At 39.0% G+C, this 71,405-nt stretch overlaps 5 protein-coding genes across 5 annotated transcripts in view; 2 read left to right on the top strand and 3 right to left on the bottom strand.

The window, feature by feature from the left end:
- Positions 1 to 13,165, bottom strand: part of P4HB (prolyl 4-hydroxylase subunit beta) — a 16,390-nt gene extending 3,225 nt beyond the window's left edge. Inside the window, exons 1-10 of the mRNA XM_070937648.1 lie at positions 12,929 to 13,165; positions 11,417 to 11,623; positions 7,895 to 8,028; positions 7,379 to 7,516; positions 5,329 to 5,433; positions 5,004 to 5,129; positions 3,653 to 3,853; positions 2,119 to 2,239; positions 1,771 to 1,952; positions 1,363 to 1,449 (exon numbers count right to left, since the gene is read on the bottom strand). Coding sequence (XP_070793749.1) covers positions 1,363 to 1,449; positions 1,771 to 1,952; positions 2,119 to 2,239; positions 3,653 to 3,853; positions 5,004 to 5,129; positions 5,329 to 5,433; positions 7,379 to 7,516; positions 7,895 to 8,028; positions 11,417 to 11,623; positions 12,929 to 13,088 — 1,461 coding nt within the window. The 5' untranslated portion in view covers positions 13,089 to 13,165. The remainder of the gene's footprint in view (positions 1 to 1,362; positions 1,450 to 1,770; positions 1,953 to 2,118; positions 2,240 to 3,652; positions 3,854 to 5,003; positions 5,130 to 5,328; positions 5,434 to 7,378; positions 7,517 to 7,894; positions 8,029 to 11,416; positions 11,624 to 12,928) is intronic.
- A 23,213-nt stretch (positions 13,166 to 36,378) lies between these two features.
- ARHGDIA (Rho GDP dissociation inhibitor alpha) lies at positions 36,379 to 52,922 on the bottom strand. Its single transcript, XM_070937647.1, has 6 exons — positions 52,812 to 52,922; positions 41,235 to 41,445; positions 40,195 to 40,278; positions 39,144 to 39,220; positions 38,948 to 39,011; positions 36,379 to 37,955 (listed from the first exon to the last, which is right to left on the bottom strand). The coding sequence occupies exons 2-6, from the start codon at positions 41,422 to 41,424 to the stop codon at positions 37,756 to 37,758; spliced, it is 615 nt and encodes a 204-aa protein (XP_070793748.1). The 5' UTR covers positions 41,425 to 41,445; positions 52,812 to 52,922; the 3' UTR covers positions 36,379 to 37,755.
- A 2,864-nt stretch (positions 52,923 to 55,786) lies between these two features.
- Positions 55,787 to 60,435, bottom strand: ALYREF (Aly/REF export factor). The gene is made up of 6 exons (XM_070937645.1): positions 60,108 to 60,435; positions 59,703 to 59,834; positions 58,367 to 58,514; positions 57,959 to 58,022; positions 56,871 to 57,042; positions 55,787 to 56,091 (listed from the first exon to the last, which is right to left on the bottom strand). Exons 1-6 carry the CDS (start codon positions 60,342 to 60,344, stop codon positions 56,077 to 56,079), a joined length of 768 nt encoding a protein of 255 aa, XP_070793746.1. The 5' UTR covers positions 60,345 to 60,435; the 3' UTR covers positions 55,787 to 56,076.
- Positions 60,436 to 60,444: 9 nt separating this feature from the next.
- Positions 60,445 to 63,989, top strand: ANAPC11 (anaphase promoting complex subunit 11). The gene is made up of 3 exons (XM_070937646.1): positions 60,445 to 60,535; positions 63,170 to 63,310; positions 63,392 to 63,989. Exons 2-3 carry the CDS (start codon positions 63,202 to 63,204, stop codon positions 63,535 to 63,537), a joined length of 255 nt encoding a protein of 84 aa, XP_070793747.1. The 5' UTR covers positions 60,445 to 60,535; positions 63,170 to 63,201; the 3' UTR covers positions 63,538 to 63,989.
- Positions 63,990 to 68,273: 4,284 nt separating this feature from the next.
- Positions 68,274 to 70,099, top strand: NPB (neuropeptide B). The gene is made up of 2 exons (XM_070934680.1): positions 68,274 to 68,607; positions 69,802 to 70,099. The coding sequence occupies exons 1-2, from the start codon at positions 68,353 to 68,355 to the stop codon at positions 69,928 to 69,930; spliced, it is 384 nt and encodes a 127-aa protein (XP_070790781.1). The 5' UTR covers positions 68,274 to 68,352; the 3' UTR covers positions 69,931 to 70,099.
- Positions 70,100 to 71,405: the final 1,306 nt, after the last annotated feature.

Genomic DNA, 71,405 nt, shown 5'->3' with positions numbered 1-71,405 from the left:
CTATCCATTATTATTATTACTACTGTTTTTTTTTAATAAAGCACTTATAACCAAGAAAAAAAAAGAGCAACCTAAACTGAAATGAAACACGGAGGCAGTATTTTGCTTCACCTTAGCTATGTACTATGCCAGGAATGGTGCTCCCAAATCATACAGCAATCAAAAAAAAGTTGAACTGAACTAATTTCCCCTAATGGTGTAAAGCAGCGGTCCCCAACCCCCCCGTCTGTGGTCTAGTACTGGGCTGCAGCATGCCAGAAATTGGGCCATGCAAAACAAGTGAAGCTCTATTCGTAGGATGCAGGCAGCATGTGAAACCACACCCCCTTCAGTCCACGGAAAAGCTTCTCTCCACAGAACCGGTCCCTGGTTCCCAAAAGGCTGGGAGCCACTGGCGTAAAAAGCTCAAAACAGTGGATAACAAACCAAATCAGTAGTTTCCATATATACATAATGGTAAAGAATGTGCTCTAATGCCTGCCATCAAAAATAACTACAGATACCTACATCCCCAGCCCTAGTAAGCAACTTGAAATCACCGCTATAGAATCTACTATGTACAGGAATTCTACAGGACTGTCAGATATAATATGCCATGGGCGAGTTGCTAGATTCTCACATGCCAATATAAATGGATAATCCACAGCATTTCTAATTTTGTCCTTTCATATTTACCTTTTAAATAAGGCTAAAAAATATAGCAGCATAGTAGCAGAGCTAGTAGCATCTCTGTCAATGAAGCAGAGACTAGTTATGCATGCTAAAAGCAACAACTCTGTGACTGAAAGAAGATGTCCACACCTGCTGATGGACTTTTGTCTGCCCACTGAAGATTCAATCTCACGACAACTATGGGTTGTTAGGCCAAGGCTGAGGGGAATGCAAACAATGTTTTTTTCAGCATTCTTCTGAACATGGAAATGTTTTTATAGGCTCCTGCATTTTACATGGCTCAGTCTACATGGAATTGCAGGTATTCTGAACACCCTTACTGCCGTCCCAGCTCATTCTGGATATTACCAGCTGTGTTTTGTTTACAGGTTGCTATGGAATAACATTCTGTTGGCAAAAGCCATAACTAGATTTACAGGATAGAACTGCCACTTCCTCAGGGATCTGACTTGTGTCCAGGAGCTGAATCTCTCTCTCTCTCTCTCTCTCTCTCTCTCTCTCTCTCCCTCTCTCCCTCCCTCCCTCTCTCTCTCTCTCTCTCTCTCTCTCTCTCTCTCTCTCTCTCTCTCTCTCTCTCTCTCTCTCTCTCTCTCTCTCTATATATATATATATATATATATATATATATATATACTATATATATATATATATATATATCAGAGCAGAATATCATAATCCTAAAATACTCACATTCTCATCTACACCACCATCTTTTCCACCGCTTTCCAGGAACTTCTTAAAACCTTCCAATGTCCTCTCTCCACTGTAATCTAGAACCTAGAAAACGAAGTAATAAGAATTATTACCAAGAGACAAATCTAGGGTCTCGGTGGATGAAGGATTCACTTCTGAACAGCGAAAAAAATAAAACATAAAATAAGGAGAGAGGATGTTAGAAAATTCACCTTCACCCATATGAGTCGAAGAGGAGCCAGCCACTAGATTCCCATGAATGCTGCAAGGAAAAAAATAGAGGACCATCCTCTATTAAACTATTTTTCCTATACATCAAGGCACACATGCACCCAAGCATACCCCAAAGCAGGCTGGGGGAATCATTTTCCCCTCTGTCAAGTTTCAATGTACAAATGCACTCACCGTTCTATCAGGGCCAGCAGGGAAATACTTGAGAGTAGGGAAACTGTGGACCTTCACAGCCTCAACTTCGTTCGCTGTAGAGTCCATCTTAGCAATAATGATGTTTTCATGGTCCTTGTAAGTTTCTCCAAGTTTATCCCAAATGGGAGCTAACTGTTTGCAGTGGCCACACCAAGGAGCATCTGCGAACCAAAAGATAAATTATTTTAACAGCTATTCAGCATCCACAACTCTCTCCCCCTCTTTTAATTTGGCTGCTGAGAAACTTTCCTCTCATTAATCATATATAATTTCAAACAAGATAAACATGTCTGTGTACACATAGATTGCTATCGGTAAAATACTTACAGAATTCCACAAAGACATTCTTATTTTCATCAAAAGCCACCTCCTCAAAGTTCTTCCCAACCAGAACTTTGACAGGCTGCTTGTCCCAGTCATCAGAAATCTCTTGGCTCATCAGATGGGGCTGAAATACACATGCAAAAGCAACAACATGAGAGCAACTGCATGGAATGTGTCAATAGGAAATCCCCACACCCACTGCTCCAAAGTGCAAAGCAACTGGCAAGCCAGACTATAAAAAGGCAGGTTAATATAGATTTGCTCCTTCAAGGTCACACCCCCATCCCACAACCCGAACATATCTTGCATGAGTTCTTGCATGAAGGATGCGTAAGAGTAGTTCTGTGTATATTAAACTGTTACTGTCCAATCAATACTCTTGAAGTTATAAAACATAAGAAATACATAGCACAGATATAAGAATGAAGTCATTATGATGATCTAGTTGGTTTCAAGGTAAGATTTTTTATAGTATACTTCAAAGAGACTTCCTCATTGTTTTGAATGTGTTTCCATTTTTCTTGATCACTGTCCACACTATCTAGAGCTGATGGAAGGTATAGACCAAATGCAACTATGTTGGAAAGGCTCTTAAAATGACCATGTCAAAATTTTCAAGCCATATATTTAACATAGTCTTAAGCATGTTTTTTAAAGTTACTATTCCATGTGCTGCTTGATCTTAAACTTCAATTATAACTGCCTAATTCTAGATATATCTTTAGTTTATCTCCAGTATGTATACATATTTAATATAGATAGAAAATATCGTTATTTTGCCTTTTATTCCAAAACTACATTTTTAACCAAATAATTATCCCTGTATCTCATCTTATCTATTTTGAAGCTGACCGCCAGAAGTCTCAATAGCACACCTAAAGCAAAAGACGTTTTATTTAGATGTCTTTTCCCTATCATAAATTGGGCTTTATTGATTAAAAACATTCTTATACTTTTAGCTCCATTAGCAATTCCTAACTTTTTTTTTCAGGCAAACAGATCTTCTACATTCTTATGAACCCTGCTTGATTGGTAAGAGAAGGGGGGGGGGGGGAATGGAAGTAAAAAAGCATAACAGTGAGAAAGAGCAAAGGAGGTGATTCAAGGGAAGCCCTGAATAACATGCAGTGTAAGAAATATCGAACAGTAACTGGAGCTTGGTAAGAGGCTTCCCTTTCCTTTCCAGTTTAAAATAGACATCTTCAAAAGATTCCTGCAAGGTGAGGCCAAGGCCACGTTCCTTCTATCATGCTGAGAAAGGTAATTCTTGGATCTGCACAAGTCACTCTAAAGCAGTTCCCAAATTCGTGCAGCTCACTTTACTAGCACAGTGGGACCATGTAAATCCTGGGACCATACTCCACTGACTCTGCCCTTTGGATTTCCTAGCCAAAGCTTTGCATAGTGTAATGTCAAACTACTCTGCAATGTGAATTTAAGAGTTCATGCCATATGATAGGTCTCAATTTCCATGTGCTACTATGATCAACTCACATGGCTATCTGCTCCAAAAACCCCATTAAAAAAAACCAATTACCTTAACTTTGCCGTCCAAGAACTTGTGGCAGAAGTCCCTAATATTCTCTGGACTCAGATCATCGGATTCTGGTTTGTACTTGGTCATTTCTTCCTCCAGAGTAATAAGGCGTATGGCAGGGCATTCCTCCTTTTTGAGGCCAAAGAACTCCAAGATCCTCTGGTTGTCACTATGGTCGCTGTCGATGTAAATGAACAAGATCTTGGGGAAGAGGAGGGAAAACAGGACAATGTATGTATTAGACAAAAGCATTTGGGACAGAAGAACACCCTGAATTAAGATTTCCCCAAGATCTATCCCATCTCTCTAACTTCTCTTACACTTCATATACAATTCTAAACATTATTAGTAATCTTAAACCTGGAATAAGCAACCCTGTAACTTCTAGATGTTTTTGAGCAGAGATCCTGAAAATAGCTTGCCAATGGCCAGGCTGGATATAAAAGCAGCAAAGTAGTGATACACAACATGTGGAAGCCAGAATGCCCAGATGATCATTAATGTTACAACACTGTATAACAAAAAAGAATGGAATTTCTATAGAGGCAAAATTCCTGTGGAATTATTTCCTTACAAAATGTCAGGCCTAGTAAGTCTTTATTTAAAATAACAATAGCACTTAGACTTATATACTGCTTCACAGTACTTTACAGCCCTCTCTGAGCAGTTTACAGAGTCAGCATATTGCCCCCAACAATCTGGGTTCTCATTTTACCAACTTTGGTAAAATGGAAGGCTGAGTCAACCTTGAACCTGGTGAGTTTCGAACTGCTAAACTGCAGGCAGTCGGCAGCCAACAGAAGCAGCCCACAGTACTGAATTCTAACCACTGTGCCACCACGACTCTTTTAAAACACACTTTTTGTTGGCTTTCTCCAGCTACAATTCCTGATTCTTTATAATGAACTGCATTTATTTTATTACAATGGGTTTATACTACTATCATAAATTTTCTGGGATTTATATAGAGAAGAATCAACCTTTAAAGAATAGAAATAAAAATAAGAATCCATAGTTTACATGCCAATTGTGTAACTATGATTTTTTGAGGGTCAGGGGACTCTGGCAAACCCCAATAACCAAATCTAGACTTTAGGAAAACCCCTTTTTTTTTCTTGGTTCAACACCTATATGAGCAAAATAGCAATAGCACTTAGACTTATATACCGCTTTATACTGCTTTACAGCCCTCTCTAAACAGTTTACAGAGTCAGCATATTACCCCCAACAATCTGGTCTTATGATTTTAATTCTTGATGATGTGTAACCATATGAGAAATGGAGTGTATAATAAACTGTACGAAAGTTTGCTTAGGAGTAAGTAATTATGTAGTTACTTTCTTTTATTTACCTTTCCTTTGAAGCCTTCAGCTGCTGTTTTGAAGTTATCCAGTTTACCCTCGTATTCCTCAACACTCTTAGGTAAGAACAACAGGATGTGTGTCTTAATCTCTCCGCCAAAGATTTTAGGTGCAGTCTGGAAGAGGAACAGTTGCATTATTGAAGGCAATTACATTATGTGGAATCCCAAGATTGATTTTCCTGACCATTCCTCCTCCTCCCTTTAGCCTGTGGGATTCACTACCATTTGTCCTGCCTTAGATCTAAGCTGCAGACCAAATGAACAACATTACGTATCACTCAGAACATGTAAAACTTGTGATATGTTTCTTTACCTGTTCGGTAAATTCAATCACCAAGGGTAACTGGTTCGATTTGATGAAATTCAGGAGGTTGTCTTTTGTTATTTCCCCATCAAAATTGTTACGACCTTCATCAAACTGGAAAAATATACAAGAATTCAGTTTACATCCAGTAAATGGACAAAATACATAGTCATGCAAGAACTTAGTAAAATAATAAAGCAAGAGTGGGTCTACCTATATGCCATAGTGATACAGAAGTATTCTGTATTCTTAATGCAGTATTCAGTTTCCAAAGAGCCTCAGCATTCATTGAGGTTTCTAGGCTAAGTGACACTGCAAACACATGTGCAGTGGAAGGTGGTAGAATACAACTGCCAAAAGCTTGAGAAAAGGACAAGGGCAATATATAATAGCGTGTGATTCCTTGATCTTTGCTCAGCCAAATTATGCAGTAAATGTGAAGTGCCCAATAATTCACTTTTTTTTTTTTTTTAATTTGATTTTATATGCCGCCCTTCTCCGGAGACTCAGGGCGGCTTACAATGCATTAAGCAATAGCCTTCATTCTTTTGTATATTTTATACAAAGTCAGCTTATTGCCCCCACAAACTGGGTCCTCATTTCACCTACCTTAGAAAGGATGGAAGGCTGAGTCAACCTTGAGCCTTGGAGAGATTCGAACCAGCAGAAATTGCAGGCAGCTGTGTTAATAACAGGGTGCACTAAACCCCTGTACTATCAAGGCTCTTCTGTACTTTTCACTGGCATTTTAAAATTGTAAGGAGCATGTAGATATTGAAACACATTTCACATTGCAAACATGACACAAAATGCTAAATGCCCAGGGTAGAAACTCAACCAAAGTTCTCATCTTACCACCCAAGTGGATTCAAGCAGCAAGCAAAGGGAAACTTGAGCACATTAAGAATCTCAATGTAATATTTCTGAAAAAGATCTGCCCACCACATTATTCCTAAAAATTTTTAAAAGGTAATTAACTGAATGCTTTAGGTCTCAGCACTTTAGATGTTAGATACTCCTGTTTTAGACAGGGTGAAATTATAGGGCTTGCTTGAATTGGACAAATGTATCCAATCAACAGAACCATTAAGAGGCAGAATTGCATACTATTAAGCCCCTAAACAGAAAGCAGCTTATTCAGAGACAATGAACCCCTGTGGAGCTATTGTTAGCTACAAAGGAACAGATGTACAGCTCTAGCACCAGGAAGTCTCTTATTGCAGAGTAACATCCACTGTTGACCTTTTTTCTCATAACCTTTCCAAGCACTTGAGAGGGGAAGGGAAGCAAACAGAGGAATACAGCCTTATTGGGGGATGGATGTTCTCCCTTCAAAGGCTGGACGCTTCTGCTTTTATTCCCCCTACAGTCCAGGTTTGCATACCCCCATTTGATTATATGAACTCTCTTAAAAACCAGGGATGAGGAATCAAGAGTTTTGAGAGAGGGAAAAAGCCCACTGGGCATGAATAAGCAAGCAAGGAGGCTTTCCTCAACTTGATGTTGTCCGGATGTATTACACTTAGATTTCCAGGATTTAAAACCATTGGCCACCCCTGTGAGCTTCAGTCCAACACACTGGAAGAGGACCAGGCTGAAGAAGAATGAAGCATTTTACAGATAGTTGAACAATCAGTTATGTTGATTTTAAAAATGTGAATTGGGAAACATTTTGGTTCATGGTCTCTACTGTCCTACTGATTCTCTGAGAGGGAAATATTATTGTGCAATTGATGCAGGACAGAAAAAAAAATGCTATGTAATTGAAGAACCTGTAATTATTACACCAGGACATGGCAAAAAGATTTTTAGAGCCATTATAATCAAGCTTCTTCACAAACCTTTTGCTGAAGCCTTATTAATTTCAAACCATTGGTTCAAAATGGAAGAATTTGGTGGCATATAGTGAATAAAAAAATATCAAAACAGATTATGCAAATATTTGTCCAATATGTGTTGTGACTGGCAGGACTTTTTGCTTGTTTCTAAAGCAGTGGAAAACAGGCAGACTAATGTATACAGAGCAATCAGGATTTCTTTTCCTCATAGACATACTCACCTTCTTAAAAAGAGCAACTCCATCTTTTTTGAGCTGATATTTGGCAAAAATCTCACTGTTGGAAGTGATCCCGAAAGGAATGTCATCAATGGCCTCTGCTGCCAACAGAAACTCTTTGGCCACATCAGATTCTGCATCCTACATTTAAAACAAACAAAATAAAAAAACCTGCATCATTATTTCAATTAGTATAGCCAGCCGGTATATCATGATTTAGTGCATACCGCAGATGCTATCATCTCAAAATTACAAGTAACCAAAAAAGTAGTAGTTAGGCACCATATTTTCCCCTATTAAGGCAAACAGGTTTACAAGAAAACTCAAGCAGAAGTAACCATATATCTGCATATACAGATTTGACAACAAGGCCAAATTCTAAACTGTTTATTACCTAATAGCTCTGCAATTGATTAGTTTGTGTTTCTGTTATACTGCCATTTTCCTCCTCCATCCCAGGAATTCTGCCATTGTCTTTTTAAAAAATCCTTCACCCTAATTTATAAATGAAAAAAATACCTTAAAGAATCCAATCACAGCAACTTCATTGGATTCCACTAGCTCTTCCGCAGCAGCTACATCTGCCAGGGTAGTGGCTGCAGGTCCTGTGCGTTTCTTTAACCAATTTAGAATGTCATCTGCTTCTCTGCCAGCTAGATTAGAGGAAAAACTTACTTATCAGGCATCGTACTTTCTTCTGTCTTTGAAGACTAAATAGAGAATAAAGCTTCACTCCCCCAAGGCTAATAAGGCTGAGTTCTACTTGTGTGCTCCTATATCCTCACTGTAATCTTCACTTATCTTAAACCAAACCCTAAATGCTCTAAAGCAGAAACAATTAATGTTTCTATACTAGGGTACTGTAATGTAACTGATTATTGTAGTTGTGACAGAATCCTTATTATTGAAACAGTCTAGGCATTTACAGTGGTACAATGTCACTTTTTTAAAAGAAAGGCAAGAATTAGGAGGCACTATTAAGAAAACACTTCATCTACAGCAGCACAGTGGTATCTTTATCATTAAAAAAGCCGGAAGACGGCACACTGCCCAGCTGTTGAGGCATGGAGTTGTCTACTAGGTACTATCATTTGACGCTACCTTGTCTTATTTGCTATGGGCATTCTACTTGAGATTGGGAGTATTCTTCCTCATTAATATGAACAAATCTTTGAAAACTAGCAAGGAACATCCTTTAAAATTTAGGCCAAAATAGGACTTACTTGTACAAATAATAAAGGTGGGATATAAAAAAATAAACATCATTTTTAAAGTGCTGGAGTACAGTGAAAACCATATGCCAAGTCTGGATCGGAATTTCTCCCATTTTCCCAGAAAACAAAGTAAAACAAAACCTCCTCCATCACTGGTCTTTGGGGTCCTTGGTGCTCTAGGAGGTTGAGAGCACCCAGGACCCCACAGTTCAACCCTGAGCTACAAATACCCTTCAAACACCGGTCAACTCAACCTTCACTCCCCTACCTCCACCACGTGGCTTCTGGCCACCAAAGTGCTTCATTCTTGGTCAAGGGCCACATTTTATGTACAGTCTGACATAAAGCCAAAATTGGGTGGAACTATTATGTCCTTATCTTCTACATCATTTTCTGTCTATTCGCCCTTAACCGTCTATTCTTACATGTCTGTGTGAACCCAAGCATCAACTACGTTACTTCTCCCAAAAGCACAGGGTTGGAGATCTCACATAGAGAACAGAGGTTGTATCTGTACTCTACATCAGGAAACAAAAATCTATATGGAGAATGCAACACAAAAGAAAACTAAAACATGTTCTCTATCACTCCAGAGCTCAGGAGATTTAACCACAGGAAGGAAGATTCCAGTACAATGCTAGGAAAAACATACAATCATTAAGGGTAACAGGCAAACAAGCCACCTGGAAAAAGTGTGTTCTCCAGCACTGGATGTGTTTAAGCAGACTGGACAGCCCTCTACTGGGAATACTTTTATTTGTATCCCTGCACTGAAGACATGGTAACTAAAGTGGTCCTCTCCAAATGTCATGATTCTGAGATTTTAGTTATTTCCCCACCAATGTATGGCTATAAAATGCATAAGGCCAACACTCTTATTTCAGTTAGTGCAACCCTGCAGTCCAAATCAGGTGCATGTACACATGAACCCTCAGCTAAATTCATAAATCAGAAGTCAAACAATATTATTGGCTTCGTCTTACTGTCTTGTGGTTTGTAAATGACTGACAGTGATGTGCTGTGTACTACAGTAGCAGGAAATAAAGTTTTCTCAGAGAATTTGCTCATGCTTTACTTTCAAGTCAGACCTTATAGCCAAAAATACGATAGCTTTCATAACTGGAAGCACCTCCAAATAGTAAGAAAGAGGTGCCTTGTTCTTAACTTCACAGAAGGAATAGCAATTAAATCCAGTCTTTCTGCATTTCAGAAGCTCTCAAATCATTCCAGTCCTAAGCTGAAAAAGCAAGCTCAAAGCCCAAGGGCAAAGCAAGCTCATATTATTGTTCATAGTTAAAATTATGATATTTCTTTTGTCTTGTGCTTCTAGTGTTCTTACAACAGCTTGAAAAAATGGTGACCAAACTCCCTGCAGTGCCTTTTCCTCCCTCTACAGTTGCAATATGTGCTGTGTATCACACCCACAGTAATGATTCACAACCATGTTAGACAAGATTTATGAAATGGACACAAGTTGAGATTAATTTATTTACCAGGCTTGAAACACCTGTGAAAATGTCAACATAGAAATATTTTTACAGGTAGTCCTCAACTTACAATAGTTTGCTTAGTGACCAAAGTTACAATCACACTGAAAAAAGGGACTTATCATTTTTCATATTTACAACTGTTATAGCATCCCCATGGTCACATGATCAAAATTCAAATGCTTGGCAACTGATTCATAGTTATGACGGTTGGAGTGAATGTGACTACCTTTTGTGACCTTCTGACAAGCAAAGTCAATGGGGAAGCCAGATTCACTAAACAATCATCTTACTAACTTAACTTTAATGATTCACTTAAGGTGAATAAAAGGTCATAAGGTCATAAAAGGGGGCAAAACTCAGTGAACAAATATCTCTTAGCAACAGAATATTTGGACTCAATTGTGGTTGTAAGTCGCATCCAGGTGACCTGTATTTTAAACATTTCTGTGCTGACATTTTAAATATGGTTTGCTGTTCAAGTCAGGATTGGTTGAATATTAGAACAACATATAAGTCTAGTTAAATGAATACCATATTTGCTGCCAAATATTTTGATAGCTATTTATTAGGGAACCTGTGGCTGAAATTCTGTTTCTAGGGAACACCTATTACAAATTCAATAGCAGATCACACTGCACTATATAGTAAGTGTAATAGATAACATTTTACAGCTATGTCACCATCACATTCAACAGAGTAACTTACTAATTTTCTTAAGTGTAATTATATATAAAGGACTATGCTTTGTTTAATTAAACCAAACATAAAACATTTTAGAAGGAAAAGCTTTGTCAATATCAAGTCAGGTTGTGACACAGCAAAATTATAACAAGAGGCCCAAAACAGCTGCCTAAGTCTCCTCTAGCAATCTACAAGAGATAGTAATTATAGATGTACTAATTATAGTAAAGATGATGACTAATGGACAAAAGCTCAACATGCAAGGACAAAGGGCATAAAAGTTACCAATAGCATGCTTTTGATGGGGCTTTCTGACCAAAGTCTGATATGAAAAAATTAAAAATAAAAGCCAATATTTTAACATAGTTTCGAACTTTAGCACTGTAATCCTTCAAATTCAATAAAAATGATCTTTGGAATAAACAGAATATCTACAAGTCTTTATACTTGATGTTTCTTTTCCCAGGAGAAAGCTCATGATCCTAGAAAAAGATGCATCCTTTTCCTTCAAATCTAAAGCACTGTACAGTTTTTCTGATGCAACAAATGTTTATTAGCTGTTCTCCTGTACAAAACCCAGTTAATCTTTGGTTCTATTGTGCAGTTAGTCCTCTAAGGAAAATTACAATTCTTTAACAGCTTCATGGTGCTCTCACCTGTGTATTCTTTGGGAGAAGACTTATCTCCATTCTTGAAGAATTTGATAGTAGGATAACCCCGAACACCAAATTGTTGGGCGAGTTCGGATTCTTCTGTAGCATCTACCTTAGCCAATCTGATTTCAGAGTTTTCAGTTTTCAATTTTGCTGCTGCTTTCACATATTCAGGTGCCAAAGCTTTACAGTGACCACACCATGGTGCATCTGTGGAAAAGAAAATTGAAATACTAGAAAACACAGCATCAAATGAATTGTGTATTTTCTACATTTTCTGTTGATACCTTCTATTCCTAAGAATACACTTTCATTACAAAACATTTCTCAATTATTCTCGAATAGACAGAATTATATCAGAATTTTATTCAGAAAGCTTCACCTTTAATTTATATACTGCCTATAAACTTGCCTAGGACCATGAATTTCCACAGTAAAAGCGCATTATTCTCCTACAGGAAAATTACCCTTAAAAACAAGTGCCAAAAAGAATGTTTGAGGTACATCATTCAACTTTAGAATGCCACAACAGACCCTTAATACAAAATACTTGGTATCATAGCTCTCACATTGTAAACAATTCCTGCTAAAGTTGTGTGCCAAAATTAAAGTATTCCAGAAATCATTGACTGTGACAAATCTTTGATAAACTAGGGTTTTTTAACACTACTGTGAACTTTAATTAATACTGAGAAGAAAAAAAAGTAGGATGCTTTACTCTCTTCCCCCCTCCCCCTTTCAAAGTTAAGCAGCAGAAAGTGCAACTATTTTATGGAGGAAATTAGCAAGAGTTGTTAGGAATTACGCCATCCCTCAACGCCTTCCACATGTGGAGAGTGTCACGTCTCACAAAATTAAGACGTGTGCTTAGAGCAGCAAGAAAGGGCAGTTTTCTTGCAACTAAGGCAGTATATATTAAGAAAAAAAAACGGCTACCTCTACTTTAAACCAGGATTTGTAAGTTTCTTTATAAAAAGCATCCCCCTGTGTCGTATATTTCGTTTTACTGATAATTTTTTTAAAAAAATTTCTATCCGTCAGCAGTATATAAAGGTTCTGCGGGGAACACACAACTACCACGGACGGGCACGCCTGACGCGTCACTTCCAACGCCTTCCCTTAAGCGGCACACCCCCCTCTCTTCTTTCCACGCACTTTCCTCATATACGGTACTTCGCGCAGGCCTTGCTCCCCTCTCTCCGGTCTGGGAAAGGCCCATTAAGCTTCTCCTCTCGGGCTTGCAAAGCCCGTCAGTCACCCAACAAGCCAAGGTTGCCGCCTTGGGGGCAGTTTAAGAGGCCAGAATATGCCCCGTTTGCAGCCGCCGGTAGCCGAGAGCCATTCGAAGCGCAAACCCCGCGGAAAGCCTCTCCCAGGATAGAGAGAGAGAGAGAGAGGCAGGGTGGCCTAAGGCCGCAGAAGGGGACCTTCGCCTCAAAGCCGCGGAACGGAAGGCTTACCGAGGGGGACCCCATACACACACACACACACGCCCCGCGTCCCTTCTCCACTCACAGAACTCCACCAGGATATTCGGGTATTGCTCCAGCGCTTGCTCGAAGTTGGCGGTCTTCAGCACCAGCACGCCCTCCTCTTCCTCGATGTCGGCGGCGAGGGAGGCCTGACCCAGCCACAGCAAACACAGCACCGGAGCGCAAAAATGGAGGAGCTTCATGGCGGCGGCGGCAGCAGCGAAGGCGACGACAGCGACGGGATCTCCAGGCAAAGAGACCGAGCAACAAGAAAGCACGGCGAAAGAGAACGGTCGAACCCCGCCTCCCACTTATAAACCCGCCCTTGCCCCGCCGAGGCTACCGCCTATTGGCCACTTCCGGCCTCCTCCGAGTGACTTCTCATTGAATGGGCGTCGAGCCCCGGGTCCGCCCTCATTTCTTGATTGGTCGCTGAGAAACCTAACGTCATCTTTCCTTCCACCTCCGAACAACCCGGAGAGTTTTTTGCGTTCCGTCCACTAGGATTGGCTTGTCAGACTTCATGGTTGGCTGCGATTGGATAACAGCGCCGCTCTCGTTCCGCTGTTCGACCGCCTTTGATTGGTTGCTTGGTGAAGCTTTAAACAGAGTCTACCTCTTCCTCCATTGCATTTCACCTCTCGCCTTTGGAACGTGGCATCTAGGAAGACTGCCCGTTTTGTAATGCGCATGCGCGTTGGTGGGGTCTCGTTCGTGTTTGATTCTGACTGGGCCGCGTTTTATAAAACGCCCGGAATAATAACCGACGAGTATTTCCGGGTCAGAAGAAATCGAACACATGTAGGCGTTTTCTGTCGTTGGAGATTTCGTTTAGATTTTAGAAGGTGGGGGAGAAAAGAGGAAAGGAATTGGCTGAGTGGTGGGAAATATGAACTGTGTGCATCAATCTTGTGTAGTACGTCAAATTGCCTATAAAGATAATGTACGAGTGGGAACTGGGTTGGTTGGAAAATTACAGGTGGGGAAGTCGAGGCTACTTGGTAATGCAGTTGCCTGGGATAAAGAATGTAGGCTGAAGTTAGAGTGGTATTTTCTCTGCTTCTTAGGTAAAGTCTTCAAAAGTCTCGCCTTCCAGGAAAAGGAAAATATTAAGAGTATTAACCACTACTGGGTGGCCTAAAAAATTAGCATTCTCCAAACCAGCCCCTCATGCATTTATGTACTTTTAAAATATATGCAGAATAGAACTGTGCAGATCAAAATGATTAACAAAACTAACAAAAAGGAATAGGCAGAAACAGTATTTGGCTATTTTAATGAAAATCGGAGCACTTTTCATATCAGTACAATCCTTTTCTATCTTGCATAAAAATAAAAATGATGAATATGTGAAACGGGGGTGTTGTATCACACTTACAGCATATGTTAAAAAAATATGAATAAAAATAGGTAAAGAAATCCCTGTGGATTTTACTCCTCTAGTCATTGCCAACTCTGGGAGTGGTGGTGCTTATCAAGGCCATTGAGCCAGCAGTGTCTGAAGACATTTCCATGGTCATTACTTTCCCACCAAAATGGTACCTATTTGCATGCTTTCATACTGCTAGGTTGGCAGGAGCTCACCCTGTTGTATGTTGCTCGGCTCTCAAACCTGGGTGCCAGCTTTTCCAGCTAACAAGCCTAGCGTCAACCCTGAGTCACCGGGCCACCCCCAATATAAAAAATAGGCCTACATATAAATGCAAAAAACTACCTTGAATGCTGTTTAATTCCTGCCTTAGTAAAACGAAGTGACCCTTTAACTTGCAAGTAGCAGTGATTTGGCATTGCCGGCTTCTAGGTTTTTTTTAATTGCATATACAAAGGTGCTCCAATGATGCATTCATAAAATCTGATAGCTGATTTTGTCACATTGTGCACATATTGGCTAAGATCGCATATTGTATTCTAAACATAAATTATTTGCTGGTACTGAAATGTAAAATAATATAGTTTTGTGAATAGGCCATAATTGTTTTGTATCTACTGTTAAGCCATCTGAGTTGGTTCATGCATTGTACTAATTCAAAAAAACCAAAACAATGTTATAGTTTATTCCAGTATGAATTCAGGCACTAAGTTACCAAATCCAGGTGTATTTTAGCTTTTAGTCTCGAGAATATTCTCTTTAGGATAACTATAAATTATTTATGAACATTCTGGCTTTTCAAATTCTGTTCCTGTAAAATTATTTATCAGACACAATTATATAAGATAGTTCATGAGATGGTGAAATTAGCGGCTGTGCATGTGGTATTGCAATAACTGTTAATACAACAGGTTTTTTTTAAAGCAAACAGTTAACTACAACGGTCAACTGACAACTCTGAAGATTGCAACAACCACAGATGTGAAACATTTGTGCAATATTTAGAACACAAATGCTTTTAAATTTGGCCGTCTAAGTTAATTTTTATCATTTGTAAAGTGTTACAGATGAAAACAACCTTCTTTAGCATTAAAACCTCTTTTATTAAATTATAAATTATGTTACAGTAATCTGATTTGTACTGTCATTTGTACAGAAATGTGTACAGTAATAACTACAGTAGGAAGCTTGGCTATAATCAGTTACTTGAATCATGATTTTCTCTGGTTTGTTTAAATCTATAATTTGTGGCTGGAATAATTAATTTGACAGTAAAAAAATCCTTTGAAGGTAAAACTATGACACACTTTTGGAACAACCCAAAACAATTTTATGTGTAGAATAACAATGATAAGGTAAAGCTGATGTTAACCATGTTAATCTACATTCAGAGTGACTGACTTCAGTACTGTACAGTTTAATCATAAGCGAATGGACCTATAACTTTTCAATATAAGAAAATAGTCCAGTTACGGTAATTAAATGAGATTTTAGTCAATTAGGATATTCTATAATGAAAAAAGTTTTACTATGTTTTATTAAAATACAAGTATAAATGAATCTCATTGTAACTTATTCATGCTGTTATGTCAACAACCTAAAATTTGTAACAGGAAAAAGCTATTCGTAGCCATAATTTGCATACCACTATCTTTTCCAGCAGTGTGAATAGGTCACATTCTATTATTAAAATGTTTCTAGTTTTAACTAATAATTGAGAAACTGTAGTGCTGTATTTTTAAGTAGGAATTCAAGGCTGAATATCTTAAGTATTGTTTTTTAATTTCTAACATTCAGGTATAAACTCACCTCACAACAAGCTGCTATAAGCAAGCAATATTCCACTAGCCATGGTAGCTCTGTATAATTTATTTCACCATCAGCCCACCAATTAATGAAATTACATTAAAAAAAATGTTTAAGAAATTGCCTTTTCCCATAGAACAATGCCACTACCCTTTTATTAAAGCAAGTGATTAAAACCATTCTAAATCAAAATTGCTTGAGTCCAACATTGAACTAGTAAGTGAAGCATGCAAAGCTACAGAGAGTGAAAGTGGAAAGTGTAATGGCCTTGTGAACTCAGGAAGTATGTTCCGTTCTATTGAAGAATCTATTTTAGTGTGCTAAAAGTTTCGAATTATATTTTTTAAAATTTTGCTTAAAAACCATAAATATGTACTGTGGAACATCACTGCATATATACCCAACTAGTCTGGTTGTACCTATGGGAAGGTAACCATTTAGTTTGATGCCACTCAACTCAGAATTGAAGTCATTATCAGTACCAGCAAGCAACAGCAGATATTTTGGCTAATGCCTCAATAGCATAATATCAACAGTTATGACTGTTATAGAAAAGAAAGGTTGGAACACATTCCTGGGTCAGACAGATGCATTTATTTGCGCAAAGGTTCAGTGCAGTTTTTGGTTGTTGCAAAACTGAACAAGGACAAGTTATGATTTCACGATTTATATATGTTTTCAAGACAAAGAGTTCTATGAGCCCTTCCGGCTTCCATATATGGTTACATTATAAGTACATTATACTTACATTACACTTTACTAATTACCAAACTACTAGTTAATAAAATTATTTTGGCTACACATTTTTACTACTCCATCATTTACTAATTATTAAACCATTACAACTTTACTAACCCATCACTTTATAGTTTACAACTTTCCTTTAAGTGCTGTAATGTTTAAATGCAGAAATTATGGCTATACTTTAAACAATAAGTAACTTTCTGTCTCCCATGTATATCCTTTCAGATGTTCCCATATATCTGTATTTCCAAAGTTTTGATTCTATTAAGAAGATATATAGAATCAGTGTGTTTGACACAGTGTCATAGGTCAAGTAATTATGAGGAAATCCATGAACTAATTGCTTAGCTTCTTTTCTTTATCTGAGTCAGTCATCTACCAGAACACCATTCTTAGCTTTCCTGATGGATGACAGCTGGGCCTCATCAGATATATTTACCAATAATGGGGTTCAGCTGCCTTTAACAAGCACGTTTCTCTCTTATAATAATGTGAATAGAGAGGTTCTCTCAAAGTTCAATAGAGAAGGTTATTCAGAGTTCATAGATTTGATCTGACTTTATGTATCTGACTTGGTATGATTATTTCTTTTATTCATATTATTTCTTATTTGCTATATTTACCTCATGACTGTAATGATAAATTAAAACTCCTGAACTGTGCAATATACAGGTCTTCTATGGAAGGCAGGCCAGTTGCAATTGTTCTTTCTGCAGGCTTTAAGCATCCGTTGGACTCTGTACCTGTTGCTATATCAAACCAGACAATTATAGAAGTATAAATGACAGACTCAATAATTCCTCTGTAAAACTATCAGCAGCTCCTGGGATAGTCTCAACTTTCTGAGTTGATGCAGGAAGAACATTTTTGTTGTGTCTCTTTAATGATGGTTCTAATATTAAGTGTCCATTTTAAACCCTGGGAGATTATAGAACCGGAAGACCTGAAGGACTCTACTTTTGTTACTGTGCTGTTTGTTAGTAAGAGGCAGTAGAATAGAAGGCCGCCTCCTAAAATCCACTCTACAAATTTGAGTTTGTACTTTGAAGCTTGCTGTTTGATTTGGATGAAAGAGTGGGTGCTACTGAGAAAAGGAAGGCTTTTGGAATTGGAAAGACATGATTTGAGATTAGAGTGGCAAGGATACTTTGGCATGATAAAATCAAAGTTAATTTGGATTTTTAAAATCATTACGTTAGATGTGCTATATTGGGAACATGGAATAGATACATATCCAGGTAGTATCTAAAGACATCTTGGTGGCTCTTACCACAAGAAGCATTTTATAGACAAGAAATAATAGCAAACAAAATGACTTCTTGTCAGATACTAGAATTTTGTCAAGAGGAATACAAATTAAAATCAAGAGGACTGATGGCAGGCAAACATAGTTGCCAATTATTTTCTTACTTTTATCAAAAGATTTAAAATAGACAAAAGTGTTTATGGTATTGAACATTGTATGACTGATTTTGATAAACATGATAGCTAAAATGTATGAGCTTTTAACTGTATTGACATTTGAAAACAAGTGAAAGTATTTATAATAAAGTGAGTTAACATTTTTTTTATAATTATATAGATCAAACAATGGAAAATGTGGTTGAAAGGACTGATATTTACACTTTTATTTTTAAATATTTTTATAAAATCATGTACTGTTGGTATATGACACTAGAAAAATTATCTAAAATGTATAAAGGCACTTCAAATTTATGTTGCCTATGTGAACCACAAGAAAGATCAATTTAACATGTTTGGGGGAATGTGTAAAAAGCTGGAAAATTTTTGATTCAAATATATGCACTGATCCAGAGGATTTTAAAGATACAATTGAGACCATATTTTCTCTTCTTGGGATGGATGGATATTTTTAAAAAGATCATGGAACTTTATTTTGTATATGATCATTACAGCAAGATTACTGTATGCCCAAAGATAGAAAGATTTGGCAATAACTACAATGGTAAGTGAAGATGATAGAACTTGCTGAGATGGCCAAATTGACTTCTGATTTGGAGAAAAGATAGTATGTTTATAGAACATAGAACATATGACTTAGGGTTTTATTGTATTTATTTATTTATTTATTTTTCATATTTGTATACCGCCCTACTCCCGAAGGACTCAGGGCGGTGAACAGCCATAATAAATACAAATACATATAGAAGTTAAAAACTATTAAGAAACAGATTAAGTAATTTAGGCTCAAAGATTAAAAAACATCCAAATTTATCTAAAGAGGTTTAAAACCCAATTTAAAAGCCAGTTTAAAAGCCAATTAAAAAGGGAGAGTTAGGCCAGACCAGCTTGTTGGAATAGAAATGTTTTCAGGGCACGGCGGAATATGCGTAAGTCTTGGATCTTTCGTAACTCCGGGGGAAGCCCGTTCCAGATGGTAGGTGCCCCCACAGAAAAGGCTCTCCCCCTGGGGGCCGTCAGTCGACATTGTTTGGCCGACGGCACCCTGAGGAGTCCCTCTCTATGGGAGCGAACTGATCGGTGAGAGGCTATTGGTGGCAGGAGGCGGTCTCGTAAGTACCCTGGTCCTGAGCCATGGAGCGCTCTAAAGATAGTAACCAAAACCTTGAAGCGGACCCGGAAGACCACTGGGAGCCATTTTGATGATTAAACAGGATAAATTACAGAGTTATGATGTAACCTTAGAAAAAGAGGTAAATTTATACTTATAACTACTGTTAAGAATTATCAGAAGCTATTGAGAATCATTTTCTTACTTTTCTATTTTACTTTCTTTCTTGCACTTTTAGCTCTCTTTAATTTCTTTTGATTTCTTTTTTCTTCCTTACTCTACATTAGTTTATATTCGTTTTTACCTTTATTTTTAAAACTTTCTCTACAGGTAGTCTTTGACTTACAACAGTTCATTTAGTGACCATTCAAAGTTACAAGAGCAATGAAAAAGTGACTTATGACCATTTTTCACACTTATGAATCCCATGGTCACATGTTCAAAATTCAGAGGCTTGGCAACTGACTCATATTTATGACTGTTGCATTGTCCCTGGGACATGTGATAATCTTTTGTGACTTTCTGACAAAGTCAATGGGGAAGCCAGATTCACTTAACAACCATGTTACTAACTGCAGTAATTCATTTATCAACTGTGGTAAGAAAGGTTGTAAAACGAGCAAAACTCAACAACTGCCTTGCTTAGCAACAGACATTTTGTGCTAAATTGTGCCGTACGTCAAGGACTACTTGTATTATATATAGAATTGCTGCTTGATGTTCAGTGACAAAATGGTTGGAATGAGTGAAAAGTAATACAAGACATTTGCAATTAACAGATACAATAAGATACAATATTTGGATAGCACAACACTGCATTATAAGATATGAACAAAAAATATTTTAGCAGATACTACATAATATCTTTGCTATTCCCATTAAAACATTATTTTTTAGATTTGGCAATTCATGTACCATACTAAAAGGCTGGAAGGATCCCAAATATTTTCACTATAATTTTTATAACTGGAGTACCAATAACTAAATCACAGGAGTATGACAAGATTTGCTGGAAAACCCTCTACTTACTAAATACTCTGGATCTTCTAATGGGCCTTCATAATAGCAATAGCATTTAGACTTATATCCTGCTTCACAGTGTTTTACAGCCCTCTCTAAGTAGTGTATAGTGTCAGCATATTGCCCGCATAGTAATACCTAGCAATAGAATACCTTTCCTCTGGTATTTGTTGGAATCAATATTGGCTAGTTTTAGGCATTAAGTGAAAACAATGCTTTTTCTCAGAACCTTAAGATGAAGACAGAATGCGTACTTCAATAGAGTGGAGTTAGATTTTTGCATTGACTGATTGCAAAATCCATTAAAAGTTCTAGTAACTTATGATTGCTGTATAATAACTCTGAGCATATTTTATGATAATTTATGAGCTACTGTTCCAAACATACTGATGAAACACAAATCTTTTGCCTTGCCATATGGTTCTGTAAGGTGCAGATAAATTAAATCCTGTTCACATCAGCTAAACTAAATAAAAGTTAAAGGCTCTGGTGAATTGCATAAGCACGTTTTGCTATCGAGTGAATTAGAATTAAATGTGCTTGCTTTAAAATTGTATGATGTTAAATTCCTCCAATGCTCTAATGTTTTTCTAATATGATCCACAGATATAAGTGCAGTTTCTGGAACTGAGCTATTCTGTTCCATTTTATTCTAGTCCATCCCTTACGTATGGGGCAATGGTGGTAAAAATAGAGGGAAAAACCTGTTAGGCTTGGTACTATAGAACACATCATCACAAACAGTAAAGTCACCAGACGCCCTTTCTGTAGATAACAGCCAAAAGGAATTCAGCTCAAAGTCCTTCTCGGTCTAGGCCACAACAGATTAACAGCGCTTTAGCAACTATCCTTCTGATTTTGCTTTATACTGAAGTTAGGGCAATCCCTGCCTTAGAAGTTACTAATTAACAAGAAAAGTGGTGCACTGAGTTAGTGCAACAATATGAATGAGATTAGAGTCTAAGAATATCATCACAGCTAACATTTAGAAGAGAGAGAGGAACAAGCTGTGACCCGCTAAGCAGCTGCTAGTGCTCTAACCCTATTGACCTGGGCTTCAAGATCTCATGTTTGATTAGGAACTTGGTTCATTTGGGGCTTGTTTAGACTGCTGCTCATGATAGGATAAATGTGCAGGTTGTTTTAATGTACTGTACTTTAATAGGTTCCCCCAGTATTAGGAATATTATTTCAGCTTCAAAAAATTAATCAGAATTATTCTTTGGGGCAAATAAATATCTCCTGATCAGCTAGCATTTGCAAAGCAAACATGTTCTCCTTCCAAGAGTGCCATCATTCCCAGCACTTTTTTCCTGGTTGTGAAAATCTAAACCAGTTGTTCCTAAAACTGCTACTTCCTCCTTTCTGGGTAGACGTGCTCAAACTTGTTAGGTTAGAGCTTGGGGTTGGGGAGGTAAAAACACGTCAGAAAAGTTTTGAGTTGGCTCCCTGCAATTGGTTAAAATATCCTTCCCTTTTCTTAGGCCTGGGTTGTGACACAAAAGGAGGAGGAAAATTAGATTTCCTGGCTTAATTGCTCCTGGAATCAAGCAGATCCCATAAAAGGAAGCCCAGCATGGATCAGATTGGCTCATCAGTTTAGCTGAAGAGACATTGCATCCTTAAACAGACAAAATAGTAAACTTTGCTTGGGTAGCTAGCTCCTTCCTCACTGCACTTTACTATTTGCAAACAAATATATATCTTGTACTTATCCCTTTAAGGTTAATTCCCACAAGCCTAGGGTTTTTTTTCACACATTTCCATTGCAGATTGTGTTTTACTGTTTCAGCTTCATTTTAAGACAGGAATCATACACAAAGAGGAAGTGGAAACCAGCTGGTCACCACAAAACTTTTTAAATACTGTCTAATATGCCTGTCTCCTAGCAAACAGATTTTTCTCATTTAATACAGTTGGTTAGGTAAGTAGAGGATCCATGGTTCATGCCCAGACATGAATTAATATATTGTGTAGGCCAGGGGTGAAATCCAGCAGGTTCTGATAGGTTCTGGAGTACCAGTAGCGGAAATTATGAGTAGTTTGGAGAACCGGCAAATACCACCTCTGGCTGGCCCCAGAGTGGGGTGGGAATGGAGATTTTGCAATATCCTTCCCCTGGAATGGGGAGGGCATGGGGATTTTGCAATATCCTTCCCCCTGGAGTGGGGTAGAAATGGAGATTTTGCAGTATCCTTCCCCTTTCATGCCCACCAAGCCACACCACACCCACCAAGCCACGCCCACAGAACCAGTAGCAAAAAAAATTGAATTTCACCACTGGTGTAGGCCTCCGATATCTGGGCTACAAACATGGGATGTTTGCATTTGGGTGACCATGAGTTAACAGAAAAGAGGGAAGTATTTTCTGTATCTCTGCTGACATCTAGCTGTTATCCAGATTTTTCTAGTCAAGAGATAACAATGTAGACACTCTTATATGTGAATCTTAAAATGGAGAACAGAGAGACTATGCCCATATGTTATATTATCTATGGTTAGTTGAATCATTAACAATTTTTAAAATGCCTCAGTTCATAAAACAGAAATGTATTTTTATTTGCATCCCACCTTTATTATTTTTATAAATAATTCAAGGCAGTGAACATATCCAATACAAATTCCTCCTTCTGTTTTCCCCCCAACAATAACCCTATGAGGTGGGCTGGGCTGAGAGAGAATGACTATTGAAAGGTCATGCAGCTGGCTTTCATGACTAAGTGGGGACATGAACTCCAGGTCTCCTGCTGTATAGCCACAACATAACGTATAGTTTTTGCTTAATGATAATTGAGATCAGAATTTCCGTAGCAAAGTAATGCAGTGATAAAGTGCAATGTTACATGACTGCATTGCTTAGCAATGGCAATCCCGGCAAATCCCCATTGTCTTCATTAAGTGAGGATTGTGGTCATTAAGTGAGGACCTCACATGATTGGGGCTTGCAAGTCCCTGCTGACTCACAAGCAAAATCAATGGAGAATCTGACAGGAAATTGCAAGTCCTGGTCACAACAAGCCATTCTCTAGATGGCTCGCCAGCAGGCCAGTGTGTGTGTGAACGCTATGGAGTCTGTTCAGACAGGGAAAAGAGTTACTGGGGCACAGCAGAAATGCAGCAAGGCTCAGGGATATGCAGCGTGAGTGTGGAAAGCATTTGGGGGTAGGCAGTGCATTGTGAGTTGTTTGCCTACCTGGGGCCGGCATTCACTATGCTGCTCAGAGGCTCCTCAGGAGAAAAAGTGGCAGAAGCAGGAGCAACTTATCAGGGCAATCTTCCCTGCTGGCTTCCCCACTGACTTTACTGAAAGCTGGTAGAGAAGGTTACAAATAGTAATCACTTGACTCTGGGACATAGCAGCCATTGTAAGTGCAAGCTGGTTGCTAAGAACACAAATTGCAATCACAGGGACACTACAATGGCTGCAACCAGGAGGGCTGATCATAATTTCCCCCCTCATTCAGTGCCATTGTAATATTGAATGGTTGGGGCCACAGTATGCACAGGTAAGTCACAAATTAGCCAAACACATTAAAATAATGTGTGAAACCAGCCATTTCATGACCTAGAAATTTATCTACATTTCTTAGGTTTGATATGTCAAAACTAACAGGTGACGTTTTTCCCATCGGTTCCAGTTTTCCTCCTGCCAGGAAAAACACATGTATAGAATAGAAAATAAAAGAATATTTGTAGCTCTGGGTTGAACTGTGGAGTCCTTGGTGCAGTCTGAGCTTGTTGGTTTTCTTGCAGACGTTTCATTACCAAACTAGGTAAACAACTTCAATGATAGTAGGGAATGAGTTTGCTCTCATTTTATATCCTACTGGTTTGCCCTATCAGTGTTGGTGGTAGTGCTCTTGGAAGTTCTTTGGTTGGGGTGTTTACTGTTAGTTTATTTCAGTGGTGGGTTGCTACTGGTTCACACCGGATCAGGCGCACCAGTAGCGGTGGCGGCGGGAGGCTCTGCCCACCCGCCCGGATGCTTCTGCGCATGCATAGAAGTGCTGTGCACGCACACATGAGCGAACCGGTAGTGACGGGATTTGGAACCCGCCCCTGGCTTGTTTGTCTAAATTGTTAGTTCCTTATTTGGAGTATTGTTTACTTCTTGGTTATTGATATAGTATTAATCTTGGTATTAATCTCTGCTCATCTGACTGATTGCTGGTGAGGAGGTGTTGTGGTTTTTTTTGTTTCCTTGTTGGCTTTTTGATTGTCTCTTTTGAATGGTACATAGATGTTACTTATCACTATGTGCCTGATGACAGCTGATTTGTCTTGAGTTTCCAAAAATTCTCTAGCATTTTCGGACTTCCCTCAACCATCCCTCAAGGATGGTCAGTTTCACAGTTAAAACTCTGATTAAATCTGTTCATGTATTGTGAAATTAGGGAATTTTTATCATGTCTTCTGATTGTTAGCTAGTGTTCATGGGAGAGCTCGGCTAATCTTTTACTTTCATCCTACAAAGTGGCTGTTAGTCCTTATGTTGTAGATAAGTCCCATTTTTCTTCTTCTGGGGAATTTTGATTTACTTAGAATATTTTGGAGGACTTTAGTTAGTTTGTGTGCTATGGTGATGCCATGTGGTTGTAATAATCTGTTAGCGATTTCTGAGACATTTTTGATGTATAGCAGTGTTACCCTTTTCACAGCTTATGTTGGTTGTGCTATAGTGATCAGATACTTTTTGATAAAGTTGCACGGGTATCCATTTTGTTGAAAGATGTTTTATACATGATCTGTTTCCTTTTTCTGATTTTAACAACATGATTCACTTAACAACTGCAAAGATTTTTTTAATAACCATGGCAAAAAGGTCATAAAATCAGCCATGACTCAACAACTGTCTTACTTAGCAACAGAAATTCTGGTCCCAAATGTGGCCATAAATCAAGGATTACCTATAAAGTGGTTGAATAACAGAATCGGAAGGGATCTTAGAGGTCTTCTAGTCCAACCGCCTGCTCATGCAGGAGAGCCTATACCATTTTTGATAAACAGTTGTCCAGTCTGTTCTTAAAAGCCTCCATTGATGGAGCACCCACAACTTCTGGAGGCAAGCTATTCCATTGGTTGATTGCTCTCACTGTTGGGAAATTTCTCCTTGGTTCCAGGTTGCTTCTCTCCTTTATTAGTTTCCATCCATTGTTTCTTGTGTTGCCTTTAGGTGCTTTGGAAAATAGATTTGACCCCCTCTTCTTTGTAGCAGCCCCTCAAATATTGGAATACTGCTGTCATGTCACCCCTAGTCTTTCTTTTCACTAGACTAGCCATACCCAATTTCTGCAACCGTTCTTCATGTGTTTTAGTCTCCAGGTCCCTAATCATATTTGTTGCTCTTCACTGCACTCTTTCCAACATCTCCACATCTTTTTTATAATCGGGCGACCAAAACTGGAGCAATATTCCAAGTGTGGTCTTACTAAACTTTTGCAGAGTGGTACTTTGTAGAATGGTACTTTGTGTTTCCGTCTGCCAGGCAAATACAAGTTGCACTGTGTTTTTTTTTTGAGCTGCAATGGCTCATTCCTTGTTTGTACATACTCCAAAGTATGTACACATACACACTTCAGTTTAATGGGACTTACTCTCAATTAATTGTGCACAACAGTTTGATGCAGATTGATGCAACTTTGTGCTTTAACCCTCCCAAAATAGAGCACAACCAGCATTACTACTTTGGTAAATCTCCTCTGCCATCTCTTGGTTAGATCAGGATATTGTATCAACTTGATAATTGCAGAGAAGCATAAAAAAATCATAGGTACAGCAGCTGAATCAAATCTGAGGCATTTGCACAGAGCAGTTAGTTTAATATTTTCTATACTACCAACCCTATTTATTTTGAACTCTTGGGACTACACACCATCCATCAGGACATCTTTCAAAAATAAATAATAAAAAATGTAAATGAAATATAATAAAAAGTATATTTCCTCATCTGGTTTTAGAGGATAAAGCCAAAACAACCCAATACAGGCCTTAAGCCAAAACAAGTTCACACTAGGAAGTCCTCTTTGACCTGCAGAACCTGTTCATCATTGTACCAAGAGGAATTGTGGAGTTGGAAGGGACCTTTCTACATGCTAAATACAATACTGTAACAGATAGATAACAGGGATTTGAAGATTAGTGTATTATTTGGGCTAACCTGTTGACTGGTTTTTCCCCCTTTTTTATGTATATACTATGATCAGTTGATGGGTCGATTTGATTATCAGATAGAGATTCCCTCACTTGGAGCATTTGTTTATTTAATATAGTATATTTTTGTTAAATCAGGATGGGAAAGCTTATAATTTGTAGATCAGTTATGTAAAGGGGAGGAAATGTATCAGTTTTCTTGGTGTGGTGGTTTTTTCCTTTCTCAGCATCTAGCTGGGATGGATTCTATATGTTTAATGTTAAATTTATTTGATAGGTAATTTTTTTCATATATACACATACACATACACACACACATACAGAGAGGGGGAGAGAGAGAGAACACTAATCTGACTTCCTTTAGTTCTTTTAACCTGCAATCTGTGAATTCTTGAATTGTCACTTCAACTTCCTCAATTGTTTCTTTCTTGTCAGTAACTCCAGTTTAACTGCTTCCTAGTTTCCTTCTTCATGTTTTGGATGATTTAAGTTTTCTGTAAGGCATGCCAAGGGTTGGATCTCTCCCAATTGCCCCAGGGTTTGAGTTCCAATTGATGTCAGGACAGCTGAAATCCCTCATTATCACAGGGTCATTTTTTCCTGCTCTGTTTCTGATTTGTGAAAATTGCATCTATTTCTATATCCATTGCAAGGTTCGGCAACATGTAGTACAGACCCACAATAGTTTCAATGTTGTTTCTTTTTCACATAATATTCAGCCAGATGTTTTCAGCAGGGTTTTTATCCATGAGGTCATGAATTTCTTTTGAAGTGCAATCATTTCAATGTATGTGATTCCCTCTTCCCTTTTGTTGAGTCTGTTTCTTTTAAACAAATTATATCTTTCAAGTACTATATTCCAATTATGAGTTCCATCCCACCAGGTTTCAGAAATAGCAGTAAGATCAAATTTGCCCTCTTCCCGTACTATGTCAGAGTTTGCAGCAATCTAACCAGCACACAAGTAAATAATTCAGCAGGATTCATTTATAGAAGAAACTTGTTTATCTACAATAATATAAAACATAATGCATGTATACAATACCCATGCAGCTCTTGCAACATGGTAGCAAGCACAAGGACAAGATGCAGAAGTCAAAACGGTGGTGGGTTGCTCCCGGTTCGCCCTGGTTCAGGCAAATCGGTAGCAGCGGTGGCGGGAGGCTCTGCCCTCCCACCCAGACGTCATCCAAAATGCTCAGAAGCACCGCGTGCTCGCAAAGTGAATGAGCGCGCCCACACGCTACCAATAGCAAATCGGTAGCACCAGGATTTGAAACCCATTACTGAGTCAGAACCACAGAAGCACAAAATCTACAGAAGCACAGAAGCTATATTGCAAGGACAAATGAACTCATATATATATATATGTATATATACAGACCAGTTAAGCTAAGCCATGCCCAGCTCTGAGCTGTCTCCCATGGCTCACAACAGATCCTGTTTCTTAGTCACCAAACAGTTCCCATTGGCTGACTTGTTGTTATGGCTATCCCAGCTCATAATTTCTTATACACTGACATACTATGACTTCAACCTCTCCCTGTTCATTCCCTATACTCTGTGCGTGGGAGTACAAACATCACAACCCTTTAATAATAGTGCTCTTCAGTTTCCCTGCTAAATCTCCTAGAGTACTCCTGATCACCCCTTCCCTTTTATGATTCCCTTTCTTGTTGTAAGTAAGGTTTATTTCCTTCACGCTTACGCTTCAATGTGGTTCTGAGAACTGGTCTTCCTCTGCCTCCAAATGAGCAAGATGTCTTCCAAAGACATTTCCCTCAATCTTTGTTAAATGCAGCCTATTCATTGCCAGAAGCCCTGCTTACAGATGGTGCAAACCATCATTCAGGAATCCAAAATTTCTTGATGATACTATCCCTCTATAGCTGGTTACCTCCAGCAACCAATATTCCTTTGGGCTATGAGTCAGTTTGAAATATGGACAAAAGTACCACTTTTACCCCAAATCTTTTGCATTTCTGCCTAGGTCCTCATGATCTCTCAATATTCTCTCTCAGCGTTCTCTGGCAGTATCATCTGTTTTAACAACATGTCAGCCCTGACGTGCCATGGCTGTCATTCCGACAGGGACAAGCGAGATGGACAGTGAAGGGACACGCCGACAGACCCACATGCCCGGCACAGCAGATGAAAGAATCAGTGGGTTTTATTGATTAGGTTAGTCTCTCTGTCACATCCTGGATTTTAGTATCTGGAAAACACCATACTTTTTAAAAAGGTAGACGGTAATTTGTTACTAACATTCTGTAGAAAACCAGTTTGACTAATATTAACTTTCCTAGAAAGTCTATCTGGTCTAATGGTTAAGGCACCAGGTTAGAAACCAGGAGGTTGTGAGTTCTAGTCCCATTTTAGGTACGAAAGCCAGTAGGTTGACTTCGGGCCAATCACATTCTTTCAGCCCACGATGTCAGGCTTGAGGACAAACTGGTTGGTCAGTTCTTGTCACAACCAAAGGACCATTTGATTTTGATCAACATTCGATTGATCCAAAACAAAAAGCAATTGTGGAAAATTACTAGGAAGAAAAACAATTACATAGTGCATAATCTAACATAGATCAGCTCTTGTTAAATTCTTTTACAGTGAGATATCAGGCCCAAAACCAATAATGACCTGTGATTTTTCCAAGATGAGTTTTTGATTGTTTAATTCCTTTAGACAAAATGTTGCCAGACTGAGCACTCTATTATCTGCATCTACAATATCTAAAATATACTCTCTGAACTATTAAGTAGGGGCTGTCTTCCTCCTCTTTTTCTCACACATATCGGGACTAAATTGCATCTTATTCCTCTGGAACACATCCCCTCCCTTCCTGGGCATCTATCTCCTCACTTCATTCTATCACAAGAACAGAAATTGTACTAATACAGGAAAATGTGTTAGAAAGTTCATAAGTTACAGCAGGAATGCAACCTGGGTAGACAGTTGGACTCCTGCAGCAGTGAGAGAAGCAACCTACTACTTGTTCAACAGGTCAAAGACTAAAAAGGTTATTTTGTATATCTTTCTACCAAGTGTTTACTTGGAGACAGTTTGGAAATGGGAGAAACTGTCCACACAGGTGATTCTATGTCCAATAGGAGACATAAAGCTACTTATTATGCTGCAGAACTTTACCTGCACTACTGGTGTTTGCTCTTAATTGGGGTGGAGCATTAAGGTTAGGCAGACAAGTCCTGAGGGTATCTTGTGTACACAATTTCTCTACAGATTAGCAACAAGGAGGAGCAGCTGGCACTTTCTGTGGCTTTTCTTAACCCTTTTAAGACTATGGCTCTGAACCAAGGAATGAAGGAAATTTCAATTAGACGCTGTTTGTGTTTCGCCTACTGTAATACTCCTGATAATTCTCCAAACCTCTTGAGTAAATTTAGAAGATGGGAATCTGAAAAAAACCCTCCCACTTGTACAATCCCAAATTCTTACCCTTTAGCACCAGAATTAAATATTCAGAGAGAAATGGACAAATGTTATCAATGTATCCAAGTTGTAGCATTATGAAATTGGAAAAGATTATGCTTTTGACCTGACTATTGATAAATTGATGAATCTTATATCTTTTAAAGAGTCATTTTCATGTGGTGGTAGAAACTGGAAAACCATGGGTTCTAGTCCTGCCTTAGATATAAAGCCCACTGGGTGACCATTGGCAAGTTGTTCTTTCTTAGCCCTAGGAAGCAGGCAATGGCAAAATCACTTTGAAAATCTTACTAAGAAAACTGCAGGACCTTGTCCAGGCAGTTGCCAGGAGTTAACACTGACTCAAAGGCACACGCACACACGCACACATCTTAATTTTGGGTTTCAGTCAAAAAAGTCATAATTTCTCATAGTCTTTGAGCTCTCACCTGCAAAGGAAGTTGCTCTAACTCAACACACTTTTTTCTACTTTCTGAACATCATCTATCCTCAACCCCAGTCAATCCCATCAAAATTCTGCACGGGCATAGTTCTCAAAAATCTATCTGTGAGAAATGAGGGGATGGCTGGGGGAGTAATAGAAGGAATATTCAACTTAAACAATCAAGAGATGGGAGGTAAGTCCATTGGCTTGTTTCATAAACTGCAAGTCGGTCTAGATGACAAGCAACCTGGGAAGAAAATGATTAAAACCTGATAAGTCTATATCATAATGAGTATTGTTAATAAATAAGGACTGGAAATTCCTTGTTTCCAAGATGCTGTATTTTCCCCTAATGCATTAAAATCACCTTACTGAAATCTATATACAGATAATCCTTGACTTACAAGCATTCATTTAGTGATGGCCTGAAGTTATAACAGCATCTAGAAAAGTGACTCTTATGACTGTTCCTCACACTTACAACCGTTGCACTGTCCCATGATCAAAATTTGGGCACTTGGCAGCCAGCCTGTATTTACGATAGTTGCACTGTCCCAGAATCACATGATCACCATTTGTGACCTTCCCTGATGGCTTCTGACAAAATCAATAGGAGAAGCCAAATTTGCCTTAACAACTGCATGATTCATTTAACAACTGTAGTGATTCATTTAGCATTCATGGCAAAAGAGATCATAATATTGGGTGTGATTCATTTAACAACTGGTTTCTTAGCAGTGGAAATTCTGGTCCCAACTGTCATAAATCGAGGACTACCTGTAATTCTTGCTTCCTTGATCTTGCCCAGGTATGGGGCTTGGCATTTTCTTGGGTACTTTAGGATAATTCAGTTTATGCTTCCAAGGCTGAAGATGGATCTAGAGATAAAACTGTTACCCAAAAACTCTTCTTTCCTCCATTGACAGCTTCCAAAACCGTTTACTTTGGGAAAATTCAACTTTGAAAGAAAAAATAAAAAGCTAAGATACAACAGTAATTGTAGATGTATAAAAGTTACTACAACTCAGTTTTTAAACAGTTTCATCCTTGATCAGACAGACTCATGGAGCTTTGAAGACCATTTGGGAGCTATAACCGATCCAGAATGTAGCAACATGTGCACTTCAGGGCACCCAGCAGTTTGCCCATTTTATACCACCATTGTGTTGGTTGCATTATTCCCGCTCTCATTCTGGTGTAGTTTAAGATGTTGTTTTTCACCTTTAAAGCCCTGAATAGCATAGGCCCAGGTTATCTGCAGGATCACCCCTCCCTGTCCCACCGAACTGGATAGGATATGTGTATTCCAGGTCCCTTCCCTTACATGTTGTCATCTGGTAGGGTTCTTTGTAACTATCCTGACCCTTTGGAACAGCTTCCCACCTGAGATCTTGAAGGCTTCTACTTGGTTTTCTGGAAGGCTGAGTCTTCCTCTAAGCACTAGGCTAGGGTGGAGATGAATCAATGTATATAGAGTTGATGGGATGTTTATGGAGTTATGCTGGGAAGAGTTATGTTCCTTTGTAAGAGTGTATAGTAGCTTTATGGTATTGTTGCGATCCATCTAAGATTAAATAGGTGGCTGTGTAAGATGAGAAAGAGAAAAGGAAAGAGAAAGAGAAATCCCTGATATATTCTCTCTGGGGGTGCAGCTTCCTGAAATTGCCTGTTGTTAAGAGACGGTAACTACATGACAAACTCTGCTTGAGGTGTGGAACTATTGTTTAAATAAACCTCCCCTGTGGAGTTTTACCAAAGAGAACCTCAGAGGAGAAAGTCCCACGCAAGGAGCCCAAGTCACCAGTATTCAGGCAGCCGATATTGAGCTTGCTTTTGCTCCATTGTTGCTTGATTACCCAATAAGTTTAGAGGTGAAAGTCCATTCCAGAGAGGACATACAGAGCGGGAAGATAGGAAAGTAGCAGATTGTACAAAAACCTTGTGGTATATAGGTATATAGGGCATGCTTGAACACTGGGCCTTAACACTCAGGAAACTGAAACAGCAGCCACTCACATTTGCCCCTGACTGAGGAATTAGATGGCTTCACGAGTAAATTGGCAATGCGAGCATTCTCTCTAACCATTCTGTGCCTGTTCTAATCCTGCACAGAGCTATCCTGAACTCAATTTATCATCAATTTTCTGGCTTCACACAATCCCCTGAATTATAAATTGATCACAGTTGCTTGGCTCACACTATAGTAAAGTAAAATGTAATTTTCCAATTCAGAATATTACACAAACACAGTCTGTATGGCTTAGATTTTAATGTGACCTTCAAAACGCTAGCTAGATCTGGGTCTCTTTCCTATCATCTAGCAATTGCTCAACTTTTTGCATCTTTCCTCCGATAGTCCTCATGTCAAGGTAGTAATAGATGATTTGCCCACAGGATGTGTTTCACATGCAAGAGGGTAGGTAGCACCTACATGAGGTCTCAGCATGAATCTGAGAGCTGCTCAAATGCAGATCAAAATGTTCTTCCTCACAACTACTAACCTCAGGCTGTTGATGCTTCAGTAAATGGATTCTTGTGACCTAAACAGACAATGCTGTGTTCAACTCATCCTCGCCCCATAATGAAATCATTTTTTTTCTGTTCTAGTTTTAAAGTGGTATTTCTTTTGCCATCCAGTCTGCCTGAAGCACATCACACTTAAGATAAGACTGGCTCCATGCCTCTTTGCTGCAAGTATGGCTACTGATTTCCAGCCTGTTTCAGCCTTCCCAATGCCATCTCTTTACTCTTGCCAACTCACGGGTGATAGAAGAAGTGGGGAGAGATAGAGAAGATCCAGGTTATACAGGTTCCACTTCCTTCCGTAGAAAACAGGGGGCTCAGACTTCTGTCACTTTTCTCCTTGAGTGGGGTCACAGAGATAGTAGCACAGGATCCTTCCCCAGCTTTTCTCCATCCCTTTTTTCCTGCCACCCCACAATGGCAGAAAAAGAAGGGGAGAAATAGGGAAAGCCGCTTTCTTGGTGCCAGTTCTGCCAGTCCCACCAAATGGCTGAAGAGCTGCTCCTCTCCACTTCCTTCCCCATCGTGTGGGAAGCTGTCTTTCTTGTAGAGATTGGATCACATTTGGAAAATAAATATGCTATTTAGTATACTGTCTTTGGTGTAAGATGCCCAGAGGCATAGAAATATGAATAATAAAAAAAAATAATAAATAAAAAGATGGATTTTTCTTGCACAATATATAAAGTGTTGCTGCAATTTAATGACTTCCATGTCACTGACAGCAGCATGTTTGTAAATGAACAAAGGGAGGAAACTATGTGATATATGAAAAAATATATAGAAGAGAATATTTGTAGCTGAGGGTTGAACTGAGGGGTCCTTAGTGTTCTCTGAGCTTGGTTGTTTTCTTGCAAACATTTCATTACCAAACTAGGTAACATCATCAATGTTAAAAGGGAGTTGGATTGTCTCTCATTTTATATACCAGGGAAAGTCTGTAAGTCTGTCCATGTGTTGTGAAATGAAGGGATTTCATCATGTCTTGACTGCTAGTTGGTGTTCATGGACTAGCAGAGCACATCAGACTTAACCATAGCTTCAACTGGAAATCTATGAGCATCCTAGACCAAGCCAAGTCCAACAATACCCCAATCAAGAAGCTACCAACTCAGACAGACAAAGCTAACAATAACCAACAATCCCATCAAGGAACCACCAAGAACACTCATACCCATACTCACAGGGCAAACTACTGGTATATAAAAATAAGAGCAAACCACACTCTTTTGGTGCTGATGATGTTACCTAGTTTGGTAGTGAAAAGTCTGCAAGCAAAAACCAACCTCAGAGAGCACCAAGGACCCCACATGTGGAAAAACATTTGTTGTCAGCGAAAGAAAAAGAATATATAAACAAATAATAACACGAATGAAGAATAAAACTCTACATCTTAGTCCTCCAGCCTGCCTTTTTAAATATTTGCTAAGAACAAACGTAATTGTTCCTATGCTGACCTATTCTTTGGCAAAAGGCAATGTATTCTGACACCATTTCCAGCATGGCTCTTCAGCAGCCTCTGCTGGTTATCTTGAATACAAGAGACTCGTCCTGTCCCAGAGAAGCCTTTATAGAAGTTAAAAAGATATTTACAAGTCCTCAGGAAATTGCATGTCGTAACCCTGAACGGCACAGGCAAATCAGAACAGTTCAGGCAAGACTGAATCCAAGTCACATGGCTACAGAAGCCTCTTTTTGGTCGCCATTTTGAATTTCTAACGTAAGTACCCTTTCTGAATAAATACGTTCTTGTGAAAATACACTAAATGAACATTCATACCTGGAGGATTACCTGTATTGTTCTACTGTTCACCTTTTCCTACAAATCCTTTCTTCAAAATTTTCTTGCTCGACCTTAACATTGCCTGAGAAGGCTGGGTAATAACCACTACTTTTGACTTCTAATAAAGTTCTAGAACCACTTACTCCTGTCACCTGGATGCATCACTGAGAGCTTCTTAAACCGTTTTTGCCAGTAAAATAATGCATGTGGTTTTTCCTATGCTATGTTAGAATAGGAATAAACTTTGCACTGTGGGCTTGCAGACTGCTTTGCATAACTGCCTCCAGAAAATAAATCATTAACAAGGCTTTCTTACAAAATTTTATGGACCAATTCAGCATCTAGTCAAAGACTCAAAATGGTGACCCATGAAAAGAATTATCCTCTCCCAAGCTATTTTCTTAATATGGAAATACTCATAGATGATACCACCATCAATGGGCATTAATGCTAAAGGTGATAATCGGATGCTATTTTACACATTCAAACAGGCACTGGCCAAATGCCTCTTAAGATAAGAAGGCCAAGAATCAAGATAAGCAAACTGCAAAACAGAACAGTGCAAACTGCAAAATGAGAATTGTGCTATTATTTAGCAGTTGTTTAGGAACTGCAAAGTTTTTTGTGCTCTCTGAGCTTGGTTGTTTGCTTCTCCACGACTACAGGTATTCTTTTCAATTGGAGTCATTTAGGAAATTCAGAGGCCAAGTGGCGTTGGCATGCAATAAGATTGCTGTGCCTCCCCCCCTCTCATCAAGAACTTAACATGTTGCTTCTAAGCAGTAGCTGTAAGGATGATTTCTTCTGAATGATAAGTTCTAATTTTCCTCTCATTGCACCAAACTGATTACATTGGCTTATAAACATTAAAATTGCTTCTGGTTACTAGCTGTACATTGAGATAAAAACTAATCTTAAGTATTTGAGTGTGCCATGTGTGAATGAAATATATAGGGAACCCATTCGTGCTTAATATTTAGTCAAACTTCAACTGTGTGTATACTGTGAATTTGCCATTGGTGCATGTTCCGAGGTTTGGTTTTCCAATCTGATATTGTCAGTGAAGGGAATAGTGGGTTTCATGGAGAAAGAAAGGCTTTTTAGCTACTTGTAGGAGTGGGAAAGATGCCTCCAGATTTTTGGACTCCCAACTCCATAATGAGCAATATGTGATTCGGTGGTTGGAATTGAAAGCTATAGTTTAGTACAGTACCCATGGAAACACTTGTGGGTTGGCCAATTGTGGGGTTTATAATTAGCATAGAGAGACTGATGTAGCAAACTTCCAAAGCATCACCTTTTGTTCCCAGGAATGCTGTTCCTATGATGTAGAATTTTTCCTTTTACTGATTGCTTTTAGTATTATTTCTTTTGTAAATAAAATGTGTATTTTATATAACAACAAATAGTAATATCTATACAAATATTAGTTTATTTTGTAATGATTTGCAATTGTTTCTCAAGATGATGTAAATTAAGTTTTATATATTCAATTAATCAATCAAATAATAAATTTTAAATCAATTGTAAATATAGTTTAACTGCTGATTTTTTATTTCCCATCCACTGTCTTTTCTCATTTTCTTTTCTTGTGTATAATCATTTATTCTTTAAATGTTCTAAAATAAATTTGCAAGGCCATCATTTCATAGCAGGAGTGCAAGGAATCGGAAAAAGACACAGCAAAACAATCAGTTTCATGATTTTATTTTACAGTCAGAAAAGGGGAAGCCAATGATTTCAAATCTGTTAATCCAGATATAAGATATATAGACAAATCAATTTAACAAAAATCTTCTCTAAGGAAGGCTTAGGGGAGAGGAATTGGGGCAGAGAGAGAGCAGTGAAAGAATCACGCACACATTCATTTGGTCCCAGTTCTAGTACAACTTTGGGACTCACAATAGCCAGCTGAGCAAGGTGGTTAAGCTGGCACACACCCACCTACCTGACAAGCAGAGGAGAAGCTCTGCAGATTTTCTACTTCTGATTGCCAGATTAATGGGATTTTGCTGGGGACAGTTGGACTGTTTGGGCACCATGAAGAAAAATAATCTAATCAAGGCAATAATAAATACTGACAGGCCAGGCACATGATTTCAAAGGCAGACCAGACACATAAGGCATTCTCTGCTCTTGAATATTTGTCCATAACAAGCTCTTTGTTCAGATCAGATGAGGCACAGCTCAGCTAGGAAAATGCCCTAAAATCGGATGCTACCCTGGGACTTTAGTGCTCTGCACCCAGTTGGAGCGACAGAACAGAGATATGGCAATGGTACTAGTAAACGTCTGCACCTACCAACATCAGATCCACCTCTCCCTAAATCAGATGCAAGGGCTTCTCTGGGCACAGGGAGCACAGAAGGATATTATTGTGAGCTGCCCTTAAATTCTTGAGAAACGTGAATTCAGGAGGAGGCTTATCTGCCTAGAAGATGCAAACTGGAAGGAGGGGAATACATGAATGGGACCAGGAAACATATAAAAAAGGGTAAGAAGGTTGGGCCCCTCCCTGGAGGATGCATGTTATGTTACAAACATTAAGGCATCATGGTTACAGGAAAAGTATCACAAATGGAAAGGCAACCCACATCCCCCAAAGAGTAAATGTAGGCCATGAACATGACTAAGCCTGGCAAGTGCCTGCCGCCCCAACTGTTTCCAGCCTGCATGGAATGATGACTTCTCGGCACCTCGCCCTTTGCTCAGAGATGGCAAGGGGGGCGGGTTCTCCCAATCCTTTCCCCTACAGACAGAAATGTTGCTTGCTTCCCCTTTACCACCTGCCTGAAATGTATTGAAATGGGACAGCAGCAGACCTCTTACTCAAGGCCAGAGAGGGATAAGAAGCACTTCTGCCTCTACACTTGGGAGGCACAAGGCAGGTTTGGTCATTGTTATTGATTCTCGGGAGGAAATACATTACAGGGCATTGAGCCAAAAAGATCTTCCTGGTGAGCTAAAAATGGGAAGGGAAGGTTGTCCAATGCCAGCACTTTGGTACAGGGAGGGGTTTCTACTGTAGCCACTGTCTGAACAACTCTTGGGACTTGGCATTGAGAGGGCTAATCTTTCCACTCCTTCTTGATAGTCAGGTTCCACTCCCAGGAAAGGTGATCCGTCTTATCATCATCTGTAAATTTAGATCGGATGTTGTAAGTGCCCCGGGCCAGCATGCCCTTAGGGGCTTCCTCCAGGGGGGTTAGGAACTCATATTCCTCAGCCCGTGGCCCGTAGCTTCCAACCATATAGTCAGTCTTGTCAACTGGAAAGAGAAAAACAGCTGTAAGGCACGAATGGCAAGAATTAAAAGAGTCACTGGAAGTTGGGCAGTGCGAGCTGTAGACAGCAGATCAAAATGCCCTGACAGCTGTCATATAAACAAATCTGTGCTATCTAAAACCAGAGCGGCACCAGAATTGAGCTTTATTTTTCTATGTCTGTGATGGCAAACCTGTGGCATGCAGAGCCTTCTCTGTGGGCACGCGCGCTGTCGCCAGATGCTCTCTTCCAGGTTCCGGTGCTCCGGTGCGTGCACTCGTTTCAGCACTTGGTGCCGAAAAGGTTAACCATTACTGTTCTATGTGCTCAAGTGTCCGGATTTCTTTCAAATCTAACTTTATTCTGAAGCCTTAATATCCATTTTGGGATATGGCCCATCCATTGTTCACCCTTCTGAAATCTAATTCTTATCGGTAAGTCTACACCCATTGACATTTTGCTCTGCTATTGTGGATTCTTAATAAACTTCAATCAAGTATTTCTGGTCCCAAACTGTGTCTTTGGGGGTTCCAATATAGAAACATGCCTCAGAAAGCGTAGCCATTTTCACACTGACTACCGGATGGATTTAAGGTGCCCTTATTTTTGTCAATCAGCAGAAAGTGAAAATGAAAGTGTTTTCCTTCTTTTTATAGTAACTATTCCATCATCTTGTTCTAACTGGGTGAAACAGATTTATCTCAGAGAACAGCAGTATCAATGGATCATCATACTGAAGGCGTCAATGCATCTTTAATTGAAGGATCAATTGAAGAAAAACCAAAAGCCACCCAAAGTAGTTGAGGTTTATATGTTCTTTTGCTATTCCACCTGTTTTTGGCTGCCATTCAAAAATGAATCAATTTCCTCTCCATTAGGCAAATACTAAGTTTCAACTCTTTGCAGCTCCTTTCAACCTAGGCTAGACACTATTCCTGGGAAGACACAAAGCTACTTCTCCTCAAGTACAGCATAAAGAATAGAGTGGACACTTACTTTTTACTCCTTTCCTGAATGTGTGTTGAATGTACTTGAGCCCTGAAACAATCTCCCTCTTTACCTATAATGAGCAAGAATATATAAAATCAATACACAACTTTTGGCCAAATGCCTTCCCTCAAAACTATATGCTGAATTATTCACAGACTGACCATTCTGATAGGCACTACAATAATTCAAAAGGAGACCTTACCTGAAAAGAGATTTTTATCCGGTACTCTACACCTTCCTTCAGCACAAATGACTGCTTCTTGAAACTCTCCAAATCACCTGAAAGGAAAAATTAGGAATGACTTCTTCCAAAAGATGCAAATCTGACAAGCAACCTGTGCAGTCACTTCTATGTGCGATATTAGCTTTAAAGCCTGGTTGTAATCACCATGGAAATGAACCTTTAAGTCAGTAACATGCTGTTCATGGGTACCGATATGAACCAGACAGGAAACTAAACAGAAAGCGACATGCAAAAAAGCAAAACATTTGTCTCTATTATAATTATTTGTAGCAACACTTTTTGTCCTCGCAAAGGTGGCATTGGAAAGTCAGACAGCATCCTAATAGTCCCCTCCTGTTCCTGTGGGAACTGCATTGGCTGCTGATTTGCTTCCAGGTCCAATTCAAGGTGCTGGTTCTCACCTTCAAAGCCCTACATGGCTTGGGACCAGGCAACTTTTCCCAATTAAAGTGGGGAGGCAGGGAATGCTATGGGTCCCCCCTGCAAAGGAGGTCTTACTGGCAGGACCAAAAAGAAGAGCCTTAGCTTCGCCTTACAGAATAGATAAAATGTGATTTTTCAGAAGAATAGCCACCCTTATTGGCTTTTTGTGCTGCAAACAGACTAAGCAACTTTAATTTCGAATTTCGAATTTATATTTCGAATTTATATACCGCCCTTCTCCCTGAGGACTCAGGGCGGTGTACAGCCAAGATAAAAAACATAGAATACAAATATTAAAACATTTAAAAATATATATAAAATTTGGCCCAAAAAATTAAAATCGCAGACTAATTAAAAGGATTTAAAAATTTTAAAAATTTCTTCTTAAGCCAACCCGGCTTGCTGAAAAAGATAGGTTTTCAGGGACATCCTCATGGGGCATCCTCATGATTTAACAATTTATTGATTACCAGACTAATGTTTGTTTTATACATCTGATAAAGTTATCCAGAAAATTGTACATCATAAATGTATCTGCCTTTTAAGATCCCCCCAATATTCTTTTTTTTTTATCCAACCCATTTACCTCTCAGATTCAACTCCAAGGGACCAGGAGCACTTGCACAAACCAAAGTCAGTTTTGTTACCACCACATTTGGACTACAAGGGTCTGCAATGGAAGAGAAAATATACCTCAGATAAAACATCAAACCTTCTCTGCCTTCATTGCAACAGAAGTGTATGCCTAGAAACTCTGGTCTTCTTTTAGGAGCTTTCTAGCCCACAGCCCTGCAATTACGAATGCTTATGCAAATCTCCTCCAATCTGATACTCTCCAGATATTTGAAGGCTTATTAGTCATGTTTTCTTCTTAACCTGACAACATTGGTCTTAGGATTCGCAATGCAACTGGTGAATGCCAGCCTTTCAGAACTTTTCCAGTTATCTGGCAAAGCATGTGGAAGAGGCGGAGATAAGAATGATGGAAAAACAAGGGTGCCAACTTGCAGAAAGAGCAGAGCAACAGAAAATGCCTCACTCATTTCATACTGCAGCAGAGTGACAGCCCACAATAGAAAAGCAGATTGCTGATCTTAGCCAAGCACTCTGAAACCTTCCTGGAGTCATGAGTGATCTCTTCCATTTGCTACGCTCTCTGAAATGGACAGGGCTCTCTCAGCCAGCAGAAAGGACACAATCCACAGGGCAAAATCTTTCTTCTAAGTATTGTTACAAGATCATATAAAACAAGGGCTTCATGCAGCCCACAAGTTTGAAACCATTATGTCAAGCCAAAGTTTCCTTGATTGTGGCTTATTATACAACCTTCGTTTGCTGAGTTCACCACAGCATATAAATTATAGTTTGCTAGGTTCACATAATTTGATGCACTACATACCGTATTGCAGTTAAGAGTATATGAACCCAAGGACAGCCAGGAACATAAAAGTATCCAATACTTGGCAGAGGCCAGCTGGATTCCATATCCCCAGCTGGATGATGAGGGCAAGAAAACAGCCTTTATGGAACATTCTGGTTTCTGAGGCTAAGTCAGGTGTCCAAAGCTGTCCCTTCTAGTGCTTACGCACACTCCTCAATGAAAGAACGTGTCTTCCAGGAACTCACCAGCAGTGATGGAAACCTTTCCCAGTAGGGCTTCCTTATACTTGCGTAGACTTTCATCATCTTTGTCCAGCTCCTGGATTTCCTGGATGCTCTTTTGAGCCGGGGGCTTGTAGTTGACAGAGTGCTCGTCTTCCTCATTTTCAGCTGCAATCTGGGCCAGCTGCTCATGGGTAGGCTCTTGCTCAGCCATCTCTGCAACTCTGTCCTATGTCTGAGGAACGTACACAAGGACATTAGTAAGTATCTTGGCGGCTGCAATAGTTTTATTTGCTTCTCCCCTGAACAAATATTGGCTTAAAAAGTTTTAAAAACTGGCCTTGCTGTTTGGCTTAAATAGTCAAGATTCAGATTCCTTAAATATTCAAGATCCAGGTTGGAAAGCAGAAAAAAAGATTCCCACCTGAAGCACTGCCTTCAAGAGAAAGAGCGTAGCATTTGCACTTTGCCCTCCAGGAATAAGATTTTCATGTAGGATACAGATTCTGCCCTTCAAAGGAAGCTCAATTAAGCAATGTCTACTGCTGCCTTCTAGCCTCCAATGTAATACAGGTAGTCCTCATCTTACAACAGTTCATTTAGTGATTGTTCAAAGTTATAAAGACACTGAAAAAAGTGACTTCACACTTACCACTGTGGTATCCCCGTAATCACATACGTGATCAAAATCCAGATGTTTGACAACTGATTTATATTTCTGACAGTTACAGTGTCGAGAGGGTCATGTGATCCCCTTTTGTAACCTTCTGACAAGCAAAGTCAATGGGAAGGTCAGATTTACTTAACAACAATGAACGAATGTGTCTTCCATTACAGCTGGAATTCACAGCAGTAATGGCAATGTTTCCCAGTAGCCCCTGCATTGCTAATTTAACTGCGGTGATTTGCTTAACAATTGGGGCAAGAAAGGTCATAAAATGGGGCAAAACTCACTTAACAAATTTTTCCTTACCAACATAAATTTTGGGCTCAATTGTGGTCATAAGTTGAGGATTACCTGTAAATTAGTTTATTTCTTGCAAGTAGTACCCCATATAAGCTAATCACCCCACAAAACTGCAGTCACAAGGTGCCTCTTGGGGAAGGTGGACATGCCCAATGTAGTCAACTGCAGAATGCCAAGACCAACTTAAATAGCTCTTTCATTTGGGGGAAGGAGCAGTAAATAAATTTCCAAGAACTTTCCAAACAATTAATAAAAAAACAATGAGGCAGGTTGCAAAAGTAACCATAGATAATGCGTATAATCTGAGCAAATTATTTCACACATTCTCAAGTCTCCTGTTAATTACATAAAGCATGCAAGAGTAGCTTTCACTACTTCCTTTTGCATCTCTTTCTCAGACTCCATCTGACAAATATGCAAAGATCAGAAAAAGAAAGTTGTGCCATCAGATACTTAGCAGATACTGGGACGCAGTCAAAGAGTAATTTGCATTTGTGATACACTGAATTGACCAGATGTGAACCTGCTTCTCCTAAAGTACACACTTATTTGTATTGCACAGTGAAGAAAGCATGATGAGGACCCATAAGTTGAAATAATGCCAGATGCTTTGCCTCAGAATATTACAAAGAGAAAGTAATGAAGTGATGCTAAAACAATTCTTTTAAATTAGGGAAAAGCAACTTCTCTACTCTTATGAGCAAAAGTAAAATTTTGAGCTAGTTATGTGTGATTCCACAAAATGGCTGCCATGAGGAACTTGTCTGTTCACAATATGGCTGCCAGAGCATATATGGAAGTCCCTAAATACCAAATTATTAGGCAACTTAGTGAAGGTACTGTTCTATTCTGGAACTTGAGGACGCTACAGGTACTTCATTATCATCCTCCCCCTCCAAAACGTTATCATCTCTACGTATTTGAATCCTATTCTTCTCCAAGCAGGTAGGCATACTTCCAACATAGCACAACATTGTAGTTACAGTATCCATTTTTATTTTTCAACAATGCTTAGGGAGCTTATCTGGGACCTGAAGCATTTCTGTAAGTAAAGTGGTATGCCAACTTACATTTTTAAAAAGCAGTAAAACAGTTTTTTGTGTGTGCCAAAACAGAAGGGCTCCATTCCTGTATTTATAGGAACAGGGTACAGTAAACTACAAACTCAGTGTACCGATGCATTTAGATTTCAACATATTACAATTCTCAGCCAAAAATGGTCAGATTGAGAAGTCTGAGAACTATGGGAACAAGGCCAAAGGACACATCCTCAGGAATGCAGTTGCAAACTGACGAGGAGCAGCTCTCCAAGGTTTCAGGTGATAAAACTGGAGATGCTGAGGACTGAATCTAGGACTTCCACTACAAAATGTATGCTATATTAGAGCTACAGTCCATAGATGTGCTTCTGTATGTAAAGCTCTGTCTGGCACTTATCCCAATCCTGGAACCATCAGAAAGCCAGACTAGCCACAAATCAATGTTTCACCCTAATTGGCTTAACACAGGAAGCTCATAGGAAGAGGCAGTAATCACACATACCCGGTTTCCCCCAAAATAAGACTTCCCCTGATAATAAGCTCAATCGTGCTTTTGAGCGCATGGCAATAAGGCCAAGTGCTTATTTCAGGGTTCAAAAAATATAAGACAGGGTCTTATTTTTGGAGAAACACGGTATTATACTTGGATATACAGTTCAATAGCTTTCAAATGTGGCAAATGAAACAATTTACGTGCAGTATGTGTAAGCCTTAAAAAAAGACTTTTCTGCCCTTGTTAATCAGGTAGAGTTTGAGGTAGAAATGCACTGCACTAAGAATCAATGAGGAAACTGGACTGCTTGTTTGTTTTAAATATATTTTAAATACTTCTTTAGAACAGAAATAGCAAATGCCACTCCTGAACACAGCACAGAACATTTTTTAGAAGAAGAAAAGAAGAAATATGCAGTATGTATTCAAGTACGAAGCACTGCATCATCTATAAATGGGAAGTGCAATTAGCCACACAAAACAGATCTGTAGTTTCTACCGAAGAGCACTTGATCTTCCTGAAAGTGGGACAGACAGGCTGGTGACACAGAATTCAATTATCTCATCTAGCCAAAATGGAGACTTGAGTCTAACAGCAGCACCCACACTCTCATCACATATGTTTATCTACAATTTGGCAACCGTCTCCGCACCTTTTACTCCTGACTTTTTCAAGCGGGTCCCTAGATCCCAGTTTTTCACAAACACAAGCATCTTTCAAGGTTATTTCAACCATTTATTCTTGTTAGTGTTCTCTGATATGATTAGTTATGACATTGTGCAAACCATATCCTGGTCACCCCTTATGAGCATCAGGCATGCATAATATACTACTGGGAAGAAATTTTTTAAAAAATAGTTTTCTATTACAATTTAGTATTAAGCAAAAATGTTGGGATATGTTAGGCCTTCTCACCTTTTAGTTACAGGATAGAGAATGAGGAAAATAGACAAAGGAAGGGGGTTTCTCAGACAATGGAAAGGAATAGCTTCTTTCCCGTGGGAAAGGAAGCTGGTAGATTTAAAACCACACCAGAGATGCATTTCTTTAGATTAATCATCTCAGCCAAAGTATGTGTCCATTCTAAGGAAAAACCAGACACAGTATATTCTACTCTTGAATGCTTTTTGTATCCAAGCTAAGGAAACCCCATCTATCTTAGAGCACCGTTACCTGTAAAGAGGGCACTATGTGCAGCATCTTCTGACTATTGTGCAGCAAACTGTCTTTGAAACAGCAACAAGAAAGACTACATGAAGAACTACAGAAACTATGGTTTTGCCGACATAAAGTTTGACCGAGTATCAAGGAAGCATCTCTGATATCCAAAAGGCTACTCAAAATCCTCAGCCACTCAGTCCTTATCAAGTCTTCACCTGTATTCAGGGAGCCCTGAAGACAAGCTCCAGACAGCAGTAGTAATCATAAGGCAGAGCAGCCGGCTGTCAAGACTAACAGTATAAAATGATGTAGCTGAGCCTTGCATCACTGCAAGCAGCACACCCTCCCTTTAAGTCAGGAAGTTGGCTCCTATCCCAAGGGTGGGTCCACATGCCTTTAACATTACTGAAGATTTGCTACTAGTGGTACAACTCAGTTGCTTTCCTGTCTAAGCTAGGGTTGAAAAGCTTCTGTTCCTGTTCCATTTTCAACTCAATGAAGGGGAAAGGAAGCCTTAAACTGGCCAAAAGATAATATAGTTCTTACTCCACATATACTGTACTTTGATTCTCAAGCTTGTACTGCAAAATTCACCAATGCTCTTTCTCCATCAACTCTTCTAAAAGCTATCAAGGAAATCCATAGATTTTTGCAGACCCACAGCTTTGTGAAAATTTCATATACTTATGTATGAAATATATATACAGTAATCACCTATCTCTGAGCCCCATCCTTGGATCTAGATGCAAATTATGCTTAAAAAATTACTTCATGATGAAAATCTCGCAACTTTTGAGACACCCTAGGAGTTAATTATGTCCCTAACAACAGAAGAAAGAACTGTTAAGACACATGAATGGCATGCAGTAAGGGTCAACACAGTAGATGAACTGTAAGAGGAACTAATTATAAATATGCAATGGCTTCCTAGCAGCACTATCACAAAATCAGAAAGTTTCTTCTGACATTCCTTAGGCTCAAAAGTTAATACTCTAATGACTGCTGAAATGTGACAATCTATTTTGATGGCCAAACTTCCCAGGGAGAACCTGACTCCACAACCAGGAGAAAGACCTATCCTAGAAGGATTTACAGCTGCTTTTCTTCTAAAAACATATGGATGTTTGCAGAAACCAATATTGCCTTAATAGTGTCAAGAATAAGCAGAGGCCCAGGGATCTGTACACAATCAATAAGGCACTGTGACTCCTGTGGTCAAGTACTGCCTCTTAGATCATCAGATCATAGATACTATGCCCACATTAACAGAGAAAGGCTGTGCTAGAAATAGTTTGCCAGAACATCTGAACCTCCTCCTCCGCAACAGTTTACTATGTTCAGTGGAATAAAAATGCCTAGAAGGAACAAAAGCTTTTTATCTGTAATTTCCAGGTGTAGCTAAATACCTGCAGATTCATTTAAATTACATTCTCAGGTGCCCTGCCCAGAAAACTCACAAGGAGAGAGGTACTAAGAAACAGCTTGGAAAGGACTCCACAACTATTTTCACTTTTCGTCTCCTTAAAATTAGTAAAAGTAAATGGAGAATAAAGCTGCCAACTCTTGCAAAATTGAATTCTCAATATCTTTAAAGTACTACAAACTAGATATTATGGCAAGAAAAAATAAACAGAAGTTTATCCAATTGTTCAAGGCTTTCAAGAAGCCCTAAAATCAAACAAACCAGGGTGTTTACATAGAAAAAAGTCAGATTGGAAAACCCAGTAGTTTGGATATTCCAAAATATTGTTAGCTTATTCAGCCAATCATTGTACTGCAGCATGGAAAAGACTAAAGTATCATGATACATGCATGCAGTAGAACCCATATGGAGCATATCCAGTTTGCAGATATGCATCTGTGGGAAGTATAAATCACAATATATGACAGTATTCTTCTGATTTCTGCATTTGAGAACTTGAACTACAATGAAATAACAAAAAAGAACATTTTTATAGATATATATTGGTATACTTTGATTAAGCCAACAAGTTATACAATATAATTTGCAAGTCTCTGAATTTCCAAAAAATTACTGTCTAGTAACAAGGTTTAAAAAAACTATTGTATTTTTTTGGACTATAAGACGCTCCGAAGTCTAAGACGCACCTAGCTTTTGGGGAGGAAAACAAGGAGGGAAAAATCTGCCTCTGCCTCCCAGCAATTTACGGCCTCCATATGTCCCGTTTTCTGCCTCCATACGCCCCATTTTCTGCCTCCGCGCATCCTGTTTTTGGCTCGTTCCAGGCAGCAGAGAGGGGATACGCGGAGGCAGAAAATTGGGGCACGTGGAGGTGACGAGGCAGCAGCAGCGATGGGCGGCAACAGGCGGTGGCGATCCCTGCAGCCTGGAACAGCTGATAGGTGGTATTCGGGGAGGCCAAGCCAACCACCAATCAGCTACTCGTGCTAAATCAGGCTCTACTGAAGCTAACCAGGCTGTTTGCTGCAAGGAAGTAAATTGCTGGGAGGCAGAGGCCAGTGGGTGGGGGCCAGCGGGTGGATAGGGCTTCGGCAACATTTGCTGTATAAAACGCACAGACATTTCCACCCACTTTTTTTTGGGGGGGGGAGTACGTCTTATACACCGAAAAATACGGTAATTTAAAATTGAGGAAAAGAAAAAAATAAATCTGGCTGGCATTAAGACAACAGATGTAGCAAGATATTATCTTAAATAACTCAACTGAGATATTTATCTCAGTTGACTTATTTAAGAGGGTATCATCTTAAATAAGCCAAATGCAGAAGAGATGTTACGTTGCACAAAGTACCTTCCCAAACTAATGTTTGTTAAAAACCAAAATATTTTAAAGAGAAAAATATTCACAATTATCTTGAATTTGCAATCTTTATTAACGCAGTATAAATGCTAAATGCCTATACAGTAGCTTCTGATCCCTGGAAACACAACCCAGTGTCTAATACTATGTTTCCTTTCTGGCTTGATCAGTAAGTGTCTCTTAGAATATGAGAAGGGACAGGAAGAGGAAGAAGAGTCAGAAAAGGATGACTGTGACAACTTCTAGGTATACCACATAAGAATGTGCTTCAAGTACCAATATAGACTAACAGGTTTTTTAGTAATATGAACATATATTGTCCTAAATAAAGCTGTGGAAGAACCAATTGGAAATGTGTACCCTTAAAATGAAGAGCTGTTTCAACATTAATGCAGCTGTTAAAGATATAACCTCCAAAGAAGAGGATGGAATCTCACAGCTGAAGTTGAATTTAAAGATTTAAAGTGGCTCCAAATGTAGATTAGAAAATGCAAAACACAAGAAAGTTGGCCTGTGGGCCATGAATCCCTAAAAATAGGTGTCTTCATTTTAAATAAGCATCACTTTATATTCTGGGCAGCAATAAATGATTCTTGTTAATTGGAAATATTTTTAGAGTGTAAAGTAAAGTCCTTTTAACTCTTGTCCTCAACTAATGGCCAGGATCCATTGATGACTGTGGCAATGGAGAAAACCTGAGCAACGTATTTGTAGCTTGCCCTAATCCAGAGGTGGGCAACTGTGGCCCTTTTACAACCTGTGGAGTTCAAGTCCCAGAATTCCTGAGACAGCCAAGCTGGCTCAGGAATTCTGGGAGTTTAAGTCCACAGGTTGTAAAAGGGCCACAGTTGCCCACCCCTGCCTTAATCAATCTTGTTTAAACAGATTTTCTACTAATTTCAGTTCTTGCAACATGCTTCAACTCTTTGGAGATCTCTAAAACAAAAGGAGAAGCTAAATGGAAGCAAACTCTCAAAAACTTTTTCTCAGAAAACAGAAATAGACTTAATCCGATTATAACCCTGAGAGAGAAACATTCAGTGATGTAAGTAAGACTGAGGGCTTTGCTACTAGAAAAATCTGCAGCAGAGAAACTAGAAGCTTCTTACACAAATGGTTCTCAACAGTCAACCATTAATTCACTTGGATTCCAGTTAATGAATTGGAAATATGAGGGGGTCTTTGGTGCTCAGCTTGGTTGTTTTCTTGCAGATGTTTCATTATCCAAACTGATAACATCAAACTGGTTCCATAATCCAATGGAAACATTGCAGTAAATATTGACAAGATAAAAACAAGTCATTTCAAGGAATGTTCTCTTTTATTAGAAATACTATACTGCTAATTGCAAGTATCAGGAAGTTCTCAGACAGAAAATACTGGGCTAAAAATTATGAGCCACTCAGAGTTGCTTAGATGAGATGTGCAAATCAAATAAATATAAAATCAAATAATACAAACAACAAAAATACAATATAAATAAAATTAATAACAGTAGTAGTAAGAGCTGTGTGCTTGCAGTATTGAATGCTGGAAGGAAATAATCTTTACAGAAGGGTGGCATAACACTAGCAGATGAAGAAAATCACAATCAGGCAATTCGGTAGACCAATTAGCATAGTGGTACTTAATGTGGATACCATCTACCATATTGAACTAATGCCATCCCTTTCTCTCAAAGTATCTAAATCACAATTATCTGCAATCTCCTACCTAAACTATGCTAAGCTGCACTTCACATCACACTCAGCAGCCACTAATGTATTTCCACAACATGACAAAATAGTAACCCCATCTCTTCATTAGCATTTTTTCTAATCAGGAAGTTTTTCAACATTTTCATTCTTTTTCAAAGAAGAATGGTTAAGTCAAGAACCAGGCTTTTGCCCCATCACATATCTCTGCAGTGTTTCACCAACATCAAGACTGGGCGTGTGTCTCTCTAAATAAAGCACAAGATGAACAGCCTTGCCCAAAGAGTACCCAAATTAACTGAGAAGGGATGGGGATATGATTGCTGTGTGCCTAGAAGAATGGCACGTACATTTCTATCCTCATTACTGCCAATCAATGAGGATGAGACAAAACACTCCTTCAGATGCTTTGTATTCAGGCCTATACAGGGAAGGGTTTTATTTTGTATTCAGACCTAAAATGTTGTCGAAGGATTCATATGTGCTAGTGTACAAACAGCTTGTCAAGACAGAATTTCACCCACATTCATCATCTGTGCTACTAGTAGATCTTACAACAAATTATCACCATCATTGTAAGGCAATGTGTAAAAGTACCCACTTGCCATCTTAATTCTACACAGAAACCAGAACAGATCACATGTTCCTTAAAGTGATTTGACTTTTATTTGCATCATTAAATCTGATGCCAAAAGACGACATTCTTCTCATGGCAAAAACACCAAAAACCCTGAAATATATTATTATAATTAATTTTAATTTAGTTATCATAATGCTAAAACCAAGAATAACTATTTATTATTATTATTCTCTTCAGTGAATTTTAAATAAACATTGTTGATAAACTTCATGAACAATAACAGGACAGCATACTATTAGTTCACTTGTTCTGCATAATATTCCAATCTTAATATTGTATACTGCTCAAAAAAATAAAGGGAACACAAGCAGAAGACATCCGAGATCTGAATGAATGAAATAGCCTTATTAAATACTTCGTTCTTTACATACAGTAGTTTATACACTGCTCAAACAACTAAAGGGAACACAAAACTACTGTATGTAACGAACGAAGTATTTAATAAGGCTATTTCATTCATTCAGATCTCGGATGTCTTCTGCTTGTGTTCCTTTTATTTTTTTGAGCAGTGTATAATCAGTGAATTCTAACATTACAGCCAGTTTTCTGAAAAGCTTCTGCCTTAATCTAGATAAAGTACAGTATGCCAATATGGTAATAATTGATGCCTGTAGGCTTCCAACTTTGCCAAAAGAATTACCTAAATCTATTCATGATGCTAGATAAAAAGCTCAACAGATTCATATAGTTACTATTACCGCTCTGGGCCCAGATAAAACTAATAGTTACAATTTATTCGTCATTAAGCTTCCACAAGCCTTTTTCTCTCACTCTCTAAAGAGCTGGAAAATTATTACTATCCTTCATAATAAAACCATTTAATAATTACCCAGTTCTAATTTTTCCTCCTTCTGGTAACCAATGTTTATTTTGTATGACAAATAGAATAGGTAAAAATAGTAACTGCATTTCAGTGTTTCTGTAATAATATGAATCATCATATACACTTTTTTCAAAAGGGGGTATTTATTTGCCTGACTGGCAATCACTCTGAAATGTATTTATTTTAACCCTAGAAACATGAAAATATATGGGCTATGATGATATATCTTGTGCATGGCAAAATTCCCTTAATTTGATATTTAGATATGTGCTAGTTCAAACTAAGCTTAATTCATGTAGCCTATCTTATTTTCACAAATTTTCTTTCAAGAGGCACTATGAAAACTTCATTAAAAATCATCAACCTCTTCATAACAAAATACAAAATAGTTACTGTAGGCTTTAAAGAAGCTGTTCAAAAATAAAGAAAATGTGAAAGATGAATCCAGAAAGTTACAATTAGCAATATATTTTGAATCCTTTATAGCTAAATGTTTTTTTATCACCTTGAGATGCTTATAATTGTAGCAGGTAGCAACATATAAATTATATAAATGCATACACATCCATGGTTCAGTGGCGTAATGATACAGGTAGCCCTTATTTAGTAACGATGATGCATGGATTGGTTACAAAGTTTTTTTATTTAGGACCTTCAGAGGTCTGTAAAGCAAAGAAAAACTGAAACAAGATAAAAATCAGTCACAATTTCATTTAGCCATTGTTTCACTTAACAATTAGTTGTTCCAATTGTAGTTGCTAAACAAGGACTACCAGTAATAGATCCAAGTAATGAAACTCTAACTACATTTATAACGAGCTATGCATCCTATGATTACCAGTAAGATAAAAGAAAGTGTTCATGATAACCTGAACTACAAAGAAGGGCCGGGTGGCTCAGCAGACTGATAGCATTGTGATTAACACCAGCTGTCTGCTGTAAGTTCGAATCTCCCCAGGCTCAAGGTTGACTCAGCCTTCCATCCTTTCTAAGGTAGGTAAATTGAGGACCCAGTTTGTGGGGGCAATAAGTTGACTTTGTATAAATATACAAAAGTATGAAGGCTATTGCTTAACGCAGTGGTCCCCAACCCCCGGTCCGCGGACCGGTGCCGGGCCGTGGAGTACCTGGCACCGGGCCGCGCAGCGGCTGGGGGACATGAATGCTGTAGCGCAAAGGCTCCTGGGCCGTGCGCAATGGGCCGTGCGCAAAAGCTCCTGGGCCGTGCCCCCACCCCTGCGCGCGCTCAGTGGGCCGCGGCGATAAAAAGGTTGGGGACCACTGGCTTAACGCATTGTAAACTGCCCTGAGTCTCCGGAGAAGGGCGGCATATAAATCAAATAAAAAAAAATAAAAAAATAAAAAATTAAATGACTATATTTAAGGTCGGCAGGCTGTGAAATTCTAATTCACCTACTTATGTGACAGTTTTGTGTAAACCCAGAAAAATGAACTGCTTGAATAAACCACAATTAAATTAATCATGGGTGAGCATTTTGAACAAATAAAGCCACAGAGATTATCCAACGGAATTCAGAGAAAATAATATTTAAGAAGAGATCAAAATGTATTGATAGTGACCTACACCGAGCATTTAACTAACGCATGAAATGCTAGGAGAGAAGCTATGAGTGACCCCAGCAGTGAGAATGAATTGAGAAAAAAAAATGCTCCAAGAAAGTTACAGATCCAAAGTCCAAATCGGGCGGAGCGGAAGCTCAGCTATATTCACGGCGCTCTACAAACTGAAAGCGAGGGATGTTTCGGAAGGTTACCGAGAGCCACCAGACCGCGGCGTTTGAAGGCACGGATCGTCTACAGCGCAAGCCTGGTTAGGTTAACATGCGACTCTCCTGCAGGGGAAATCGAGCAGGCAGAGGCAAGTGCGGAGGCGCCAATTAGGAAGGCCAATGGAACAGGACCGGGGGCGAAAAAAAAAACCCCCGTCGCACACAGGCACCGGCTCGGCCCAACCCTCCACCCAAGCAAATGCAACCTACCCAGCACGTGCGTTCTCTGCGCGCTCCTAGTGCTCTGCTGCTGCTGCCGCCGCCGCCGGTGACGAACGCCGCCCGCCACCGCCCAGATCTACCCCGCGCGCGCACCCCCGCACTTCCGTGTTACTGATCAATCGTCACTTCCTTTCACGAGAAAGCAGTGGCTTGCCTGCCTTTCTTTCCACTGCTCTTCGGTGCTTTCCTCCCGAGACATCACTTCCCTTAAATAGGCCCAGCATTGGCTCCCTAAGCAAAGGCGGGGTGGGGGTGGGGGGACGGACACGGACGACCCAACGCGTGAGGAGAGACCATAGAGAATGTATGGTACGGCTAGAACCTACTTGTGACGCCTTATTTTTGGGTAGAGAAAGGCGGGGGGTGGGGCAACGAGGCCGAGTCGCTCTCACCTCGCCCGGTAGCCATCTTGGCGGACTTTCGATCCCTGATGTGCAGAGGGATCCTATTGTGTGGGGAGAAAGCAGGAGGTCCTGGCACGCCGCCTATATAAAAATTGACTGCTTGCTGCCGGACGTTTCGCACTAGTGGGAAAGCTTCGCCCAACGATTCTTAAAAGAACTTCAAAACTAATGCTCTTGGATAGCTACCCAATTTAACGGTTCTTTTCATCAATTTTGAACAAAATTGGTTACCCTTTATTCTGTGTGTGTGTGTGTACCGACTATTTAACCCAAAACTTCAGTCCATTCCCATCCGTTTTGCTTCCTAAATTTAAGCAAAGACTACAGCAGGTCCTGCAAATCCCAATATAACTGGAGAGCGACTTGTTCTACAATGTTCACTGAGGCCATAAATCCTATGAATTTTATTAGGTATTATAGAAGAGAGAAGGCCGCAAAAGATGTGGTTTGCTATCATTTTTACGAAGCACCATCGTACAAGACCAGTTATATTATAGTAGCAACTGAACTAAGACCTGAAACCCTCCTCCCAACCATCTTGATCGTTACAGCGTTTGTGCGCTATTCCCTTGTTCAGTCGCCAAATCGTGTCGGACTCTTCGCGACTCCATGGACCCACCGCACGCCAGGCTCCCGTCCTTCACTGTTTTCCGGAGTTTGTCCAAATTCATGTTCATTGCGTCGATCTAACCATCTCGTGCTATACTGTAAATCCTACTTACAGCAAATGAGCACCGAGATTGTCTTCATTTATTATCACGAATAGCTGGCTAAACATTTGGTAAAGGAGTGGCAAAAATCCTAGCATACAGTACTATATTTGCATTCTGATACGGGTTCTGTACTTTTCACACTATTCCTCCATTAACCATTCTACAAATTCTACATGTTACATATTCTAATAATTTGTTCAAGAGCAGCTTTCTCATAGTTTTTCAAAATATTGATGTCCTATTACAAATTTCTTAAGTATAACCGGTATGTCTTTTTCACTGCACTAGCAAAATATCTGCAGATCAATCAATAAAATAAACATAACGGCTAACATAAAAATTGCAATAGTATTTCAAAATAAGAATAAAGGTTATGTTTCTTTACAAAAGTTAAGAAACTTGTGGGTTTCCAGATATTGCTAAACTTTAACTCTCTTCATTAGCTATTGAGAACTGTCGTTCAATAATATTGAAGGATTTTGTTTCTCTCCACATTATGCCATAGTAAATTACCCAAGTTTCAAGTCTGTGTACTAATTTTTATAGCTTTGATATACATTAGAGAAGCTCTTGCTTAGACCAATATTTCCTACTAATCTAGTGTATCTGCACAATTATGAAAAGTATATATGTCCTCAATATACAAACTATCGACATACTTCACATTATATGGATGTTAAAATGAAATTAAGTACAAATAATAGTTTCACTTTATATTAATGTATTTTCTCATTACCTTGTCCATATCCAGTTATCTTTTAAGTGTATGGTTAAGCATTTTTTTAAATCATTATATGCCTTAATTAGAGTGAATGTAAGGTATTTGCATCTTAAGTTTCCCCAAATATTTATTGTTACACTTATGTAGATAATAAAATAGTGTCACATATTACTATTTTCCAACATCTAACATTTACATATACTTGTTTCATTTATTTATTTAGTCGCATTTCTATGCCGCCCAACTCCCAAGGGACTCTTGGGAGTCATTGCTATGTAGAAGTATTTTTTGGTTAAATATCTTAGTATCAAGAACCTTCCTTTGGCTGTTACTCCTGCATAACTTTGGTATCCTGCTATATCCATTTTTTCAAATTATTGATGCATTCTAATTTCAGCATTAGGATATTCTGATGTTGAAGAGGCAATGTACCAATAACCAGACAGGCATTAATGCTTTTTAGAACATGTTCTCTTGGTTACCCCTTAAGTATCTCACCCACCAAAGATGAGTGTTTTCACATTAGTCTGATATTTATTCCATCCCACACCAGTTAAGAAGATCTAGAAATAGTCTTAATCTGTTATATAATAAATTTAAGCATAGACCATTACAAATGTCTTTAGATTTACTTGAAATAAGAATTCAATAGGGAATTACAAGTTGAAAGACTAAATCTTTACTTGGCATGTTGGTGTCACTGAATTTTCACAGCAACCATTTTACAGTAAAAATACTGAGGTGGGACCAGCACTGAACTTTGGAATCAAGTGTTAAATACAAAACAACTTTTAACAAGAAAGTTACTCCCTCCCCATGACCTCCAAAGTCAGCTTCACCAGGGAACATCATCTCCCTGCAACAGTAGTCACAATGGCGGCTTTCGCACAAACTGAAGGAGAAGAATTAGCACATAGAAGATGGTGGGATGCAGAATTTACAAACCCCTTCTGGAGCAGAGTGGAGGAGGGAGACCTGAGAGAACAGAATCCCTCCTCATGGGAAGGGCAATCAGCACCAACTATTTAGTTGGGGACTAGCAGGCAGTCTGCTTCCCCTATTCATCTTTGCTTTTGCAGCCTCAAAGCTAGGCTCCAGCTGCAACATGAAGCAGACATTTACAGCTCTAGACACATTTCTATTTTATTACTGCCAAAGTGAAAAAGCCACTTTGGCCCAACAGGCAACCAGTAAAATTTTTCCCAAAAATAACTCGGTACAAAACAGATCTGTTTCAGAATTTAAAAAAAAGAAAGAAACCTTTACATGAGTTTAAAACCTATTTCAAAACATAAAAGTAAAACAAATTCCATTCTTGATATTAGTAGCCGCCGCTATACACCCTTTCCCTCCCACTAGGGAGCATGGAATGAGATGTCTGCAGTCCTTTCCATGCATGTGACGCATCATTAGATTTAACTGGTATCCATCTAAAAAGAAAGGAAAAGACATTTACTTGTCTGTAAACAATTAACTGAAAACAAAAGAAAGCAACAGGCTAGGCATACTGATTCTCTAATGGCAGAGATAACTGATATTACATACTTTGCCATGAATTATTTCAAGGCAGATTCACATCCAGGAAAGGATTTTTTTTCACAATGATTTTAATTTCAGCTTTAAAGTATTTGGAGGAGCACAATCCCCAAATTCTAGATTTTCACGAGAAAAGTCATTTAAAAAGATGGAGAGTTCTTTCCTTATATATGTATGCATAAATATCTAAACCTATCTCAATTTAAATGCAGGCCTGCTGAACATTTAACACATACTAATTTTCAGGGATGATCATTCGGTAGCAATGTGCACAAACAAATTCTACTTCCAAATAATATTTTAACATTATAAAATGATCCAAGCAGAACAGCAATTAAAAAAGCAAAATACGTCTGGATACATTAATGAAAAATATAGAGCTTAGAATTGCTATTACATTATAGAACTTGATTTTCTTTTGTGGTTCAACACGTGTTAATTTCAATGACATAAACATGATCAGATAATCATACTAGAATCATAATTAGTGTTGTCAGGACTCCTTTCACATTAGTGTGGTTTTCATACCCAGAAGGAGCGTACAAGCAACTGAAAACATACATGCCAATCAACTATTTAACATAAAAATTGCTGCAAAGTTATGGGAGCTGTACATGCCAATTCACTCATCAGGGCAACATTCTGTCTCAATCTTCTTTAGTACATTACTCACCCTAGCATTATAAGCATCCAATTGTGCATCCAATTCTTCTGCAGAGAGCTGCTGTTTGGAACTCCTACCAGCACCTCTGCCTCTGCCTCTATTGCCACGACTGCCTCGTCTGTTGCCACCGCCAAAACCACCTGAGCCACCACGGTTTCTTGTCATACCGCCTCTACTTACACTAATATCAAAAAAGATACAGAATTAGAGGTGTTTAATCATACATAAGCGAAAATGCAAAGTACATCAGTCTAGAGGTTAATGTAAAAGTAAGCACTACCACAGAACATGATCAACAAACCACAAAAGTGAATCACTGTATCTGATGTCTTTTACAAACTGGAGGCCCTTTGATTACAATTACTTTAGAAAACTACAGAATTTCTCTAGTCTCTATTTTAAGTACTAACATACGTAATACACAATAGGCCTACTTTGGTTTATGATAATAATTAACAGTATGTTAGAATCTAAACTCTGAAATAGAAAATCTTTTTGCTGGATAGTAGGGTTGCAATATGAAGTATATAAGATCAAATACCAATTTTGACTATTTAAGGAATTGTAATGTTAACTATTATTTGGCAAATAATACAAAGTGACACTATCCCCATTTCAATTTTTTTCTGGAACCATGACTAATAAATTATCAAGAAATTTGGTCTGATTATTCTTTGCAAATTTATTTTTTCACTTTTTCTAAAGTTAGACAACTAATTTAAAGGAAAGCAAATCAATTACACTATAAGATATATATCTATAGATAGATATAGATAGATACACACACACAAAATGACTTGAACAGTCTACTGAGGAATAACCACATTGTAAAGTGTTTTTCCCTTATTTTTCCCCTTACATACAAATGACTGTGGTCCACATAACATGTTAGCCATCCTAATCTGTTGTAATAATACTTAAACAGAGTTTGTACATCACTTTTTAAGTTAAAAATTCAACTTCAAGTTTTCTGTATGAATACAGCAGACTCCACTAGTGTCTGTAGTAATAATATAGATGCCATCACAAAATCTTGAAAACTATAGGCATAATCTATTTTAACTAAAGAAATGAACATTACGATAAGTTTTTTTTACCTCTGTATTGGTCTCCTCTGTGTATCTATCTGTGATGTAACCAGCTGAATGTTCATGGGACGTCCTAATAATAAAAAGAATGTACGTGATTACCATAACTTAAAATAAGTCTAGCAGCAAAAAATGCCAAAAGAATAATTAGGGAAAGATCTATCCAGAAAAGATGGCTCTCCCTCTTCTAGCAGCCATCGATTTCTATGTTGGGCACATGGAGAGAGAATGGAGCTCTTAACTCTCCCCTACCAGTCCCTTACTTCATTACACTGTATTCCACGTACTTGTCTAAAGTAGTTCCTTGTCATCTAAGGAGAATGCTTATATACAAGTAGCTTGTTTATTACCAGAACCATGTCAGATCACTTCTCATCCTTGTGTAATACCCAATATGATTAGCAAGTATATACATACCATCCAAGGGAACGCAATTGTATTGCTTCATAGCCTTCAGAGCATCAGCCTTCCTCTCAAAATGAACATCTGCAGTACCTAGACTACGTCCAGAACGATCATAGTGTACTGCTGCCTTCTTTAGTGTCCCAAATTCTGCAAAAAGCTCCTGAAATAATGGAAAGGCAAGGTTAATGTAACTGAGAATGGTAAGAGGATCTTTAAGTTTATTCAGAGAGCCTAGAAATTATAATAGAGGACAGTACATCCACATCATTTTGCTCTTATGTCTATAAAACAGTTGTGTTAAACAGTTGTGTTTTTTCTTTTTCAATGATATGTAAAGATTAATATTTTATCATCTCCCAAACTATCTATTTTCCATACCCACCCACCTCAACCAAATAACTCTGGGCAACAATTCTAAAACAATTAAAACCAGTACAAAATATGTACCAGCTGAGAAAATTATAAATACAATAAATCAGTATATTTATAGTCAATGAGGCTAATTTTAGAACATTAAAAAACTCATAATATTCATGTCAAACTGTTACTGATTTTCCCCATTTGTATCAAAGGAGATAGTTTATATACAAAATCTATTTTGTACATGTTTCCATTCTAGGAGAATGGACTGAGCTATAACAGCTGACCAAAGTACCTTTGTGAGCCTAACAGTCTAATGTGGATTTGAATCTGAACTTTTCCCAGTCAATATTCTAATACAACCTTGCTAACTTTGAGATGTGTGAACTTCAACTCCCAGAATTTTCTCCAGCCTACATTCTCAAAATTGCCAAGATTGAGAAACATTATTCTAATCACTACAATAAATCCGTCTCCTAGCATTCTCTTTGTCCTAGGATTCAGCCTAGAGATAGTAACATTACATCAAGTTTTTCAATGAAGAACCGAAGCTGCATTTGAATTAGATACAAGCTATTTTTTCTTTTTCCCAGCTTCAAGAACAAGCCAAAAGATCTGTTCAACAATATGAATTGGCCACCAGAATAAAACTGGTGGAACATTTGTAGAGAAAGTTCAAATGTACCTGAAAGTTGATTTGCAATAAAGCAGCATTGCATGAAAATTTTATAAGGAAACGGCACTAAAAGTATATGCTATCACTTTCAAAATATAGCATATCAATGTTGAATATCATGGCTAATATATGCTACAGGTTGATGCTAGAATAAATTCTCTGCCATAAGAAAATCCTTTCAGGAAGACTTTAGTAAGTTTTAGTCTTCAATACTAGTGTAGTATTGTCAGAAAACAAATGAAAACTATGATAAACGGCAGAGTTTATTCCATTTACGCACTATCCGGAATCCTTTATTAAGAACAAACATACCTGTATGTCTGCATCCGAAACACCAAAATCCAGATTAGAGACGAGGAGCTTTCCACCCGTTTCCACGCCAGCGCCAGGGCCAAAGCAACTCTCGAACAAATCATGTTGCCACTTTTCAGGGAGTTGTTTTGGCTGCGAAGAGAACGAGTTCCGATCACTAACAGCCCCGATCTTTTCTATTCGGTTCAACATTTTCATTTCCTTTCGCTTTCCAAATTTTACGAAACCTAAGCACACCGAGATACCGAACCAAACCCCGCAAATCCCAACAAGAGAGCGTCCCTCCCTATAAAGGCGCCGGAGAATCTCGCTCTACGCTTGCTTCCCCGATAACTTTAAAAGGCCGCTACTCCGTCTCGCCCATGGCCGTAACTCGATGGAAGAGCCTCCTAAGAGAGGCCTTACCCGGCTGTAGGGCGCGGGCCTGTTCCTGCCGCCTCCCCGGGACAGAGCGGCTCTGTTCCGGACGGGTCCGCCTCCACCTGCGCGTCCAGCTCCTCCTCGCCCAGCTCCTCCTCCTCCTCCTCGACCTGTAGCTCCTCTTCCCCGGCCTCGACCACCGCCGGCTCGGCCACCTCCGCCTCGCTGACTCCTGTTCAGCTTGATAATGTCGTCCAAAGACATATCCATTTTGTCGCCCATGATGGCGGCTCCCTCCGGCTCCTGGGCCTACACTTCCGGCCGCGCTATACCGGGGACCGGAAACGGATGAGGCAGGATTTAAGAAATGGAGGGGTGGAAAGAGCGTAAGCGGACAAACTTGGTTCCGTGAAAGAAATAAAAGGCTGCCTTCCCTTGGCCAGGTTTTATAGGAGCGGGGCCTGCAAAATGAGGTAGGGGTGGCTAGAGTGGGCGGGGACCTCCGATGGGAGGGGGGATTGGGAAGAGCTGAGTTTGGGCGCGAAGGTTGGTGCGGGGGCACGGGACTGGTGGGGGGAGCGATGACGACAAAAAGGGGCGGGGCGGTGGGCGGGGCTCTGTTTTAGCCGCTGGCTATTTGGGGTGGGGAGGAAGGAAGGAAGGCGGACGGCGTTCGCAGCGGCCTCTCAATTACTATCACCCTAGTCATGTGTTAGCCTTATCTATGCGAATTTACCACTCAATTAGGTAAACCCCGGAATGAATGTGGTCGTGTGAACGCAGCTTAGTGTGTCGTGTTTCCGATCGTTTTCTCTCAAGCCGCCTGTCTTCAGCCCGCTGGCATTTTTGCGTCTGTGTGTGTTCATCCATTGCCACCCTGTTTTTCCTAGTGTCGTAATATAAAGCTTTATAAACAAAGACCATAGAATGTTAATAATATCCAGTTTTGGAATTGCCCAGAATGTTTCACCTGACTAAATAATAGGAGAAAGCAAAGGCAAAAGTGAATTCTGCCCCTTTCCCCGAAGGTGGGATTTAAATTAAAACAATCTCGGTTGTAAATTTGCACAATTTTAGAGCAAGTAAAGAAAAAAAAATGTGACGGCGAAGCTAGTAATTAATGAGAAACCTGCCACGTTTTCCTGTGGGTTTGTATTAGAGAGTCAATCTATTTATATAGTGTTGATGGATGTGATTATTTTAGCATTTAGCTATCTTTGCACGCAGTAAAATTACAGCAATTGAGATTTATACATTGTAGGAAGAGGTTTTCCCATTATGTTGATTTTGGTGAAAAAGGCAAGTTAGAATTTAATTAATACCTTCAAAAATTGCAACTTGGAACTTACTGGACTTAATTTATAAACTGTTAATGAAATAGGATTTGGAGATAAAATAGGTCAAAGATTGCATGATTGAATGGATGCCAAATTTAAATACTGTAATAGAGATGCAAGAATGGGAATTTCAATGGCAGAAGAATTTTAAATTTACTCCAAATATTGTTTTCAGAGAAAATTGTTACAAGATGTTTTATCATTGCTCTGTTATTCCATGTAATATGTCCTAATTGCTACAGTTCTAGAAACTCTTGGAAGTGCAATAAGCAAGGTGGATAATTTTTTGTGAAATATAATGGCAATTCAGTAAAGTTCAATAGTTTGGGAAAATAATATATTCCCAATAATATATTACAGTGAGATGAATTTTGAAAGTTGACTTCTCTTTGCAACCAGACACATTTTTATTAAATTTTACTAAACCATACATTTCTTCAAAGTGTGCAGGTAATTTTATATATACTAATTGTATAAGAAAGAGAGTGTGGTCCTTTGCTTAAAGAATTCCTTATTAAGTTATATTTTAAAGTTAAAAATAATCACTCATTTAAAAGGTAAATCGGGTCTAAATGGAACTTTTCTTAAATGATTATTTACTCTCTACATTTGTACCACATCCTACGTTTATTTTTTTTTTTAGTATTTATAGTTTATATTTAAATTATATAAGAAATTTCCTAGTGTGTCCTAATCTATTATAGCCTATAAATTTAGTTTGTGGTTTATATCGTGTTAACCTTGTACTTTTAGTTTGAATTTTAATTAGGACTTTTGAGTCTCCTTTAGTAAATGATGGGTCATAACTTTATAATTAACTAACCATATAGTGAAAAACTAACCTCCATTACATTTTAGATTCCATGATTATTTTTGTTCTACAGTTATATTTTACTATTTTATTCTTATATGCATTTCATGTTGCATGGTTTATAGTCTTTTCTAAAATGCTTAATACAATTTTAAAAAATTTAATACCTAAAGCAATTTATTTTTTATTCACCTATGCTACTTTCCTAATTAAACATCCAGTTTCAAGCAAAAGAGGGATGAACTTTAAAACATGGTGCAAGATAGATTTCCTATTTTAATTCCCCCCACACCTCAAATACTCATAGAAGGGCTGTTGGGAATCAAGCTTCAATTGCATCTTATTTAGCAATCTCTTTAAATTATGTTTTTCTCCTGAACCTCTAAAAGAGGTTGGTCTTCCATACATGAAATGCTGTTTTATGGAATCTAGAGGCAATCCATATCTTCTTTATGCCATCTTTTAATTTGTAAATGAACAGATATTTATCATACATTCATTTACATGGATATTTACATAAGATTCAAAAGAGACAATAAAAAAGGAAACAAAGACCAAAACATCTCCTCATCAGTAATCAACATCCAGATAAGCAGAGATTAACACCAGGATTAGTAGCAGACCAACAATCAAGCTGTAAACAGTATCCCATTAACTAGCAAGAAGAAAACAGTCCCATCAATACTGACAGGGCAAACTACTATAAACAGAATGCAAACCCTATTGCTTGTGACACTGAAAATGTTCCCTAGCTGAATAATGAAGTTTCTGCAAGAAAACAACCAAGGAGTACCAAGTTTTAACTGTTGGCAAAAACGATGGCACAGTACCTCTTATAAGTTATGAAGCTGTGTGTAAAATAATGCTATTTTAAATAACAGTTTTTCATATTTAAAGGAACTGTATAAAAAGCAACAAAAGAAGTTGCAGTTAACCTTATTTTTTTTCCTCCCCTTCAGAGACTATCCTGACCATAGTAGTCTTGACTACAATGAAGGTGAAAATCAAGAGCTGGCATGGAGTTGCTTCCTGGCTCTGGGTTGCTAATGATGAGAACTGTGGCATTTGTCGAATGGCTTTTAATGGATGCTGTCCTGACTGTAAGTATTAATCTTAATTTTTTTTGTCCTCTTGAGCTGAGTATTCCTTTGATTTTGCCCTATTAACATTTGTGTTTTCAGGTAAGGTGCCTGGAGATGATTGTCCTCTTGTGTGGGGACAGTGTTCACACTGTTTCCACATGCACTGCATACTGAAGTGGCTTAATTCTCAACAAGTTCAACAGCACTGTCCAATGTGCCGACAGGAATGGAAGTTCAAAGAGTGACTCTGGCAAGATTTCTCCCCCAGCTTCTTTTGGATCTAGTAATTTGCCAGAATTACTAATATCGATCAAGAATCAAGGAGAAGAAAACTGTTATTATATATTACAGTATTTTCTCAATGCCACCATCCTACATACAATGGCCCAACGTATGGTACCACACCAGCTGAGCTCTCAAAATCTATAAAATGCAAGGAAAGTGATGACTATGTTGGTATGAAGGCAACAAGTAAGCAAACCTCCAGTTTCAATTTTAGTAGTTGATTGAAATGAAATAGGATTATTTGCGTAAAATAGGTGTCTCAGTTGTATTTTTATTAAGACTATTGTTTTAAATGCTGCTGTAAAATGTGTACTTTCAACTTCAATGTAAAACACCCAAATCTCACTTTTTTTGTAATGTGTATTACTGATGCCTTGCTTTAGTATACAAATAAAAATTATTGACTTCTTGACTGTAGTTTTAGACCTCAATTTTAACTTAATAATACGGGAGCAACTTGTTCAAAACAGAGAAAACAATTCTACTAATATAGATAAACTTTTGATTTAGATATAAAAGTTGACAAGGCGTCAATAGCTCAGGCTTGTGCCAGCATTTTTGCTGCACACTTGGCCTGCAGTACAATAATTGTTTATTAAATTTTTGTTCTGCCAGACTCAACAACACCATGAGGATTATAAGTGAATGTATTAAAACCATTCCAACTTTCTGTTCTTCCTGTTCCAACTTTCTGTTCTGAGCCATATAGCACTGCCAGCCTTACGGAGGCATGATGCACTAGTGAGAAAATACAGAAAAAGTATCAACAACTCCTACCAATTCAATGCCAACCTTCCTCATTTATCAGCAGGAAGATTCAAATCAAGGAACCTTCCACTGGCACTTGCACAACATCTGCCCAACAACTTTAACATCAATTCTTAATGGAAAGCCAAATGATTCACTGAACGTCCTGTTATAGGAAGACATATAAATGACTTCTCAAAAAAGGTGCCAGGCTTTGTACGACCATGTCAGCAATGGACAATCCTGAATAGGATTTGCACCTCACATGGCTTCTGCCAGTACTCTCTGTATAAATGGGGTATAGTATCCTCCCCTCAATGTGATGCAGGATCTCACGTCAAACTATAGAATAGATCGTATCTTGAGTTTTTAAATATAAACAGTGCTGTGCTTCAATGGTTAAATAGCCTAGACATTGACTTTTGAAGAGAGATTTTTTTGACATTTATATTTTCTTGGATTCTACTAATCTAGTTGAAATGTTAATTTACATTGCTAGTCCATGTATTGCATGCCATATGATAAATAATTACCCTATCTTGATTATTTTATAAATAAGGTGTCGAACACATGTATACCTTCCCACTACTACTTTCCCCACAACAACCACCCTATGATTGGTCCAAAGTCACTCATCTGGCTTGTGTGCCTAAGGTGACACTAGAACGCAATCTCCTGGTTAACCACTACATCGAACTGTTTGTTCTGAAAACACGATCAGATTGTGTTTATTCCCAAGTAATAAATGAGATCATTTATACAGGGTGGTTCCAGTGAATTCTTTGAGTAATTCCTTGCAATGCTCCTGGCCTGTTTCAACCCAGATTGTGATTCTTCAAGTTTGGTTCTAGCCAGGAGTGCAGCTACCCGTTGCCAATTCTTTTGACAGTTAAACAAAGATGATGGAATAAAACTTAAGGGAAAGGAAGCAATATTCATGATCTTTTTTCAATCAAATGATTATTTATGGCAAACTATACCCACACTAGTTTCGTAGCTATGCAGCTGTTTCTGATGTGTCATCGTGATGTGGGTGCCAATCATTGCTGCATATGCCACCCTGCCTTTAGTGTGCAATTGAAGCCCTTTATGGTATTAAAATGAAAAACTGATGCTAACTAAATAGCCATCAAGGAAAAATTATCCATTTAAAAGAACAGTTACCTACCACTTTTGATGATCTCTGGGATCTTCCCTAGCACGGAGAATTGTATTTTGCCACAAATATGACACCAGGGTGTTGTAAAACACCCTGGTGGCACTTAATTGACTACAATTAACTATAGTCTAAAAAATACACTCTTTCTCAATGTTCCCCAAACTTTGTTCCCCTGAGCAAATTTTAATTAAAATGAAAATTGTATTTTGTGCCTGTCTATTTTATTTCTAGCTGTAAAAGGTACCTAATTTTAGTTTAGCTGCTTTTCTGCTTTCTGTAGGAGTTATTGCCTGGCTTCATATATTTCTATTGAGCCATGTTTTGATTAATCATTGTTTGCTAAATAAAATTTGACTAGTATTCACACAACACTAAGTTTAAGGAAAAAAATTCCTTATCAAAGTCTACAATTTGGAGGAGGGGCAACTAAGAGCATGTAGGAGAAAATTTGTTGCGATAAAGGAACAGTAGGTGTGAAGTTTTACTGAGGCTTAACACTGTTACACTACACCTTTTGATGGCTAAGCATTGACAAAAAAGTCATGTTTCTAAGTTGATGGTTTTGTTGCCAAATTGTGATGACAGAATCTGGAGTTTTGCAGGATCTTTGCATATTCACCTCTGCTAAGACACACAATGTAAGTGACTGTGTGTGTGTGTTTTGAAATTTCTGCAATTGGAAATAGCTGAAAACTGGCAGAATGATTTTTATCTTTGGAAAATGAAAAACAATATAACTTAAAATACTCTTCATACAGTTTATTATTATTTTGGACTGCTATTGGGGCTTTGCTTTATAAATTGTATACGTTTTGTTATACAACAATAAAAGAGTAGGCATACTGTACACCATATCATTGATACATGGGTTATTGCACTACAACTAAAGTGGATTAGGATTTTTTTAGATGAGCCAGATAACGTAAGAGGGCAGCAACAAGCACAATATCTTATCTGTAGAAAAGCCATGTATGGTAGCAAAAAATAAGGAATCTGGTTCTCCAATTAACAATTCTAAGATATTCTTTTAAGGCAAAAATTCTTTTCATGGACTGAAATGATGAAGTGAGCTGTAATTCATGAAAGATTAAGATTATGACTTTTAATAAAAATTTGTTAGCTGGAGAAGGTGCTACCAGGACTCCTGAATCATATTTTCCTTAGTAATTGATCAGCATTTTACTATAGCTGTGAAACCTTTATTCTATTAAAATTAAAAGCATTATTTTCATCATCCTGTTTTAGCAAGAAGCAATTGCCCACTCCAGAATCAAGGATTGCAGTACAGGTGGCCCTTGACTTACAACCATTTGGTAACCATTCAAAATTACAACGGCACTGAAAAAAGTGACTTATAACCCTTTTACAACCTTTGCAGCATCCCCATGGTCACATGATCAAAATTCAGGTGTTTGGCAACTGATTCGTATGATGGTTGCAGTGTCCCAGGATTACAGCTTTCATGACCTTCTGACAAGCAAAATCAATGGGGAAACCAGATTTACTTAACCATGTTACTAACTTAATAAGTGCAATGATCCACTTAGCAATTGTGGCAAGAAAATTGGGGCAAAACTCACTTAACAAATGTCTCATTTAGCAATATAAATTTTGGGGTCAATTGTGGTCATTGAGTATTACCTGTATAGCAGGCAGCAAAAAAAATGTAGGTATTTGCACTGCAGATAAATACAATTGTGGAAAGGGCTTGTCAACAGCCTGGTTAACCCCTTTTTAACTATCAGAACCTCTTGTCAAAAGAGCAGATTTTAAACACCCCGTTTCCCTGAAAATAAGACATCCCCTGATAATAAGCCCAATTGGACTTTTGCACGCATGTGCTAAAATAAGCCCCCCCCAAAAATAAGCCTTCCCCGAAAATATTTAAATGCATGTGCAGCTGGTCACCACCATTTCCTCTGGTTAGGGTTAGGGAGACAGAGCTGGAAATCAGGTAAGATGGCAAGAGGAGCCCCGTCTTGCTCCACGTGCCCCAAAATAATAAGACCTCCCTGAAAATAAGGCCAAACGCTTATTTCGGGGTTCAAAAAAATATAAGACAGGATCTTTTTTTCGGGGAAACATGGTAGTTTATGCATGGAGATTTGAGAGATAAATAAAACAAAAACTCAGACCACTAAATTTATCTATAGATTAATGTGCCAAAGTCAGATTTCGTTGTAATGCTGCTAAAGCTAAACAGTATTAGGGAAAGATGTAAGAGGAATATTGACTGTGTTCCCACGACCGACCGAGCCACAAATTATCCAGCTAACAAGTCGTCTTGTTATATGAGGTTTCAGTGGATCTACAAGTGCAGGGGGAAAAAGCGGGCTTCCATGACTCAACGGGGTTCAGTTAGCGACGGGTGTTTGCTGCAACTTCGGTCGTTGAGGGAACTGGCTCGCGCTTCCCCCCCCCCCCCGTCACCAGGGAATTTTCACTCTGGTCTTGTCCTCTCTCGACTGAGGAGCGAGCCCAGCGCGTCGTTGTTCGAGTCGGTTTCTTGGCCAAAGGGGAAACGGGAGGTGAATTTGTGGAGTATCACAACGCGTTGGAGCTTCAACTCGCGAGGGAAGCCGGCGGAGTAGACGCGGGCAAAGGAGCTAAAGCAAAACCCGATCGAGAAGCCCAGCTTGGAGCCAGCTGCCCTCCCTGCCAGCGACCGAAGAAGCCTCCCGCCCGCCAGAGCAGGCAGCTTCCCCGCGAAGAGAGCACCGGGTCACGTGCTCGGCGCGGCGCTCGTCTCCACCGCCCGCTCCGGGGCTTCTGAGCCGCCTTGCTGGTTCCCGCTCCTGCCTCTCCGGTGTTATAAAAGGAGGCGCCCGATGGCCGCCTCCCAGCCCAGCCGTCTCAAGCCTCTCGCAGTATGAGCGGACCACCGATCCTGGCGCTGCTCTTCCTCACGCTGGCCCTGCTGCTCAGCCCGCCCGCCGGGGCGTGGTACAAGCAGGCAGCCGGCCCCAGCTACTACTCGGTGGGCAGGGCGTCGGGGCTTCTCTCGGGCATCCGCCGTTCCTCTTACATGCGCCGCTCCGACGACAACGGCGTCGCGGACAGTAGCGCCGAGGACGGCCCCGCCATGTCCGAGTCGCGGCAGAATTTAGGCGGGCTGCGCAACTTGGTAAGAAGTTGCTCCGGGAACGGGACGGAGAGTAAACTCGGGGGAGAGGAGGGAGGATGCTGAGGGGCGCCCGTCGAGTTGAAAATTGTCTGGCGCAGTGAATCTTCTGATGCATCTACTTTATGTTCATTGGTCTACGTTAGCTCTGTACTGCATTCCATTTTATTTTACTATAATATGTACTATAGCCGCTCCATTCCTAATTCATAGGTTTCCTCATTTCAACCAAAAGTGAAAACAGCATAGGAAATCCGTCAGTGGAGATTCTCAGTCATCCAGGTCATGGTTCTCCCAAAGGTGCGTTTTCCAAAAGGCAACTGGACTTCGTTTTATCCTTGAAGATGTTTCGCTTCTCAGCCAAGAAGTTTCTTCAGTTCTGACTGAAGAAACTTCCTGGATGAGAAGCAAAACGTCTTCAAGGATAAAACGAAGTCCAGTTGCCTTTCGGAAAAGGCACCTTTGGGATAGGAAATTGGTAGCAATGGAAATTATGAGCAAGATGCAGAGATGGTTAAATTGATTCTTTTATCCAAAGAAGAGAAGGTATCTAACCTTGCTCCTGTTGTGAAATTGATTCCGGATTTTGTGCTTGCAATGAAACAAAAAATGAAACTTTTGATTTTGTTTTTGTTAACTAGGATAGGTTTATTGTTTATACAAATGGCTTGTACATAGTGTTGTGTAAAAGCAAAAACTTGTGGTTGTAATGTTATCTTCTGTGCTAAAGAGTTAGAAGTCAGTATCTTTTTCTTTCCTTTTCTCACTTTATATTATATCTCTTTTCTTTTCCCTCCCCCTTTTCTTAGTTTTTCACTACTTTTTTTCTCTTTCTTTTATACTTGATAAACTAATTTAAAAAATCTAATAAAAAAAGGAAATTATGAGCAAGAAAAAATGTTAGCTGTATTTATTATTCATATTGCATCACCATGCAAGATGTACTTCTCCAGAAGTACCATTCAATGGGGCTTACATTCAGTTAAAGTGGCTCTTGGAGTATCAGTAGAATTCTTAAAAACCGATGGAGACCAGTAGCCCCAGCTTCACAAGCTGCTTCTCCTTCCCAAAGAAATCTATTACATAAGAAAGCCATAGGGCATACTCCCAAATAAGTACATGCCCTGGACAAAGAGGCTCAGGTGGGTATCTGCTCTTGCACTTATCTTTTGTTTCTGTCTTTTGTCTTTTCTCCAGGCAGTATGTGTGAAGGAAGTGGCTCCAGAACTGCAAAGCTGCCAGCTACTGCCTGGTGTGCCCAGCATCATTCAGTGCAAGGCAGATGTCACTGTCTCTTTGGATCCCACTGACTGTACTATCCCATGAGCCTTGAACAGGTGGCCTTCCCTATAAATTCTGTGGAGGCACCTGGAAGGGGGGTGGACAGGCAGGCAAGAGATGGATTGCGTCAATGGTGGTTGGATTTGCGGGTGGTGAGGAATATGGTTTTATTTTTATTTTTTCTGCATCTGTTAATAAATGTGTTTTAAAAGGCTCCGATGACTACCTGTTTCTTGTATAATAATTTAAAAATCTCAACACAGCAGTTGCAGGAATTCAAAGCATCTGCAGGCAGAATGGGTCTCATTTTGAAGCTAAAATCCTTATGCACATTTACCCAGTTGCAGTATGTGCAGCTTACTTCCTAGCAGACAAATTCATAACAGTCTGGCTACAGTAAGGTATCATGCTCTCTATTGGCTATCTCCCCCTTCTCTGCCAGATACAAACACTTGAATAATAATAATATAGACAATAAATATAGTTTTCCCTTGGTTTGCTTAATCACTCCTTCATTTGCTGATGGATAGAGAATTGTTTGTTGGAATTTGGTAAGAGCAGAAAGGCTTTCCCTTCCCTCTAAAATAAATGAACCTGTGAAATTTAAAAACAGTCTAGTAATCCCCTGCCAATATGCAGATGTATCTTTGATTTTAAAGGAAATACTTCTTTCTATAAAGATTTCTGGATATTTTTTATTGACATCAGTGGCCCGATAGGGGAACCCAATCTACATTTGTAGTGTCCACAAACTGCAATTGTTCTCCAGGTTCTCTGGCATAGAAGGGCCTTTTCCACAATACTTGTGAACTGATTCTTTATAGTGGGAGAAATAAATCAAACAGGCATCTTGCAACAAAGTAATGAGATTTGATCCCCATCCTTGCCCTCCTAATTGGAAGAAGGGGTGGGTGGGTTCCCCATCTCTATCCCTCTGGTCCTACAGAATTCTACAGTGCCTGGCTTCTCTTTAGAGGCACAGTGACTGAGCTTCTGTTTGCAAAAAGGTCTGAAATAGTGCCTTACATCAATTATGAAGATTTTCCTAGATTCCTAATAGAGAAAGGTTTCTACCTTTTGACCTTGTTACTGTGAAACCTAGGAACTTGTCAGCTTTGTAGGTAGACCAGACAGGAAACACCACAAGATGAACTATTTCTATTGTATTATAAGGATACATAAACAAGGCTAACTCACTGATCACTCCAGGACTTCAATTCTGAGCGATTCAAGGTTGATTCAGTCTTCCATTCTTCCAAGATCGATAAAATGGAGACCCAGATTGTTGGGGACAATATGCTGACTTTGTAAACTGTTTAGAGAGGGCTGTAAAGTACAGTGAAGCGGTATGTAAGTCTAAGTGCTATTGCTATTGCTATCTTGGAAGTCTGAAAGTACACATTTGTGCTGCCTGATTAGTCAGAACAGAACCTTTCTAACTTTCTCTGCCCATTATTCAGTTACGGACTCTTCCCCCTTTTATCTGATCATTCCTTAGGCAGCACCCTCTCCCCCAAGGT

The sequence above is a fragment of the Pituophis catenifer genome, unplaced genomic scaffold, assembly GCF_029215685.1.
Source record: "Pituophis catenifer annectens isolate HBS135680 unplaced genomic scaffold, rPitCat1.0.hap2 SCAF_2, whole genome shotgun sequence".
In the NCBI taxonomy this organism is placed as follows: Eukaryota; Metazoa; Chordata; class Lepidosauria; order Squamata; family Colubridae; genus Pituophis; species Pituophis catenifer.
This window is presented reverse-complemented; position numbering and strand designations above follow the sequence as displayed.

Coding starts and splice junctions, on each gene's coding strand:
- ANAPC11 (XM_070937646.1), top strand. CDS start 63,202: ATGAAGGTGAAAATCAAGAGCTGGCATGGAGTTGCTTCCTGGCTCTGG. Junction 63,311..63,391: donor TAATGGATGCTGTCCTGACT/GTAAGTATTAAT, acceptor TTGTGTTTTCAG/GTAAGGTGCCTGGAGATGAT.
- NPB (XM_070934680.1), top strand. CDS start 68,353: ATGAGCGGACCACCGATCCTGGCGCTGCTCTTCCTCACGCTGGCCCTG. Junction 68,608..69,801: donor TAGGCGGGCTGCGCAACTTG/GTAAGAAGTTGC, acceptor TCTTTTCTCCAG/GCAGTATGTGTGAAGGAAGT.
- ALYREF (XM_070937645.1), bottom strand. CDS start 60,344: ATGGGCGACAAAATGGATATGTCTTTGGACGACATTATCAAGCTGAAC. Junction 59,835..60,107: donor GGCCCGCGCCCTACAGCCGG/GTAAGGCCTCTC, acceptor TTCTCTTCGCAG/CCAAAACAACTCCCTGAAAA. Junction 57,043..57,958: donor CAGAGGAGACCAATACAGAG/GTAAAAAAAACT, acceptor TTTTGATATTAG/TGTAAGTAGAGGCGGTATGA.
- ARHGDIA (XM_070937647.1), bottom strand. CDS start 41,424: ATGGCTGAGCAAGAGCCTACCCATGAGCAGCTGGCCCAGATTGCAGCT. Junction 39,012..39,143: donor GGATAAAAATCTCTTTTCAG/GTAAGGTCTCCT, acceptor TGCTCATTATAG/GTAAAGAGGGAGATTGTTTC. Junction 37,956..38,947: donor ATTCAGGAAAGGAGTAAAAA/GTAAGTGTCCAC, acceptor TTCTCTTTCCAG/TTGACAAGACTGACTATATG.